This window comes from Ranitomeya imitator, chromosome 1 (assembly GCF_032444005.1).
Source record: "Ranitomeya imitator isolate aRanImi1 chromosome 1, aRanImi1.pri, whole genome shotgun sequence".
Lineage (NCBI taxonomy): Eukaryota > Metazoa > Chordata > Amphibia > Anura > Dendrobatidae > Ranitomeya > Ranitomeya imitator.
In genome coordinates, this window is record NC_091282.1 from 852,005,743 (window position 1) to 852,077,831 (window position 72,089).

A 72,089-nucleotide genomic window follows, 5' to 3' on the forward strand; every position below is an offset into this window, starting at 1 on the left:
ATCCAGCGCATGCGCAAACATCAGGAGGCTGTTATGCGCCACAAAAATGTAGCTCAATGGTCTAGCAGCCAAACCGATCTACATAAATTTTAACCAAATTAAGTAAAAACTAGGAGTTAGTCATACCGGTAATGGTATTTCCAGGAGTCCATCATGACAGCACCACAGGAGGTTGCTCTTCATATCCTTGATAGGGACAGGAACACAGAAGAGGTTAAATAGCCCCTCCCAACCTCCACCCCTCAGTGATTTTACAAAGTACCACATCAGGATGGATACAACACAATTTTATTGAACTTCCTCTCTACATGTTCATATCACATATTAGACAAGAGTTCAAGGGGGGGCAAATAATGGGTGCTGTCATGATGGACTCCTGGAAATACCATTACCGGTATGACTAACTCCTAGTTTCCAGGTCGTCCACATGACAGCACCACAGGAGAAATACCAAATAACTCCTATTAGGGCGGGATTACAGCTTGGAGGACTTTTCTCCCAAAGCTAGTCTGCTGCTTTGAGAGAACGTCCAGCTTGTAGTGCTTGCAAAAGGTATTTGAGCTAGACCAAGTTGCCGCCCGGCAAATTTGATCCATGGATGCACCCGCACTCTCTGCCCATGAAGCAGATACTGCTCTCAGTGAGTGGGCTTTTAGGTGATCTGGAGGAGATTCACCGGCTGAAATATACGCAGCGCAAATGGTAGATTTGATCCATCTAGCCAGAGTCGCTTTTGAGGCTTTTTTGCCTCTATTCTTCCCAGACATCTGGATAAAGAGATTTGAGTCAATTCTCCAGCTGTCTGTAAGTTTTAGATACTGCAATACTGTTCTCTTAACATCCAGGGAATGAAGAGAACGTTCTTTTTCATTATTGTAGTTCTGGCAGAACGTAGGCAAAACTATTTCCTGGTTTCTGTGAAAGTCCGTCACAACTTTTGGAAGAAATGAAGGATCCAACTTTAAAACGATGCAATCTTCCTGTATCTTTAAGTATGGATCTGTTATGGACAGGGCTTGAATTTTCGCCTATTCGCCTTGCTGTCGTTATTGCGACGAGGAAAACAGTCTTGAATGTCACAGATTTTAGGTCTGCCTGATCAAGTGGCTCGTATGGAGCTTTCCGTAGCTCATTTAGCACCAAAGTGAGGTTCCATGAGGGTACTGAGCTTCGTATTGTTGGTCTAAGACGTTGTGTAGCTTTGATGAATCTCATTATCCAGGGATGATTCGCTAGTGGATAGTCATAAAAGGCAGTTAAAGCTGAGATTTGTACCTTTAGTGTACTAGGTCTCAAGCCCATATCAAAACCTGTTTGGAGAAAATTTAGTATTTGAGGAATATCTGGTTGTTGGAGAACGGATATTGGAGTATTGGTCTGTGCACAAAATTTCTTCCAAATCTTCTGGTATATAGCCGAGGTCACCGGCTTTCTACTTTTTTTCATAGTTGAGATAACTGACTCAGACAGTCCCTTTGATCTCAAGATCTCCCTTTCAAGATCCATACTGAGAGTTGTAGCATCTTTAGATTTTGATGGACCAATGGTCCCTGTATTAGAAGATCCCGTCTCAGTGGTAGTAACACTGGGTCCTCCACCGCCATCCACTTCAGCAGAGGAAACCAGCTCCTCTTGGGCCAATATGGCACTATTAGGATCACTAACGCTAGACTTTCCTGGATTTTCCTCAGAACTCTGGGAATTAGGGCTAGTGGCGGGAACGCGTATGCGAGTTCCATGTCCCAATGTTGAGCCAATGCATCTATGCCAGTTGGATTGTCTCTTGGATTTAGCGAAAAGAATTCTTTCGTTTTTGTATTGCTCCTTGAGGCGAATAAATCTATTTGTGGGGTGCCCCACTGTTGGATTAACTGAGTAAAGATTTCTTCGTTTAGAGACCATTCTGACGGCTGTACCTTCTCTCTGCTGAGAAAGTCCGCTATTTGGTTCTGTGAACCTTTTAGGTGTAATGCCGTGATGGACTTTACGGTATTTTCCGCCCAGGAGAATATTTCTTCTGCTAGTGCCTGAAGTGGACGGTGCCTTGGTCCTCCTTGATGTAGGAGAAAAGCTACCGTGGTCGAGTTGTCTGAGAAGACTCGGATGTGGTGTCCCTGAAGCTCGTGTTGGCACCTTTTTAGTGCTTCCCAGACCGCTCTGAGTTCCCTGTAGTTGGAGGAACTGTCGCGTATCAATGGTGGCCATGTCCCCTGAAGGTATCGACCTTCTATGTGGGCTCCCCAGCCCCTTGAGCTTGCATCGGTGGTTATATTTATGCATGGAGATATTTTCCATGGTTTTCCTCTTTTGAGGTTTTTTATGTTGATCCACCATGAGAGGGACTGCTTTACCCTGCTGGGTAACCACATCCTGTTGTCTAGTGAATCTTTTCTTCCGTTCCATACCGAAAGAACTTCCTTTTGAAGCGTTCTGGAGTGAAACTGGCTCCACTGTACACTGGGAATGCATGAGGTCATGAGACCTAGAATCCTCATTGCTTTCCTGATGGAGATGTATTTCAGTTTTTTTATTGATTGAAGTTCTTTTTTTATTGACCGTTGTTTTTGGTCTGGCAGGAAGGAGTATTCTAGTTCGGAATTTAGTAGTACCCCTAGAAATATCTTCTGCGTCTCTGGTTCGAGACTCGATTTTTTTGTATTTATTACCCACCCCAGACGTTTCAGGAGTGACGTGGTAATTCCTAAGGATTCTTCCATCTGTTGGGATGAATCTGCGATCAGCAACAGATCGTCCAGATATGGTGCGATGAGAACTTCCTTCTCTCTTAAGTAGGCCATGACCTCCGTCATGAGCTTCGTGAATATCCTTGGGGCAGAGGAGAGACCAAATGGTAGGCACTGAAACTGGAAATGAAGTATTTTCTTGTGGTTTCTTATTGCGAACCTGAGGAATTTTTGATCTGAGGGATGGATGGGAACATGATAGTAAGCATGTTTGAGATCTAGCGTGCACATTACAGAGTTCTTTTTTATTAGCGGTGTAATTGATTTGAGAGATTCCATCTTGAAGCGTTTGTACGCCACCCATTTGTTTAATGGTTTTAAGTTTATTATTGTTCGGTAATCTCCGTTTGGTTTTCTTATGGAGAACAGACTGGAGTAATGCCCCTGAAAATGTTGATGATGGGGTACCGGTATTATGACGTTTAATTCTAAGAGTTCCTGTATGTCTGTTATCAGCCTTTGATGTACTGCCGATGACTCTGTCTGTGTTACGCAGAATCTCTTGGGGGGTAGATGAGTAAACTCTATCCTGTAACCTTGTGCCACTGTCTGTAGAATCCACTGATTCTGAGTTATGTTCTGCCATCCTTCTTGGAAGTATTGTAGTCTCCCTCCTATATTGTTGGCGTCATTGTTTGCTGGGTCCTGTTGATTGGTCTCGAAAGGAACCTCTTCCTCTGCCTCCTTTAGGGTAGCTCCACCTACCGGACTTCCCCTTGCCTCTGTAGTCCTGTCTTGGGTGGGAGCGAGTTTTTCGGAAGAATTGCGGTTTCTTTGGCTTCTCCTCAGGGAAACCTTTCTTCTTATCAGATGCTTTTTCAAGTAGCTCGTCAAGGACTGGACCAAAGACGTGAGAACCTGAGAATGGAATTGAACACAGCTTGTTCTTGGATTGGGTATCTCCCGTCCACGATCTCAGCCATAAGGCCCTTCTTGCTGCGTTTGACAGTGCATTATTCCGGGCAGCAAAGCGTACGGATTCCGCTGAAGCATCTGCCATGAAATCAGTCGCCATCTTTAAAAATGAAAAGGATTTAAGGATTTCTTCCCTTGGAGTTCTATTTTTAATATGACTCTCCAGCTCGTCCACCCAAAGACTCATGGACCTTGCTACAGAGGTAGCCGCTATATTCGTCTTCATAATGGCGGCTGACGATTCCCAGGCTTTCTTAAGAAGATCTTCTGACCTCTTATCCATTGGGTCTTTTAACCCTGACGAGTCCTCAAAGGGAATAGCCGTTTTCCTTGTGACTTTGGCCACAGGAATGTCGATCTTTGGAACCGACTCCCAGACTTTAGTCTCTTCTGGGTCAAAGGGAAGACGGTATTTGAAGTCTCTCGGGACTACTAATTTTTTCCCCACATCTTCCCACTCTTCCATTATCATTGCAGTTATGTGATTGTTGACCGGGAAAACTCTATTCCTGCGAGTTCTCAGGCCCCCAAACATCTCGTCTTGAACTGATAAAGGCTCAGACGAGTCTTCTATTTTCATAGTGCTTCTTACTGCTTTTAGCAGTATATCCGTATTTTCGGATGAGAACAAGTATTTCTTCCGTTCTTCCGGAAGCACAGTTAATGTATTGTCCTCTTCGTCCGAGCCCGGATCGGAATAACCTGAGACCTCTCCTTCCTCGGAACTCACATCCATATCCCATCTAGGCCTTTTAGGCCGCGGAGATTGGGGTGGCACCATAGTAGACACTGTAGCTTGGACTTCGTCTCTAATCATAGATTTAATATTATCTAACAGCGAAGCCTGCTCGTCTTTAAGAAGTTTAGCGATGCATTTTTCGCATAATTTCTTCTTATAGCCCTCTGGGAGTTTGGTGGTGCACAGTGGGCATCTAATAGTCCTTTTTTTAGTAGTTGACCTCTCGGGAATGTCCTTATCCTGAAATGTAAAGGAGATCCCTGTAGGTACAGAACTAACTTTTTGGAATGCATCCCGTACCACATACTACTCACATGGTCCGTGTGCAGCTCTAAGGATTGGACGTCTGGGCGAGTAGCACCTTCCATGTTACTGGGTCAAGTGTGCTGTCAGATGTCAGTCATTAAGTAGCAATCTTACCCGGCTTCAAGACATCTGATTCGTCCTCCTTCCGAGCTCAGCTGCTGGCCTCCACGGTGATTTCAGGTTCCCAGCTGTACTGCGCATGCGTCATCTGGAACACATGCAGACCAGCCTGGGACCTGGAAACCGGCGCATAATCTTAGCCATTGCGCTCTGATTTCCCCCTGCAGCTCCCAGGCGCCCCGGAAACAACCGGCGCCGCCGACCCCCGGAATCCGGCCACGCCCCCCGGAAGTTGTCACCCCCGGCTGGAGCGCCGGACCGGAAGTTAGGGGAGCGACGCCAGCACCGGCCGCACGTGGAGCCTGAGGGAGCGCCGGACACCGCCGCCGCAGCCGCTGCCTCAGCGCTCCCTTTGATGAGGGGATGAGGCAGCGCATGGGAGCAGACAGCTCAACCTAGTCGCAGAGGGACCTCCAGCGGTATCGTGTGACTTCAGGAGTCGCCAGACTCTCACGGCCAGAGCCCCCTCCAGGAGGATGGACCGCACTCCGGAGCTCCTGCTTCAAGACCTGACCTCGGATCAGGTAAAGAGAAAACCTAATCTTCTGGAGAACTCTCTCCTGCGTCTGTCCCTGATAGGGACAGGAAAAACACTGAGGGGTGGAGGTTGGGAGGGGCTATTTAACCTCTTCTGTGTTCCTGTCCCTATCAAGGATATGAAGAGCAACCTCCTGTGGTGCTGTCATGTGGACGACCTGGAAATGCCAGTTTTGCCTATGTTGGTAAAAAGGCTTTACAATCATATCGGCTATAGCACAACAATAAATGCAAAACAGATTTGTAATACAGCAGGTAGATGTAAACACTACCCGGGAGTGGACCCTCCCAAAAAAAGAAAGTAGCTATCCAAGTTCGGTACCCCCAGCCCCAAATTGCAAAAATGTTTTGTCTTAGGGTATGTGCATAAAAACCGTACGGACGAAAAATATATCCAAAAAAGTTATGAAAAAAGAAAAAAAAGAGAAGAAAAAAATAGGGGAGTACAGCATGCATATATAACACTTATGACAAAGGCAAGAGGCAATCAAGTGTATTTTGTGGTCTCTATTATCCCCTACACAGCATCTTCCATTGGTATAAACAGTAATGGTACAGTGTTATTGCAAATGTCCATAAAGATTTGAGTCAATTCTTGAAATTAGTCTTATCAACTTCTCTTCCGTCCAAGACATCTGGGAATGGTATTTCTTGTGTTCTTTAGGTCCAGATAGTAATAACCAATAAGGAAACCCAGGATCTAAAATAGGAGGGAAAGTAATTATACATGCTGTTGGATCCTGCGGCGGAGTTCTTGAGTAGTCTGTCCAACGTAGATCTTATTACAACCACAAATCAGGGCATAGACCAGATTTCGTGTGTGGGAGAGATCTAATGTGAACACACTTAGCTTGATAACACAGTTAAACAACTAGTGGGGGGGGAGATGTCCATCGGATAATGGAAGGCCCCGCTCCTCGGGACGCTCCGGTGACTGCTCCATGCAAGAGGCAGGTTCCGGTGCCAAGGATTGTATGCGACAAGGACCTGCCATGACGTCACGGTCATCTGACCGCGATGTTATCACAGGTCCTGCGCTCATACCAGCCCTGGGACCGGAAGCTGCCACATGCAATGGAGCCGTCACCGGAGCGTCCCGAGGAGCGGGAAAGGCGGCGGATGGTGAGTATAGCAGGACTTCAACGGGCCTTCGGAAGGTGAGTATATGTTTATTTTTTATTTGAAGTCTCTATATTACGTGGCTCTGTGCTGTATACTCCGTCGCTGTGCAATATACTACGTGACTGGGCAATATACTACGTGGATGGGCAATATACTACGTGGCTGGGCAATATACTACGTGGCTGGGCAATATACTACGTGACTTGCCAATATACTACGTGGCTGGGCAATATACTACGTGGCTGGGCAATATACTACGTGGCTCTGTGCTGTATACTCCGTCGCTGTGCAATATACTACGTGACTGGGCAATATACTACGTGGCTGGGCAATATACTACGCGGCTGGGCAATATACTACGTGGCTGGGCAATATACTACGTGACTGGCCAATATACTACGTGGCTGGGCAATATACTACGTGGCTCTGTGCTGTATACTCCGTTGCTGTGCAATATACTACGTGACTGGGCAATATACTACGTGACTGGGCAATATACTACGTGGCTAATATACTACGTCGCTGGGCAATATACTACGTGGCTGGGCAATATACTACGTGGGCTGTGCAATATACTACGTGGACATGTATACTCTAGAATACCCGATGCGTTAGAATCGGCCCACCATCTAGTTCACTATAATGAGGCAGCAGAGTTACTCTGGACTCTGTTCAGCATTGCACTTCTTTTCAGAGGTGCACAAAACTGTGGTTGACTGAGCTTTTATGAACTCTCAAAAAGACGGACCCTGCTGGATAATAAGCCAGTCAGCATGCACAGTGCCCCCATCTGCCTCATTATAGGGAATTTTCCGCTGGGGGTTACGTCTGAATCACACATTTCAGAGATTTACATGGAACCCCTGGGCTATGTGCTCAACGTGGTGAACAGGATAAATGTGTAACGAGCTTTACTGCAATCTTTGGGAGGCAGAATGAAAAAAAAAATAATCAAAAGCAGATCAAGAATTGGTTTTATTTTTACACATTCCTTGTGCAGTATAAGTGATTAGACGACTTTATTCTTTCGGTCGGTGCGATTACAGTGATACCAGATTTATATAGTGTTTTTATGTTTGGATGCTGTCACATTAAAAGATGCTTTCTATATGAAAAAAAAAAGTTTTTGCATTGCCATATTTTGAAAGCTATAATTTTTCAATATTTCTTTTGTTTTTTGGGGGCACAAGTTGAGGTTTTTATTGGTACCATTTTCGGGCACATAATATTTTTTGATCACTTTCTATTCAGATTTTTGGGAGGCAAAATAAACAAAAAGCAGCAATTCAGGATGTTTTTTTGAGGTTTTTTTATGTCGTTCACTGTGTGGTAAACGTGATGAGGCAGCTTTATTCTTCGGGCCAGTATGATTACAGCAATACCACATTTATATCAATCGTTTTTTTTCCCGCTTATACACAATTAAAACTATTTTATGGATAAAATAATTGTTTTGGCATTGCTATATTCTGATGGGTGTAATTTTTTTTTTATTTCTCAGCTGATGAAGCTGTATGGTGGATTATTTTTTTGAGGTGCAAGATTTTTCAGTTTTCAGCAATACACTTCTTATTTACATTTGACCTTTTGATCGCGTTTTATTCCACTTTTTGTTGGGCGGTACAATGAAAAAGAGTAGGTTTTTGCCACATTATTATTATTATTTTTTTATACGGTTTTCGTTGAAGGTGTTAAACTAGTGTGACAGTTTTATAGATTGGGTCGTTCCGAACGTGGTCATACCAAATATGGGCACTATTTTAAATAAACATACGTATTTATTGGTTTGATATTTTTTTCTTTATTTTATGATTATTTTTTAAAATAGTTTTAAAAAAAATGTACTCTTTTTTTTTTTTAACTTAGTCCCTGTATAGCCTTAAACTTTTTTTTCTCCGATCACTGGTCTCATGCATTGCAATACACATATACTGCAATGCATGAAATCTGTCTTTACACTATCAGATCGCCTGTTAGACCATACTGCTGGCTAAGTCTAACAGGCCACCATCATCATTTGACCTCTAGCTGCCATGACAATACTTGCCTGTGGGTATGAGTTTAGTCTTGAGAAGCGGGATGATAGTATTCGGCCCGTGACCATACGGTTGCATGACAGGCCACCAACAGGGGGAACTCAGAGGAATCATGACTGAGCACATCACACACCTTCACAATTCGGCAGTCATTTCTTTTTAGTCTGCACAACCCCTTTATTAAAGTAGAAACAAGTCCATGCAACCAGTTTTTCTCCATCTTTAATTTTTCCTATAAAAACTCTTGCAAGATTTCCAATATTAAAATAAAAATAATACAAGACCAAATTATTTATGCATCATTTAGCAATACAGTTCCCAACCATTGAGCTCGGTTTAAAACCCCTTCATTATGCTTGACATAATAATAAATACTTTGTGGACGATAAAACAGTCTGATAATAGAGCTCATAGTCTCACTTTTAAATGTGTTCATAACTCGATAACCATTAAAATGTGAAATTTGCTAAAAAGTATCTCTCGGAGAGCAATGCCACCTAATCTCTAACTGGAAACTGTAGAGAGACTACTGGCTGACACATGTTGTCCCGTCAATTCTAGATCTCCCTTTCCCTTTAATATTTAATGGCATTTAATACCTTTAAGGCTATTGAAATCCCTTCCCAAAGACGAGATACATTTTACTCCATGCTGCCAAGGGCAAAATGAAATTCATTTGCAGAGAACAACAAATACTGATATGAAATGGAGGGAATCAAATACTGTGTGGAAGACCCAAACTCTAAACATCCGTCCTTACAAATACAATGGACATACAATAAAATGTAAATGCGGTACTATCCTTCCAAGGGAGACTATTCTAGAGCAATGGACCACACAGGAACAGTCGTAGTGTTGTTTCTTTCACGGGAAAAACATGGAACAGGGAAAGCTAGTATTAGTCTGACATCTTTATCAATGACACAGATGACTTGCAGACGCAGATCATAAAATACAAAGTGACCAATAAGTGGGTTTGACCACTCGAAACACATCAAATGCTAAGTTTGGTCCTAAGAGGGGTTTGATGCTGGTCCAGAATGGGTACCATGTGGAAAAGGAGTGTAACAATATTAAATTAAAAAAAAGGAAAATAAAATAATAACCTCTTTAGTGTTTAGTACAGGTCAGGGTCATTCAGCAGAACACGATTACTATAAACCTCCAATTATTATTGCATTATGTGTAACTCAAGTAGGAAATGCGGGATGTCTGTCGACACAACGAACCTCTATATTAGTGTCAACAAATCTCTGAGTAAGTTCCTTGTCCATGATGCTTTAGGAAATCATTTTTTTTTTCTTTTCGATTGCACAAAAGTTAGAAACCTTATTTTAAAGGTTTTCTGCCGTCAGCAGTGTCCTATATAAATACTCATCTTCCTAACCTGAGACACATGGTCGCCTGTACCTGGGCATTATTCAAAAAACTAACATTTTCTTTCATGCCCTTCAGTTATCAGGATGCATTTGAGGCTTAAACCCACACCATATTTGTAACTGGCAAGTTTTCAAATTCACACTTAAAAAAGAAAAAAAATGTATAAAATTAAAACATGATTTAAGGTAGGAAACAACTAAAAAAAAAATCCTTGTTCCACTCTTAACCAACAACATAAAAACAAAGTGTAATAGTCTGGCTCTCCAGGCCCTCTTATACATAAAATACATACATACATATATATATAATATATATATAATATACAGCTTACAGATTCAAGGTTCCGTAATGTTTGTGAAGCAGAATGAAGCCCGTGCTCAGTCTCTCATCACACATTATAAATACAGTATTCTCTCCCCATCGTCTCTTCAATATTAGGAAACTAGACACAAAATGTTGATAGGAGAGAGAGATCGAAAGAAAGAGGGGCTCTACCGGAGATTTTTCCCAACAAGGACCCTGCATCACTTCTAGATAATTCCATGTCTCCGGCAGGAGTTGCTAAAAAGGGTTAGCACACGCAGTTAAAATACAGACACAAACGTTTGTTGGATACAGCTCGAAAGTTTCCCAGAAACAGAATATGTATGGAAATATAAATTACAGTATACAGATGCCTGTACTACCTTGTGTAGTTTCAGCTGCACCGTGTTCTGTGTCATTTATACCTGTATTTAGCAAGAAGCATGCTTACTGCGCGGCCCTACACTCCAACAAAGGACAGGATACTGTCTTCACTAAGAGTGGGAGCAATAAACTCCTTAAAGGAACAACCTGGGTTTACAGAGCAGCTGGTCAGTGTCAAAGGTGTCTTGTAGTGACCATATTAAAGGTTCAAGGAAGGAGGGCGTTGTTTAGATCACTGCACCCCCTCGGATACACTCTTCTCTCTCTCTCTCCTGTCTTCATCAATTTCTTGGGGGTCATGTGGCTCCGGCTTCCAGATAACTCTGCAGTTTACGCACAGTTGTCTCATCCAGTGAGAAGAGGTCAAAGTCAAAAGTCGTATTTGTGACATTGAAGTGGCCCGTTTCTTCTATGAGGTTGACAATCTTGGCAACAGCAGAAAGAACAGAAAAAAAAGACAGTGCATTAATATATTTTTCAAAAAAAACAAACTAGCTATTTTCAAATTTTAGGCACTTGAACCATTTCAAAGCAATGTCTACCTAAATGTTGCTTTAGTTTCAAATTATTCATTTCCACAAGGGTTACCAGAGTAAATGGACCACACAAGGCATGGCTGGGATGGTAAGAAAGATCGCACCGAAACAGTTACAATCTGCGGAAGAAGCAAGGAGACTCAATCTCTCTGCTCTGCCACACGGCCGCTATAGGGCCCCATAGCAGGCGGTGGGGGGCCCGGTGCTAGCAGTGTTTCAGCTGACCGCATTGATGAGAGAAGGAGCGTTATGCTCCCTCTCCCATCATCCCCTCTCAGCGTCTGACTTCACCGACACTGACAGGGGGGTTGCGATGATGTCACTAATCGGCGCCCACGGTCCGGAGATGTGCAGGGCAGGCGCTCAGAGCAGCGGAGGAATGAGAAGAACAGAGGTGAGTATTGTATTTTTTTAATGGGGCTGCATTATATTATAGTCTGCCTATGGGAGTGCATTATATTAGGGGCTGCATTATACTATAGAGGCTGCCTATGGGGGGTGCATTATATTAGGGGCTGCATTATTCTATAGATGCTGCCTACGGGGGTGCATTATATTAGGGGCTGCATTATTCTATAGAGGCTGCCTATGGGGGTGCGTTTTGTTAGGGGCTGCATTATGCTAGAGTCTGCCTATATGGGTGAATTATATTAAGGGCTGCATTATGCTATAGAAACTGCCTATGGGGGTGCATTATATTAAGGGCTGCATTATTCAATAGAGGCTGCCTATGGGGGTGCATTATATTAGGGGCTGCATTATACATAGTCTGCCTATGGGGGTACATTATATTAAGGGCTGCATTATTCTAGGCTGCCTATGGGGTTGCATTATTTTAGAGGCTGCATTATACTATAGTCTGCCTATGGGGATGTATTATATTAGGGGCTGCATTATACTATAGAGTCTGGCTATGGGGGTGCATTATATTAGGGGCTGCATTACACTACAGTCTGTCTATGGGGGGAGCATTAGACTATATAGAGTCTGGCTATGGGAAATGCATTATATTATAGAGTCTGCCTATGGGGGGTGCATTATACTATAAGGAGGCCTATGGGGAGTGCATTATACTATATTGAAGACTATATTGAGGATTGACTGGTGCATTATACTATATGGAGGCTATCTAGGGGGCCATCATACAGTGTGGAGATTAGTGTTGGAGCTATCAAACAGGGGTTAGTATATATACAGTGAGGGGGAATTAGATTGTATAAGAGAGCATCATACTGTTTATATTGGAGCTTTAAAGGGGGGAGACTCGGGACATTATTAAATGTAAAGTAGGCACTTATTGTTATAGGGGAACTCAGGTTACTGTTGACTGTCAAAGGGGCACACAGGGCATTATTAATTTCTAGGGGACAAAATGTGGGCACTGTTTTCTAGGCCACTTGCACACAACATTACTATATTCTAGAACATTACTATATTCTAGAAGTTTGTTTTACCATCTAAGGGGCACACAGAATCACACAGCAGCTGCAGTAATTGGGACATATACAACAGAGTTTTCCGCTCCGTCCAAAGCGCTGTCATTACGGACGGTGGAAACATACCCTTAGGGTGCATCACCCAGTTGTAATCAAGGTTACCTGGTTAGGGGCCCACTCAGAAGTTTTGCACCCACTGAACCAAAACCCTAGCTATGCCTCTGCTTAGGCATACATGGATCATTGGATACTTAGCCTTGACACAGTAGTTACCCCTTCCATCTTTCCTATGGAGCACCATGTATATACTATTTAGCAGTACAGTGAGTTACATTACATTTATAGGTATACTAGATGGTTGCCCGATTCTAACCCATCGGGTATTCTAGAATATGTATGTCCACGTAGTATATTGCCCAGTCACGTTGTATACTGCCCAGCCACGTAGTATATTGCCCAGCCACGTAGTATACAGCACAGACACGTAGTATACAGCACAGACACGTATATTGCCCAGCTACGTAGTATATTGCCCAGCCACGTAGTATATTGCCCAGCCACATAGTATATTGCCCAGTGACGTAGTATATTGCCCAGTGACGTAGTATTTTGCCCAGTTACGTAGTATATTGCCCAGCCATGTAGATTGCTCAGCCACGTAGTAGATTGCCCAGTTACGTAATATATTGTCCAGTGATGTAGTATATTGCCTACAGCACAGAGCCACGTAGCATATTGCACAGCCCATGTAGTATATTGCCCAGCTATGTAGTATATTGCCCAACCACGTATGATACAGGTTAAAAAAATAAAAAATAAACACATACTCACCTTCCGCAGGCTCGTTGTAGCACTGTCGCCTCTGTGGGGTGCAGGCGGCATCTTCCGGTCCGAGGGTGTGCTGACGTCGCGGTCACGTGACCGCGTCGCGGTCACATGACCGTGACGTCACGGCAGGTCCTTGTGCAGGACCTGCCGTGACGTCGCGGTCACGTGACCGTGTAGCGGTCACATGACCGTGACGTCACGGCAGGTCTTTTTCGCGCATGCGCACAGGACTTCTGATGACGTCGCGGTCACATGACCGTGACGTCATGGCAGGTCCTTCTGCCAGACCATCCGTGCGACTGGAGCGTGCCGGTTGCATCGCGAGGAGCAGGAAAGGCGGCATAGGCGAGTATATAATAATTTTTTATTTTTTTAATTATTTTTAACATTCGATGTTTTTACTATTGACGCTGCATAGGCTGCGTCAATAGTAAAAAAACGCGGTCACACAGGGTTAATAGCAGCGGTAACGGACTGCATTACACCGTGGTCCATTACCGCTGCCATTAACCCTGTGTGAGGGCAGACTGGAGGGGAGTATGCAGGCGCCGGGCAGTGAGTGCGGGGAGTAAGGAGCGGCCATTTTCTTCCGGACTGTGCGCGTCACTGATTGGTCGCGGCAGCCATAACAGGCAGCTGCCGAGACCAATCAGCGAACGAATAACCGTTACAGAAGGACAGACAGACGGAAGTACCCCTTAGACAATTATGCATATAGATAGCTCCATTTCTCCCATCTTGTGGGCCCCTTTAGGTTTTTCACACAGTTTTTCCACACGCGTATTTGTTTCCCATTCCATCCTATATCCCCTTAACGACTGCTGATATGCCTTTTAACGGCAGTAGTTAAGGTTACTTATTCCTCAGCACCGCATTTTAACAGCACTGAGAAATAAGGGTATACAGTGGCATTGTCGGACTGAATCCTGATGGGACGACCCACCAGGAAGGGATGGAATTGGAGAAGAGCTAACCTGATTGCCTGAATTTCCAAGATGTTGATCGGAAGGCGTGATTCCTGAAGTGACCAGCGGCCCTGAGCAGTGTGATGTAATAACACCGCTCCCCAGCCTAGAAGACTGGTATCTGTTGTCCACCACCTGAGAGACTGTCTGACTCGGTGGAGAAGGAAGAACCGACGGTTGAGGAAGAACAGGTTCCTGTCCCAAACAGCCAGGAAGGCATGCTGTAAGTGACGGAGGTGTAATTGGGCAAATGGAACTGCCTCCAAGGCTGCTACCATCCTGCCGAGGACTCTCATACTGAAACGCAGAGAGTGAGTGCGAGGTTGAGAGAGCTTCTGAGCTTCCCGCTGTAAGGCTGAGATCTTTTCCGGGGGAAGATGCACCAACCCCTGAGAAAGAGAATCTATTGTGATGTTCACAGCCTCCTTGCAGGCACGGAAAGAGAGGCCTTTGATGAGGATATCGTCTAGATACGGTAGCACCACCACGTCTTGGGTGTGAAGGATGGCCACGGCAGCCGCCATGACCTTGGTGAATACCCTGGGAGCAGTGGCGAGGCCGAAGGGCAAAGCAACAAACTGGAAGTGTTGCTCCTGAACTGCGAAGCGAAGGAACCTCTGGTGAGAAGAGAAAATTGGAATGTGGAGGTACGTGTCCTGGATGTCTATAGACGCCAGGAACTCGCCTTTTTCCATGGAGGCGATGACAGAACGAAGCGATTCCATTCGGAACCATCATACCCTGGCGAACTTGTTCAGCAGTTTTAGGTCCAGTATGGGCCGCACACTACCGTCCTTCTTTGGAACAATGAACAGGTTTGAATAAAAACCTTGAAACCTTTCGCTTTGAGGGACCGGGATAATAACCCCGTTTTCTTTTAGAGAGCTTATGGCCTGGAAGAACTCTGATGCCTTTGCCTTGGGAGGAGAAGACAGGAAAAAGCGATTTGGTGGAAGAGAGGAGAATTCTATCTTGTATCCAGAGGACACTAGGTCGCGGACCCACTCGTCGTGAACGATCGAGAGCCACGCGTCGCTGAAGGAAAGCAGGCGGCCACCTACTTTGAGTGTGTCCCCCAGATACCACAGGGAGTCATGGGGGGGAAATCTGCCCGGTCTGGACACCCTGGATCCTGACTGCCTAGGCCTGCCTCTCCATGAAGGGGAAGGTTTGTAAGAGGTTTGGGGACCTCTATCCCTACGTTGTGTCCGGCCGGGTCCGGAAGATGTGGAAGTAGAGGACCAATTTGAGTTGGAACTAAAAAAAAAAAAAAAAAAAAAAAAAATCGGGACCGAGCCTTCTGTTGCTGGTTCTGAAAGGGTCTCTGTTGTGGGACAAATTTACTCTTCCCTCCAAAAGGCGACCGCTCTGATATGGTAAAGAAGTAAATGACTTTTTGGAAGCAGAATCCGCACGCCAGTCCCTGAGCCATAAGCACCTCCGAATGGTGATGGTGTTTGCTGCTGCTTGAAAAGCGCAGTCAGCGGCATCCAGAGACACGGTCACTAGAAAATCCCCAGCTCTGGCTATCTGAGTAGCAAGGTCTGCTACCTCGGGGGGAAGATTAGTATCCAGAACAGCTGAAGACAAGACCTCAGCCAGGTTCTCTACTAGCCCCAAGGGAGGGGGAGCAAGAAAAGGAACTCTCAGAACCCGATTCCTGGGTCTGGGGACAAGTCATGAATCCTTTTCCTGGAAGAGCAACAGCTCCTTGGTAAGGTACGACCCCTAGTGTACAAGGGGTTCTGATCATCGGAAGCATTGTCCATAAGAGTGCCCTGGTTAGAGGAAGGGTCTCGGAACGAGTCTAACGCTTTGGCCAGGGATGCCATAGACCGGGTAAGGGAGGTAGCCCATTCAGGGGGACTAGGCTCACTGGGTTCGGTATCAGTAACAGGTGGTTCCTGAGCAGTCACCGGTTCACAAGCTGAGCATAACGCAGTACTGTGACCCCGGGGTAGAGATACCTTACAAGAGGTACAAGCAGCAAAAAACACAGTGTGGGTTTTCCCAGACTTTTTGTTAGGCTTTGATTGAGACAGTGTAGCCTTGAGGAGAGCGCTTACTAGCAGGGGAAGGGTTAAGCTATGTTTCTACAGCTTACCCAGGTCCTGTGTCTTGAGTCCCTGGGGGAGGTCCGCAATGTGTCCACCGAAATCACTAATCCCTGAAGCTGTGATTCAGAACGCTGGAGCAGTGTTGCAGCATCAGCCCTGTGGGTGTCCAAAGATGGCCGCCGAGATCAGGAAGAGAAGGCGCTTCTCGCAGAACGAGAAGTGCCAGAGAGAGTGGGCAGCGGTAACTGCCAGTGGGCGGAGCCAACGTTCCGGCCTGGAAGAGAGAAAAGCCGGGAGCTAAATTTTAAGCTTGCGGTTGCGGCCTGGCGCGCCGCGGCCGCTATTTGTGTGGACCGACATGACCCACGCACCCGGGCTTTAACGTATATGCGGACCTTCCTTATCCCAGGGACCAGGACCTCCCAGTGCCTCAGCCCCGCAGGTGTACTCATGGTAGATCCGGTGGGCCGGTGCTCAATCCACCGTCACCATAGTCAGGGAGGGGGTGGAGAGCTTCTGCCGCCTTCCATCATCCGCTATAACAGTGGTGATGCAGTGGGGGGCTGCACGGATGCCATAAACATCATGTCCGGCTATGCACCTGGCTCCAGGAGAGGTAGGTACAAAACTATGTAAAGCAGTTAATACAAGAGAAGATAGTATTCTGCTACAGAGGGATCTGGATAAGTTGGAAACTTGGGTTGAAAGGTGGCAGATGAGGTTTAACAATGATAAATGTAAGGTTATACACATGGGAAGAGGGAATCAATATCACCATTACACACTGAACGGGAAACCACTGGGTAAATCTGACAGGGAGAAGGACTTGGGGATCCTAGTTAATGATAAACTTACCTGGAGCAGCCAGTGCCAGGCAGCAGCTGCCAAGGCAAACAGGATCATGGGGTGCATTAAAAGAGGTCTGGATACACATGATGAGAGCATTATACTGCCTCTGTACAAATCCCTAGTTAGACCGCACATGGAGTACTGTGTCCAGTTTTGGGCACCGGTGCTCAGGAAGGATATAATGGAACTAGAGAGAGTACAAAGGAGGGCAACAAAATTAATAAAGGGGATGGGAGAACTACAATACCCAGATAGATTAGCGAAATTAGGATTATTTAGTCTAGAAAAAAGACGACTGAGGGGCGATCTAATAACCATGTATAAGTATATAAGGGGACAATACAAATATCTCGCTGAGGATCTGTTTATACCAAGGAAGGTGACGGGCACAAGGGGGCATTCTTTGCGTCTGGAGGAGAGAAGGTTTTTCCACCAACATAGAAGAGGATTCTTTACTGTTAGGGCAGTGAGAATCTGGAATTGCTTGCCTGAGGAGGTGGTGATGGCGAACTCAGTCGAGGGGTTCAAGAGAGGCCTGGATGTCTTCCTGGAGCAGAACAATATTGTATCATACAATTATTAGGTTCTGTAGAAGGACGTAGATCTGGGTATTTATTATGATGGAATATAGGCTGAACTGGATGGACAAATGTCTTTTTTCGGCCTTACTAACTATGTTACTATGTTACTATGTTACTAGATGGAGGGCTACTTCATGTGGTCGCCTGCTATGGAGGGGGGAGATAGGAGCGCAAAGGAACCGTCGCCCGTAAAGTGAGCTCAGGGCTGGCATCCAACGGTGCAGGAAAGGGTATGGAGAGGGACGCTCCGCATTCTTGCCTGTTGCTGGTTCGGGGGAGATCGGAACCTAGAAAGGACCCGTCGCCCCCATTCGCTCCGTTAAGGGAAAAATAGAATAAAAATAAAAACGGTGGGGTCCGAAAGCAGATCCAAGTGCCTCCTACAGAAACTAAGCAAGAACTGGTTCACTTGGAGCCAGCAGGAGGGTGTATACTGCAGGGGAGGAGCTATTCTTTCTGTATTACTTAGTGTCCTCCTAGTGGCAGCAGCATAACACCCATGGTCCTGTATCCCCCAATGAGGCGTAGGAGAAACAAATATTTCACAGAGTCAACATTAAAATATATATATATATATATATCAAACTGAATATTTTGCAGTGGTGTCCTAATTTTTGCCAGAGCTCATATGTATGTATATATATATATATATATATATATATATATATATATATATATATATATATATAGTAGACAAAAAATGGAACAGCACAAGTCCTATACTTATCTTCGGGTGCACAGCCCAAACAACCCGTCCAATGGTTGTATACCAATCCAGATAGATCACAAAAATAGGCAGCACTCCATATTCAAGAGATAATATGCAGATGTTTATTGAGCCCACATCTCCATGCAACGTTTCGGCTCCAACTGAGCCTTTCTCAAGCCTTGAGAAAGGCTCAGTTGGAGCCGAAACGTTGCATGGAGATGTGGGCTCAATAAACACCTGCATATTATCTCTTGAATATGGAGTGCTGCCTATTTTTGTGATCTATAGAGAGAGAGAGAGAGAGAGAGAGAGAGAGAGAGAGAGAGAGAGAGCGCGAGCGAGCGAGCTCTGGCAAAAATTAGGACACCACTGCAAAATATTCAGTTTGATTTTTCTCTTTATAGGTATGTTTTTGAGTAAAATGTAAATTGTTCTTTTATCCTATAGCCTTCTGACAATATGTCTCCGAATTTCCAACTAATTTTTGTATTTTTTTTCTGACAAAGAAAAATGGTCAAATTGAAAACAAACAGTGCTTTCAGACCTCAAATAATGCAAGAAAAACAAGTTCATAATCATTTACAAACAACAATACTAATGTTTTAACTCAAGAAGAGTTCAGAAATCAATATTTTGTGGAATAACCATGATTTTTAATCACAGCTTTTATGCGTCTTGGCATGCTTTCCACCAGTCTTTCACACTGCTCTTGGGGCAAAAATGTAAGCAGTACTTCTTTGTTTGGTACCTTGTGACTATCCATCATCCTCTTAATTACATTCCAGAGGTTTTCAATGGGGTTCAGGTCTGGAGATTGGGCTGCCCATCACAGGGTTTTGATGTGGTGGTCTCTAAATTTTTGCCAGAGCTGTATATATGTATGTATGTATGTGTATATATATATATATATATATATATATATATATATATATATATATATATATATATATATATATATATATATATATATTTTTTTTTTTTTTTTTTTTTTTCTTCTTCTAATTTTTACAATAAAATCCAACCCACTCCCAGCTCATCTCCTTTAAAACTTTTTTTCTGTGTCGCCATTTTGTAAAAGCCATAACTTTTATTGTCATTAATATTAAGTACCATTTTGGGGTTCTTGAGACTTTTACACTTTTTATTCAATATTTTAAGAAAAATGATCATAAAACAAACTTTTTTTTTTGGGGGGGGAAGGCGGCGTTGATTGGGCAGGATAAATAACTTACTCATTTTATTGTTTGGATCGGTATGGACATTTCAATACCAAATATATCTACTTTATTGATACTTTATTCATTCCTAAAATTCTATGAAAAAAAAAAAATATTTGTTTCACTACAGTTTAAAGCCATAACTTTATTTTTTTCTGTGATGTGAATATATGAGGGCTTGTAATTTTAGTAGATCTAATTTTCAGGCCAGAGACTTTTTAATTGCTTTTATTTAAATTTCTTTGAGGCAATTAGACCAACAATTGGCAATTCTGTATGAGATTTATTTTATTGGGGGGGGGGAGACAAGTGACAAGCTAGTCTTATAGTTCAGGATGCTACAGATGTGGCAATGTTAATATGTTTTTTTTTCCAATAAAAAAATGGCTTAAAAGAAAAAAGGGCTATGTCGTCACATAATTTTTGTTTTGTATTTGTTATTTTTATAGACTTTTTTTTTTTTTTACTTTGCAGCTGTGATATATAAAACAGAGTTAAACATCGACCAGAGAAGATCACACATCATTTCTCTTTTGTCCCTGCAGCTTGTCAGCTCCCCAGAAACGGCTCCTGTCTCCTCCTTTACAGTAGCTGAAGTCAGGGGCATAAAATGTAAAATAAAAAGTGCTGTTTTTTTCCTCTATGATAGAACAGAAATACTAAAATTTTGCAAAAACAAACCTAGGTAAAACTTTAGCGACAATATTGCAGGCCAAAGTAGTACTGTACACGGACTCACCTGTTGTAAAACATTTCTCTCTCGTAGAGCCATCAGTCTTCTGTGTAGTTCAACTAGCTCATCTGTATATGCCTAAAACAGTCAACGATGAAACAGTTAGGACCACAAATTCCAACAACAAGGTGAAATACTAAAGACATTCTAAACAGATCTTAAGCTCACCTTGTCATAACCTCCTTTCTTTAACATTTTGTCAGACTTGCTGCAAGCCTCAGGACTCCTACGGCCAGTGGTCTATGTATAGCAAGTAAGAATATAAAGCAATGGTAAAGTACGAGTTAATAACACTTAAAATAAAACTTAAAAGGAAATCTGTCACCAGGTTTTTGCTACACCACCTGAGATCAGCACTACTTGGGGGTAGAGACCCTGATACCAGCGATGTGTCACTTACTGAGCTGCTTGTTGTAGTTTTGATAAAAATCATGGTTTTACCTGCTGAAAAATCGACCAGTTCTCTGAATGCTGAGCTTCACATAATCCTGTCCAAAACCACTGATTGACGGTTTTCTGTGTACACTGTGGGACTACCTTGTAGCAGGTTTACAAGTCCTATGGTGATAATCTCCGGCTAATAAAACTGTGAGTTTTAGCAAGTCTACGGAAAGCAGCCCAGCAAGTGACAAATTGCTGGAATCAGAGTCTATGCCCCTACATTATGCTGCTCTCAAATTAGGTGGCAAACACGTAGTGACAGATTCCCTTCATTACATAAAGCGGTGGTGTCGGACAAGATGTTTCAAAAATAGCTACCCAACACAAATGGTAGAATGTCCTGATAGCGAACTAGATCACAAGTAGGGATGTAAGCTACAAAAAGATAATGAAAATTAGAGATGGGCGGACACCTGGATGTTTGAGTCAGGCGGGTTCTGCCGAACAGTGACAAAAAGTTCGGATTCGGGTACCAGAAAAGTACCTGGACCCCATTCACTTGAATGAAGGGCCCAAGCATCCAGTGTTTGACATGCTGTCATGTGCATGACAGTGCGGCAAACATCGCTTCCAATCGGTGGTAAAATTACGGTATCACTGCCAGTCAGACAGCCCCAGTTCCCAGAATGTCAAAAGATAGAATGAGCGCAGCTGTGATCGGAAGTTTACCTCCGGTCACTGCTGTCAGTTGATGGGACTACTGCTCCCATCAGCCAACGCTTGCTGCCGCTAATAACAGTGAGAGAAGGAGCAGCTGATGGAACTATTCATCAGCCATTGGGAACTGAGTGGGAACCCCTGTAAATTTTTTTCCTAGGCAAAACTCACAGCTGGGGGCAACCCTCAGCTGTCAGCAAGGCTGGTTATCAAGAATAGAGGGGTCCCCATGCATGCAGTATTTTTTTAATTATTTAAATAAATAATGGCGTGGGGTCTCCTCCATTTTTGACAACCAGCCAAGCTAAAGCAGACAGCTGGAGGCTGGTATTGTCAGACTGGTAAGGGGCCATGGATATTGGCCCCCAGCCTAAAAATAGCAACCCAAAGCTGCCCAGAAAAGGCGCACCTATTAGATGCGCCAATTCTGGCACTTAGCCCGGCTCTTCACACTTGCCCTGTAGCAGTGGCAAGTGCGATTCATATTTGTGGGGTTGATGCCCCCTTTGTATTGTCTATAAGACACCTATCCATTACTAATCCTATAGTTATATGGTAAAGACACAGCCAGAATAAAGTCTGTGGAATTAGGTGAGTGTGTTTGTTATTTTGAAATAAAAAAAGTGTGTGATACCTTGTTGTTAGAAGGTGGCATCTTCTGTATTGGCGTAGTACCACGGCTGGGGGCACACGAGTCATCACTACTATCACTATCACTGTCACTCAGACTCATCCTGTGAAAACAAAAGTGCACATCATTTTATTTTACCCTTTGTCAACATGGCAATTTTTTTTTCCTCCCCTTCTTTGAGGAGCCATAGCATATTTTTATTTTTCTGTAGACTTTTTAGCCATATGAGGGCTTGATGTTTTGCAGTACCAGTTTATAATGACACCGCTCATTTTACCATATAACGAGGAAAAAAATTCCAAGTGCAATGAAAAAGAAAATAAGACCAGCAGTTTCTCAATTATTATTTTGTGTATTGTCTTTATGGTATTCATTTTCATTGTTTGATTTACAGTGGGTACGGAAAGTATTCAGACCCCTTTACATTTTTCACTTTTTGTTTCATTGCAGCCATTTGGTAAATTCAAAAAAGTTTTTTTTTTTTTCACATTAATGTATACTCTGTACCCCATCTTGACTGAAAAAAACAAATGTAGAAACTTTTGCAAATTTATCAAAAAAGAAAAACTGAAATATCACATGGTCATACACTCAACTTTCTCCCCCTTTTAAATTCCACAATAGAGACAATTAAGTCATGCGGCGCACCATTTGTCTCTTGGATGGAGCGCAAAAACTTACTTAAAAGCTTTATATTACCCAGATTTTGTTATATCTCACGGATGCTCCCCATAAAAGTCCCGACTACGTTCTTTCACAAAACACGCTCTATATTTGGGAGAGATATCTGGAAAGGATTGAAACCCAGACTTAGCTTCAATACCCTCTCGCTACCTAGAATAAAGGGAGGAATGGGAGTACCGGATGCACGAAAATATCATACAGCCACCATACTATCTATAAGTGCTGATTGGGCAAGAGGCCCTAAAGATAAGCTATGGACAAGAATAGCAGATGACTCAATTCCCATACCGATCAATGCGGCACTACATGCACCTACGGAGTTCATACAGAAACTAGAAATCCAAAATACATTTACCAGGCATATTCTACATACTTGGGCTAAACACTCTAATTTATTAATGCCCCTCCCTTCTCCTTTAGCTAGAGTCATGGACCTGCCAGGGCTGTACCTAGATCAGACCAGAACGAGGTCAAAGGACGTTCTTCATATGATCAGGACTAGCGTTGAAACACTATTTACAAACCACTCTAACAGACCATACGATCCCTTTTCTTCATTTTTCCAGACTTAAAAACGCTATAGACTACTATTTGCCGGCTGGCATCCCATTTAGGGAACGGTTTTTGAAACACTACTGGCACAATTTAAACAACCCAAAGGTGTTCTTGCAAAGTTGTACCAAGCAATTTTAACTGATTTGATTACTATGAGGCGAGCCTATATATCATTGTGGGAAAAGCACCTGGGTCTTACGCCGGTTTCACACGTTCTGATATTTCTGGTCCCGGAGATATCAGTGTCCGTGTGTATACTACATGCAGCTCACGTGTGGCAACCGTGTGCCGCAACAGTACCACACGGACGGCTGCCGGGAAAACAGCGCTACATTAAGCGCTGTTCTCCGGCGGCTGGCGCTGAAGCCGGCTGTCATCCATTCTCCCCTGCTCTGCCGGCAAGCAGCACGAGCGGGGGAGAATGAATGAATGAGAAGCTGCGGGCACAGGCTCAGTAACTAGCGGTGATGTCACTGAGTCTGTGCTCGTTGCCGGAATGAACTCCTGTGACCTTAGGACTGTGGGAGAATGCAAGTGATGAGGTCACTGTGACCTTTTAACTTTTAGTGTGGCCCCCAGATTGATTCAGTATGACAATGTCGCGCTTAGGTAAAAAAAATATTGTATACCCGACATAGAGGCATAGAAAGGTTTTCTTCTGATTGATTCCATATAGAATCTTTCTAGAACAGCTTTTATGGAATATTGCGGACGTGGCCATGGTTTATAAATGCAGCTTTTCATTCTACTAAATTCAATGGTGCAACAGATGAAATGGCAAGTACACTCAGCTCCATTGCATATGTGTTCGCAGTTTTTATATAGTTAAAAAATATCTGTACTAAAAATGGATGCACTTTAAAGCAAGTATATGCGATCAGTTTTTTGTTTTTTTTAATGACATGGGGGGTATCAGGAGGACATGAGGCTGGAGTTTCTGGAATAAAAAAAAAAATCATGGAAGAACAAATGATAATTGGATACAAAACATATGACAATATATTTGCATCAACTTCTATAGAATGCAATGTTAGAAACAAAACTGATCTGTTTTACATTGGTTGAAAATTTCAGCGGATTTATTTTCTGGCAAATTGCAAAAAAAAAAAAAACGGATCCAGATGTATATGTGCACAAACTATGTCAAGCAGATAACCATTTGGGATATGTTTCCACTATGGCATTCTATATAACCACAAATAATCTGTTTAAAGATTTTTCATGTTGAACCAGACACAGGATGCCTGTTCTGGGCTTCTCCTGTGTGAGACATAATGACACCCTGCTGGCACTCAATACAAAGGTCATCCAAATTTCCTTGAAAAGGTAATGTGGGGGAAGGTCAGTACAGGATAAGTGACAGTGCTATGGGAAGAAGTGAGCTGATAAGAAGGGTTTGCTAAACTCTAAACTCAGCTGTGCCGCCCCTCCCCCCACTGACTCATGCAGGAATTTAGACCAGGAGGTCAAAGCTGTATGTCATTATCTACCAAATCTATGTCAAAGCTACCCTAAGCTGTGGTGGGGGCGTGTTCTTGTTTCCTGTGAATGTTGCTGCCTGCTTATGATTGGTCAGCATCACACAGGGAGAAGAAGTACACGCCTCCAGTGAAAATGGTCTAATAAGTCCAAGTGGGCGTTAACGAAAATTAACTCATTAGGTGCCAAATATTTTCATTGCTAATCTTGCCCCAACAGTTAGTCAAAACAAAAATAAATAAAAAAACAATGCTCTTTATTTCGCTTTGCAGCCACTATTATACACTATGTCCAGTTCAACATACACAACTGAGAGAAAAGTCCTCTTTAAAGATGCTTTTTTTACAGTACAAACGCATACGTCAAGTACACCATAAAAATGTGGTGTGAAAAAAGCCCTTAGTTCTATGTGAGCATTGTATTACAAATGATACTGGTTTCACAAAACTCTTTATCTAGGAAGATAGAGATGTAGAAAAGTCTATTTTCATGAGAACTTTTTTTTTTTTTTTTAAGGGTCTGAATATAAAAAAGATATAAATTTTTGCACAAATCTCAAAAAACAAAGAAGTGGAGAAAACAAATCGAGAAAGTGCAAGGATTTTTTAATCACTGGTATATAACTTACCGAGAATCACGACCTGCTGATTTATTCTTGACTGCGGTCTCATCACCCCCTGAACTGTCATCATCCGACTCTTCAGACTGAAGACCTTCCACCATAGACCGTAAAGGACCTAAAATCAGAACCAAGTTAAAAAAAAATACTTGCTGTTATTAATGTCATGTTAGATAAAATCCATAGTTTACACTGCAACCCATTTAAAGCTAGCAATTAGTCTTATTGCTTCTTTTAGAGGCAGTAACATGCTGATTTCAACTGGCAATTCGTAGCCTTTTGCTGAGGATCATCTGATCTTATTTTAAAAGGGGTTATCTGGTTCTTTAAAACCGATGGCCTATTCTAATTGTTATAGCTATCAAGTGATAGGAAACAATCAAGCAGTTAAAAGAAGTGACAAGTTCATTCTTTAGGCCGCTTCTGCTTGGAAGTTGCTCACTCTCTTTACATTAAAAGTGGCAAAGCAAGAACAGGGGCAAATAAGCGGTCGGCATTCTCCTAAAGTGGCAGAACGGCGCTGGACACTGGAGAGAGCAGCCATAGGTCAGTATATTAACACACTCACACTACATTGCATGCATATATACACACATTTAGTGAAAAAAAAAATGAAAACTGTGAGTGCTTCTTTAAATGGAGTGAATGCTTGTGGGTGTACGCACCAGCTCCCATCGGAAACTGACGAGGCGATCGCTTGATCAATTGAATTATTGCATGCTTAAGTCCCCTGAGGGGACTAAAAAATAATGTAAAAAGTAAAAAAAGATTTAAAATAAAAAAATATAAATTAAAATCAACGTCCTTTTTCACCCATTAAGAAGGAAAATAAAAATATCTTTCTTTTGTAATGGCATATCAGTAAAAGTGCACTCTATCAAAATGCATTACAACATTAAGTAACCTGAATAGTAAAATACCATAAACAGAAAAAAAATAATTTAAAATTGGTCATTCCACCGCCCTAACAAATGCAAAACAAAGCAATAAAAACATCTCATGTACCCCAAAGTCCAAAGTGGTTTCAATAAAAATGTTGGCTCTCCACACAAAAAGAAAACAAGCCCTCACTCATCTCCATCAACAGAAAAATAAAATTGTTATGGATCTCGGAAAATGGTGACACACAGCGACATAAACATGATTTTTTTTTAAATTCTGGACAATCATATTTCCAGCTAATTTTTACTGCCCAATGATCGCCGTCAGAAACAACACCCAAAATACAATGGTGGAATTTCATTTTTTTTTCCACCAATTCATTCCACTTGAAATTTGTTTCCCTTTTTTTTTTCGTTTTTTTTTTTTTTTTAGCACTTAAAGGGAACCTGTCAGCAGGATTGTGCACAGTAACCTACAGACAGTGTCAGGTCGGTGCCGATATACTGATTAAAATGATACCTTGGTTGATTAAATCCGTCTTGTGGTAGTTGTTGAATCTTTATTTTCAGTTTTTAGTTAATGATATGCTCGTGCTCTGGAGGTCTTCAAGTGGTACTGTGCTTAGGTATTCATAATGCAGACTGCTGACAGGTCACTGATCCCTCACTGACCTGCCCCCTAGTTTACATAATGAATATTACATATATTGAAAAGAATAAAAATCACCTTCTGCAGGCAGGTGGCGCCTGTGCTGCAGCACGATCACATCTATAATGTAGCAAATAAACAATGGGTATTTGGAGGGCCTGCTGCTCAGGAGACGCCGCAGAACCCAATAGCGAGGTAACCACGCTCACGCACCGCTTCTGTCAGATCGTCGATAGATGCTACTGCGCAGGCGGCGCCATCTTGTTAGAGAAAAAAAATCTCCACTAATATGGCGCCGGCCGCGCCTGCGCAGTAGCATCCATCGACGATCTGATAGATGCTACTATGCAGGCAGCACCATCTTGGAGGAGGCAATTTTTTTTTCTCTAGCAAGATGGCGTCTTTGGCGCAGTAGCATCTATTGGATCACCGATAGCTGCTACTGCGCAGACATGGCCGGCGCCGTTTTGCCACAATTTTTTTTTTTACTTTATTTATATATAGCATCAAATAAAAGAATTAAATGCACATTATACATGCGATCAGGCTGCAGCACAGGCGCTGCCGCTTGCCTGTTTAAAGTGATTTTATTTTTTCAATATATATATATATTATTCATTAAGAAAAATAGTGTGCAGGTCAGTGACCTGCCATAAGCCATACAGATGAATATGTAAGCAGAGCACCACTTGAAGACCCCACACAGGCCGCCCCGGAGCACGAGCATCTCATTAACTGAAAACTGAAAATACAGATTAAACAACAACCACAAGACAGATTTCATCAACCAAGGTATCAGTGTAATCAGTATAACAGCGCCGACCTGACACTGTCTGTAGGTTAAGGTGCACAATCCTGCTGTCAGGTTCACTTTAATATGGTAAAGAGAATGTGGTCATTCAAAACTATAACTTGTCCTGCAAAAAACAAGCCCTGTTCGATTGAAAACTAAAAATTGGCATTGCTGTTGGAGGAAGAAGAGTGAAAAACAAAAGCACAAAAAAAAATCTTGGTCATTAAAAGGTGGATTAACTTTAGCATACCTTGACTGTGGTTCTGTGAAGGTTCAAAGTCTGACTCGGAGCTGGAGTCTGAACTTGAGCTGCTGTTTGAAGGACTTGATGGAACAGACTAGAAACATCACAAAGAGAAAAGATTCAGGGAAGGCATGGAGTAACAGCCAAGCCATAAGCAAATGAGATCATCAAACTAAAATATCAGAACTGCTTCAAGAGTAAAGTAAGTAGAAATCACGTCTGGAATCACGTGCCATGGTTTCTGATTTTATGAGGATGCTACTCATTGGTGCCCATTACACCGTAGCTTTCCTTAAAGGTAACTTCACACTAAACGATATCGCTAGCAATCCGTGACGTTGCAGCGTCCTCGCTAGCGATATCGTTTAGTTTGACACGCAGCAGCGATCAGAATCCTGCTGTGATGTCGTTGGTCGGGGCTAGAAGGCCAGAACTTTCTTTGGTCGCTGGCTCTCCCGCTGACATCGCTGAATCGGCGTGTGTGACACCGATTCAGCGATGTCTTCGCTGGTAACCAGGGTAAACATCGGGTTACTAAGCGCAGGGCCGCGCTTAGTAACCCGATGTTTACCCTGGGTACCATCCTAAAAGTAAAAAAAACAAACGCTTCATACTTACCTTCCGCTGTCTGTCCCCGGCGCTGTGCTTTCCTGCACTCACTGTGAGCACAGCGGCCGGAAAGCAGAGAGGTGACGTCATCGCTCTGCTTTCCGGCCGCTGGGCTCACAGCCAGTACAGAGAAGCACAGCGCCGGGGGACAGACAGCGGAAGGTAAGTATGAAGCGTTTGTTTTTTTTACTTTTAGGATGGTAACCAGGGTAAAAATCGGGTTACTAAGCGCGCCCCTGCGCTTAGTAACCCGATGTTTACCCTGGTTACCGGCATCGTTGGTCGCTGGAGAGCGGTCTGTGTGACAGCTCTCCAGCGACCAAACATCGACGCTGCAGCGATCCGGATCGTTGTCTGGATCGCTGCAGCGTCGTTTAGTGTGAAGGTACCTTAAGTTAGAACTTTAATTGCAGCGTAGCAGATGAACATTTCTACATCAATTGTGTGTAAACGTTTGTGGTAGGTGTGGCAAAAATTGAGCAAATCAAGAATTCTTTCAGAAATAGAAGTCTGTGTGGGATTGCATGTAGAGACAGAAGGATTTGCGCAAGACTACACCCACAGAAGATCTGTGGTTACTTCTCCGAGATGTTTGGAGCAACCTTCATGACGAATTCCTGCAAAAACCATATCTAGAAGAATTGAAGGCAAAGGGCAGTCATGAGTACAATTCTAATTTTGAAAGAATTCTTCATTTTGCAGCATTGTACGAGCTTATTAGACACAGCCATAAGTAGGCCTCAGATTTTAGAAGTAACACATTAATAAAAAATCCTCAAAAGCTCAGTGCTTGATGCATTTTAATAGGCAAGTGAAAAGACGATGAAATATAGCAAACTCCGAGAGTACTTAGGTTTCCCTATCAGATATGGTTTAACACAAAGTCACCAAAGCTCTTGATCTGTCATCATTTAAGGTATCCACTCCTGGGGACTCTTCTAATTGCTGGCTAACATGGCACAAAGGCATTTTTATCCTGACTGCATATGAAAGTCTTTTCCTTATTGCTGCTAACGAATAGTATCTGTAACAAAGGCACTGCAAGCAAAACCACACATGAAATGACGGTATGAGGAGCTGCTGTGTATTTCCAGCCTCCTACATACAGCTCAGCATGTGGACTTAAGTGCAAGCGCTTATGAATCATAGCACATAGAGTTGTGACACAGACCTTACTCAATAGTTTTATTTTAAATTGTATGCATCAATAAAAAGGGACAGAGGGTCTGATTAAAATGTTCTGTATTTTTGTTTTTCTCCACAGCATTGCAGATATGCAAATTTCCTCTTCTACCATAGGGATGTGAAGAGAGATTCTTATCTGGGGCGTTTACTTTATCCCCTGTATGACTCTGCCCAATCATAAGAAGAAGCTGTGTTGTAATGACATTACAGTGCTAGCAGGGGAGCTGCACTGTAATGTCATTACTGCACAGCAAAAGGAGGAAAGCTGGGCTTTAATGTCATTACAGGGCCTGGAGAGCTGTAGTGTCATCATCTCACCACAAAAGGGGGAGATCTGTTCTGTTATGTCACTGATAAGCAAATATAAACAATGCACAGAATGCAGCACCATCAGACACCTGCGCCCAAACAGGGAATTATAGAAAGTGTTCAGTGCAACAACATACGTAGCCCATATAAACAACAATTTGCTCAACAAAGAACTAATATTATGTGCACACGTCAGGATTGCATCAGGATTTTGTCAGGATTTTTCATCAGTATTTGTAGCCAAAACCAGGAGTGGAACAATTAGAGGAAAAGTATAATAGAAACATATGCACCACTTCTGCATTTATCACCCACTCCTGGTTTTGGCTACAAATACTGATGAAAAATCCTGACAAAATCCTGATGCAATCCTGACGTGTGCACATACCCTTAAAGTTTTTGGGTTTATTACATAATTAATAAAATTATAACTATAACAAAAGGGATAATTGGGTGGTGAAAACTACCAGTAGTGGAACCAAAGGTCTGGGCAATTAAATACAGAAAAATGCCATATATCCACCCCAAACATCTAATTTATATATAACCAAAGTAGAATAGAACCTGTGTTATCAACTAGAGTCGAGCGCATTCAGCATATATGTATAGAGAGGATGGAGGGGTAGAGAGGAAGTAGACAGTGTAAAGTATTACATCAGACCTGCGGTGCTACGGCCCCTACATGTGTTTTGGCTAGCGTGCCTTCTTCCCCCCCGGAAGAAACGAGTGTAGGGGCCTTGGCACCGCAGGTCTGCGGTAATACTTCACACTGTCTACTTCCTCTCTACCCCTCCATCCTCTCTATACATATCCTGCATGTGCTCGACTCTAGTTGATAACACAGGTTCTACTTTGGTTATATATAAACTAGCTATTGAACCCGTTCTACGCCCGGGTGGCGAGCATTTATATTGGTATATGGTCTCCCTCCTGGTATGTGCTGCTCCATCCTGCGTCCCCATCCTGTCATGTGCTGCTCCCATCCTGCGTCCCCATCCTGTCATGTGCTGCTCCCATCCAGCGCCCCCATTCTGACATGTGCTGCTCCCATCCTGCGCCCCCATTCTGACATGTGCTGCACCCATCCTGCGCCTCCATTCTGACATGTGCTACACCCATCCTGCGCCTCCATTCTGACATGTGCTACACCCATCCTGCGCCTCCATTCTGACATGTGCTACACCCATCCTGCGCCTCTATTCTGACATGTGCTGCACCCATCCTGCGCCTCCATTCTGTCATTTGCTGCTCCCATCCTGTCATGTGCTGCTCCCATCCTGCGCCCCCGTTCTGTCATGTGCTGCTTCCATCCTGCACCCCCGATCTGTCATGTGCTGCTCCCATCCTGCGCCCCCGTTCGTTCATGTGCTGCTTCCATCCTGCACCCCCGTTCTGTCATGTGCTGCTCCCATCCTGCACCCGTTCTGTCATGTGCTGCTGCCATCCTGCGCCCCCGTTCTGTCATGTGCTGCTGCCATCCTGCACCCCCGTTCTGTCATGTGCTGCTAACATCCTGCACCCCCGTTCTGTCATGTGCTGCCCTATTCTATCATGTGCTGCTCCCATCCTGCGCCACGTTCTGTCATGTGCTGCTCCCATCCTGCGCCACCGTTCTGTAATTTGCTGCTCCCATCCATATGCCCCATACGCTGCTCCATAAAGGTTTATGGCCCCCATAAGATGCTCCATAGTATATGCCCCGTACACTGCTCCATAAAGGTTTATGGCCCCCATAAGATGCTCCATAGTATATGCCCCGTACACTGCTCCATTATGGTTGATGGCCCCCATAAGATGCTCCATAGTATATGCCCCGTACACTGCTCCATAAAGGTTTATGGTCCCCATAAGATGCTCCATAGTATATGCCCCCGTACACTGCTCCATTATGGTTGATGGCCCCATAAGATGCTCCATAGTATATGCCCCGTACACTGCTCCATTATGGTTGATGACCCCCATAAGATGCTCCATAGTATATGCCCCCGTACACTGCTCCATTATGGTTGATGGCCCCCATAAGATGCTCCATATTATATGCCCCCGTACACTGCTCCATTATGGTTTATGGACCCCATAAGATGCTCCATAGTATATGCCCCGTACACTGCTCCATAAAGGTTTATGGCCCCCATAAGATGCCCCATAGTATATGCCCCGTACACTGCTCCATTATGGTTGATGGCCCCCATAAGATGCTCCATAGTATATGCCCCGTACACTGCCCCATAAAGGTTTATGGCCCCCATAAGATGCTCCATAGTATATGCCCCCGTACACTGCTCCATTATGGTTGATGGCCCCCATAAGATGCTCCATAGTATATGCCCCCGTACACTGCTCCATTATGGTTGTTGGCCCCCATAAGATGCTCCATATTATATGCCCCCGTACACTGCTCCATTATGGTTTATGGCCCCCATAAGATGCTCCATTGTATATGCCCCGTATGCTGCTGCGCTATATAAAAAAAAAATACCATACTCACCTATCGTCGCTGGGGGCCGAGTGCTGTGGGGCCTGAGCAGGTGGGGACACCGGCGCGCTGTGGGGGTCAGGTGCCGGTATCGCCGCTAGCTCAGGCCCCCGACACTTGTTATATTCACCTGGCCGTGATCCAGCGCTGCACGCCGCTCCATGTTCCGGCTCCTCTGGCTGTGACTGTTCAGTCAGAGGGCAGCGCGCTTCAAGCGCGTCATCGCGCCCTCTGAACTGTGAACGTCACAGGCAGAGGACCCGGAACACGGAGCCGCACGCAGCGCTGGAACAGGGGACAGGTGAATATAATACTTACCCTCCTGGCGCGTCCACGGTCCCTGCCTCTCCGGTGGAGATCGCGGTGTGCATTCAGTGTTTACGCATACCGCGATCTCCTGGGAGCGTCACTCTGTGGGGTCCATACTGCGCCGGCGCTTGCGCAGTCTATAAAGGCTTCAGACAGAGTGACGCTCCCAGCGTTATATATAGATTAGATGTTTGGGGTGGATTGATATATGGCATTTTTCTGTATTTAATTGCCCAGACCTGTGGTTCCACTACTGGTAGTTTTCACCACCCGATTATCCCTTTTGTAATAGTTATGTTTTTTATTAATGATGTAATAGAGCAAAAAACTTTTTAAATATTACTCTGTTCTTTGTAGTGCAAATGTGTTCTTTATATGGGCTAAGTCTGTTATGTCATTACAGCTCCACGAGAGGAGATGAGCTGAGCTGTAATTTCATTACAGCGCCAGGAGAGCTGCACTGTAACGTCATTACTGCGCTAAAAGAGGAGGAGAGCTGCACTGTAATGTCATTACTGCACCGGTAGAAGAGAGCTGCACTGTAATATCATTACTGCGATGGTAGAGGAGGAGAGCTGCACTGTAATGTCATTACTGCGCCGGAAGAGGAGGAGAGCTGCACTGTAATATCATTACTGCGATGGTAGAGGAGGAGAGCTGCACTGTAATGTCATTACTGCACCGGTAGAGGAGGAGAGCTGCACTGTAATATCATTACTGCGCTGGTAGAGGAGGAGAGCTGCACTGTAATGTCATTACTGCACCGGTAGAGGAGGGCTGCACTGTAATGTCATTACTGCACCGGTAGAAGAGAGCTGCACTGTAATATCATTACTGCAATGGTAGAGGAGGAGAGCTGCACTGTAATGTCATTACTGCACCGGTAGAGGAGGAGAGCTGCACTAACGTCAATACTGCGGCGGGAGAGGAGGAGAGCTGCACTGTAATGTCATTACTGGGCCGGTAGAAGAGAGCTGCACTGTAATATCATTACTGCGCTGGTAGAGGAGGAGAGCTGCACTGTAATGTCATTACTGCGCTGGTAGAGGAGGAGAGCTGCACTGTAATGTCATTACTGCGCTGGTAGAGGAGGAGAGCTGCACTGTAATGTCATTACTTCACCGGTAGAAGAGAGCTGCACTGTAATATCATTACTGCACCGGTAGAAGAGAGCTGCACTGTAATATCATTACTGCGCTGGTAGAGGAGGAGAGCTGCACTGTAATGTCATTACTGCACCGGTAGAAGAGAGCTGCACTGTAATATCATTACTGCGCTGGTAGAGGAGGAGAGCTGCACTGTAATGTCATTACTGCACCAGTAGAGGAGGAGAGCTGCACTGTAATGTCATTACTGCACCAGTAGAGGAGGAGGGCTGCACTGCAATGTCATTACTGCACCGGTAGAGGAGGAGAGCTGCACTGTAATGTCATTACTGCGCCGGTAGAGGAGAGCTGCACTGTAATGTCATTACTGCACCGGTAGAGGAGGAGAGCTGCACTGTAATATCATTACTGCGCTGGTAGAGGAGGAGAGCTGCACTGTAATGTCATTACTGCACCGGTAGAGGAGGAGAGCTGCACTGCAATGTCATTACTGCACCGGTAGAGGAGGAGAGCTGTACTGCAATGTCATTACTGCACCGGTAGAGGAGGAGAGCTGCACTGTAATGTCATTACTGCGCCGGTAGAGGAGGAGAGCTGCACTGTAATGTCATTACTGCACCGCAATGTCATTACTGCACCGGTAGAGGAGGAGAGCTGCACTGTAATGTCATTACTGCGGCGGGAGAGGAGGAGAGCTGCACTGTAATGTCATTACTGCGCTGGTAGAGGAGGAGAGCTGCACTGTAATATCATTACTGCGCTGGTAGAGGAGGAGAGCTGCACTGTAATGTCATTACTGCACCGATAGAGGAGGAGAGCTGCACTGCAATGTCATTACTGCACCGGTAGAGGAGGAGAGCTGCACTGCAATGTCATTACTGCACCGGTAGAGGAGGAGAGCTGCACTGTAATGTCATTACTGCGCCGGTAGAGGAGGAGAGCTGCACTGTAATGTCATTACTGCACCGCAATGTCATTACTGCACCGGTAGAGGAGGAGAGCTGCACTGTAATGTCATTACTGCGCCGGTAGAGGAGGAGGGCTGCACTGTAATGTCATTACTGCACCGGTAGAGGAGGAGAGCTGCACTGTAATGTCATTACTGCACCGGTAGAGGAGGAGAGCTGCACTGTAATATCATTACTGCGCTGGTAGAGGAGGAGAGCTGCACTGTAATGTCATTACTGCACCGGTAGAGGAGGAGAGCTGCACTCTAATGTCATTACTGCGCAGGTAGAAGAGAGCTGCACTGTAATATCATTACTGCGCTGGTAGAGGAGGAGAGCTGCACTGTAATGTCATTACTGCGTCGGGAGAGGAGGAGGGCTGCACTGTAATGTCATTACCGCACCGGTAGAGGAGGAGAGCTGCACTGTAATATCATTACTGCGCTGGTAGAGGAGGAGAGCTGCACTGTAATGTCATTACTGCACCGGTAGAGGAGGAGAGCTGCACTGTAATGTCATTACTGCACCGGTAGAGGAGGAGAGCTGCACTGTAATATCATTACTGCGCTGGTAGAGGAGGAGAGCTGCACTGTAATGTCATTACTGCGCCGGTAGAGGAGGAGGGCTGCACTGTAATGTCATTACTGCACCGGTAGAGGAGGAGAGCTGCACTGTAATGTCATTACTGCGCCGGTAGAGGAGGAGGGCTGCACTGTAATGTCATTACTGCACCGGTAGAGGAGGAGAGCTGCACTGTAATGTCATTACTGCGCTGGTAGAGGAGGAGAGCTGCACTGTAATGTCATTACTGCACCGGTAGAGGAGGAGAGCTGCACTCTAATGTCATTACTGCGCAGGTAGAAGAGAGCTGCACTGTAATATCATTACTGCGCTGATAGAGGAGGAGAGCTGCACTGTAATGTCATTACTGCACCGGTAGAGGAGGAGCGCTGCACTGTAATGTCATTACTGCACCGGTAGAGGAGGAGAGCTGCACTGTAATGTCATTACTGCACCGCAATGTCATTACTGCGCTGGTAGAGGAGGAGAGCTGCACTGTAATGTCATTACTGCACCGGTAGAGGAGGAGAGCTGCACTCTAATGTCATTACTGCGCAGGTAGAAGAGAGCTGCACTGTAATATCATTACCGCACCGGTAGAGGAGGAGAGCTGCACTGTTATGTCATTACTGCGCCGGTAGAGGAGGAGGGCTGCACTGTAATGTCATTACTGCACCGGTAGAGGAGGAGAGCTGCACTGTAATGTCATTACTGCAGCGGTAGAGGAGGAGGGCTGCACTGTAATGTCATTACTGCACCGGTAGAGGAGGAGAGCTGCACTGTAATGTCATTACTGCAGCGGTAGAGGAGGAGAGCTGCACTGTAATGTCATTACTGCACCGGTAGAGGAGGAGAGCTGCACTGTAATGTCATTACTGCACCGGTAGAGGAGGAGAGCTGCACTGCAATGTCATTACTGCGCTGGTAGAGGAGGAGAGCTGCACTGTAATGTCATTACCGCACCGGTAGAGGAGGAGAGCTGCACTGTAATGTCATTACTGCAGCGGTAGAGGAGGAGGGCTGCACTGTAATGTCATTACTGCACCGGTAGAGGAGGAGAGCTGCACTGTAATGTCATTACTGCAGCGGTAGAGGAGGAGGGCTGCACTGTAATGTCATTACTGCACCGGTAGAGGAGGAGAGCTGCACTGTAATGTCATTACTGCAGCGGTAGAGGAGGAGGGCTGCACTGTAATGTCATTACTGCACCGGTAGAGGAGGAGAGCTGCACTGTAATGTCATTACTGCGCTGGTAGAGGAGGAGAGCTGCACTGTAATGTCATTACTGCAGCGGTAGAGGAGGAGGGCTGCACTGTAATGTCATTACTGCACCGGTAGAGGAGGAGAGCTGCACTGTAATGTCATTACTGCAGCGGTAGAGGAGGAGATTTGCACTGTAATGTCATTACTGCACCGCAATGTCATTACTGCACCGGTAGAGGAGGAGAGCTGCACTGTAATGTCATTACTGCACCGGTAGAGGAGGAGAGCTGCACTGTAATGTCATTACTGCACCGGTAGAGGAGGAGAGCTGCACTGCAATGTCATTACTGCGCTGGTAGAGGAGGAGAGCTGCACTGTAATGTCATTACCGCACCGGTAGAGGAGGAGAGCTGCACTGTAATGTCATTACTGCAGCGGTAGAGGAGGAGGGCTGCACTGTAATGTCATTACTGCACCGGTAGAGGAGGAGAGCTGCACTGTAATGTCATTACTGCAGCGGTAGAGGAGGAGGGCTGCACTGTAATGTCATTACTGCACCGGTAGAGGAGGAGAGCTGCACTGTAATGTCATTACTGCAGCGGTAGAGGAGGAGGGCTGCACTGTAATGTCATTACTGCACCGGTAGAGGAGGAGAGCTGCACTGCAATGTCATTACTGCACCGCTAGAGGAGGAGAGCTGCACTGCAATGTCATTACTGCACCGGTAGAGGAGGAGAGCTGCACTGTAATGTCATTACTGTGCTGGTAGAGGAGGAGAGCTGCACTGTAATGTCATTACTGCGCCGGTAGAGGAGGAGAGCTGCACTCTAATGTCATTACTGCGCAGGTAGAGGACGAGAGCTGCACTGTAATGTCATTAGTGCACCGGTAGAGGAGGAGAGCTGCACTGTAATGTCATTACTGCGCCGGTAGAGGAGGAGAGCTGCACTGTAATGTCATTACTGCGCCGGTAGAGGAGGAGAGCTGCACTGCAATGTCATTACTGCACCGGTAGAGGAGGAGAGCTGCACTGTAATGTCATTACTGCGCCGGTAGAGGAGGAGAGCTGCACTGTAATGTCATTACTGCACCGCAATGTCATTACTGCACCGGTAGAGGAGGAGAGCTGCACTGTAATGTCATTACTGCGCCGGTAGAGGAGGAGAGCTGCACTGTAATATCATTACTGCGCTGGTAGAGGAGGAGAGCTGCACTGTAATGTCATTACTGCACCGGTAGAGGAGGAGAGCTGCACTGTAATGTCATTACTGCACCGGTAGAGGAGGAGGGCTGCACTGTAATGTCATTACTGCACCGGTAGAGGAGGAGAGCTGCACTGTAATGTCATTACTGCGCCGGTAGAGGAGGAGAGCTGCACTGTAATGTCATTACTGCACCGGTAGAGGAGGAGAGCTGCACTCTAATGTCATTACTGCGCAGGTAGAAGAGAGCTGCACTGTAATATCATTACTGCGCTGGTAGAGGAGGAGAGCTGCACTGTAATGTCATTACAGCGTCGGGAGAGGAGGAGGGCTGCACTGTAATGTCATTACCGCACTGGTAGAGGAGGAGAGCTGCACTGTTATGTCATTACTGCACCGGTAGAGGAGGAGAGCTGCACTGTAATGTCATTACTGCAGCGGTAGAGGAGGAGGGCTGCACTGTAATGTCATTACTGCACCGGTAGAGGAGGAGAGCTGCACTGTAATGTCATTACTGCAGCGGTAGAGGAGGAGGGCTGCACTGTAATGTCATTACTGCACCGGTAGAGGAGGAGAGCTGCACTGTAATGTCATTACTGCGCAGGTAGAAGAGAGCTGCACTGTAATATCATTACTGCGCTGGTAGAGGAGGAGAGCTGCACTGTAATGTCATTACTGCATCGGGAGAGGAGGAGGGCTGCACTGTAATGTCATTACCGCACCGGTAGAGGAGGAGAGCTGCACTGTAATGTCATTATTGCGGCGGAGGAGGAGGAGAGCTGCACTAACGTCAATACTGCGGCTTGAGAGGAGAGCTGCACTGTAATGTCATTACTGCGCCGGTAGAGGAGGAGAGCTGCACTGTAATGTAATTACTGCGCCGATAGAGGAGGAGAGCTGCACTGTAATGTCATTACTGCGCCGGAAGAGGAGGAGAGCTGCACTGTAATGTCATTACTGCGGCGGGAGAGGAGGAGAGCTGCACTGTAATGTAATTAGTGCGCCGGTAGAGGAGGAGAGCTGCACTGTAATGTTATTACTGCACCGGTAGAGAAGGAGAGCTGCACTGTAATGTCATTACTGCGCTGGTAGAGGAGGAGAGCTGCACTGTAATGTCATTACTGCACCGGTAGAGATGGAGAGTTGCACTGTAATGTCATTACTGCGCTGGTTGAGGAGGAGAGCTGCACTGTAATGTCATTACTGCACCGGTAGAGAAGGAGAGCTGCACTGTAATGTCATTACTGCGCCGGAAGAGGAGGAGAGCTGCACTGTAATGTCATTACTGCGCCGAAAGAGGAGGAGAGCTGCACTGTAATGTCATTACTGCGCCGGTAGAGGAGGAGAGCTGCACTGTAATGTCATTACTGCGCCGGTAGAGAAGGAGAGCTGCACTGTAATGTCATTACTGCGCCGGAAGAGGAGGAAAGCTGCACTGTAATATCATTACTGCGCCGGTAGAGAAGGAGAGCTGCACTGTAATGTCATTACTGCGCCGGAAGAGGAGGAAAGCTGCACTGTAATATCATTACTGCACCGGTAGAGGAGGAGAGCTGCACTGTAATGTCATTACTGCACCGGTAGAAGAGAGCTGCACTGTAATGTCATTACTGCGGCGGGAGAGGAGGAGAGCTGCACTGTAATGTCATTACTGCACCATGAGGGAAGAGCTGCACCAGTGAGCACTTATAAAGGATCGTGCAAACAGGTTTGTCATATACCTAGGACAGGTCCAGAGCAATGTATCAGTGCATTACGGTACTCCCCACCCATTATATCTGGAATACATCCTGAGCATTGAATGTAAGGAGATTACAGCGCAGCTCTCCTCCTCCCCCAGCACTGTACAGACTGATTAAACACATCAGTCTCACCAGATCACACTGAAAAAGCCTGATCAGACCTTTTCTGTGGGCTTTTGCTTTGTTTTCACCTATATGACGCTGTCTTCTTATGATTTGGTCATACAGGGAAAAATAGCAAATGCTTGCAGAGAAGAATCTTTGTTAATGCCCCCTTTGTTGAAAGGGAATTTTTTTATATCAAGTTCAAAACGCCATCACTGCAATGCGGGGGAGGGACATTACTTCAACAATGAATTTTTGTCTGCAGAAAAATTTCTAATGGAAAAATATCTCATGTGACATCACCCTCAACAAAAAAAAGACATGAACATAATAACCTCTGATTTTGATGATCTCTCGTCTTCAGAATGGGAATCGTCATCTTCCACTGGCTTCTTTACATCTGTATCTGGTTTGCTCCTATCAGCTTTGTTTCCTGGTTTCTCCTTCACCATTTTCTTTTCTGTGTAGGGCAAGTTGGTGGTGACGGAATTACTAGGATTAGGGGGACCCCGAGGAGAAGTTCCAGAAATTGTATGTCCTTTGGAGTTGCCCTTTTTCGGCTTCTTGCTACTGGATTTTGGAGAGTCTATGTTTGGTGGTCTTTTGCTTGAAGGCTTAGGCTCAGGTGGACCACCTTTCGGAGACATGTTTTCCACCTTGGGCTCTTTCAATGCTAATTTTTGTTCCTTAAAGGCTACTTTGACAGGTCCTTTCTCTTCCTTAGCAGGTTTGTTCTCAGCTGGCTTTCTGGAGGAAGAGGATTCTTTTACTTGTTTGCTGGTATCACTTTCTTTACCTTTGCTTTCTGAATCTTTCCTTATCCGCTCCTTGTGCTCTTTTGTAACTTTGTGGGGTTTGGATGTTTTGCTACTTTCTTTATTGCCGTCCTACAAAACAGGAGGAAAAAAATTTATGTTGCAGGATAAATTAGGTTTTTGCTGTCTTTTTTTCTTTCTATACTCTGTACATAGCGAAATCTAACCTTTGATCCATACGATGATGATTTGGCCTTCTTTGGGTCTGAAAATGCGGAGAGGGGGATTGTTGGTAACATTGGATAGTCAGGGCTTGGTCTCGATAAAGTCTCTGCTCCCTCTGGCATGACCATTACCTGAAAATAAAACTCCTGTGTATCAAATTACAAAGCTTCTCAGTTTCAAGTTTCAATGAAAAACCAGGAATATTCTTCTTTAGACTAAGCTTGTAGAAATATTAAAGGGTTTGTCCAGACTTGTGAATCCTAACATTGTGTGCACTGCGCACCAGGAAAGATTCTCCGGTGCTGAGCATGTGACCGCAAGTATGTGATTTGCACACATTCAGTCACATGCCGACTAGCTGGGCACAGCCTCACCCAATGCAAGTGTATTGAACAAGGTCAGATACAGTCCAGTTGGAATGTGGCCGGAAGCAGGAATGTGGGGTCGGTGTCCCTTTTGGTGAAGATGGTATAAAATGGACCGATTTCAAATCCTAAAATATATAATAAATTTGGTGCAGTAGTTCAGAGGGGGATGTGCTGAATATTTTTTCATAAGAATTTGGGAAAGTTATGAAATGTCCTATAAATGTCTGTTCTGATCCTGATCTCAGGATCTCAGCTCTTAGTTGAGATGAATCTGTGCTGCACTTTATATACAGGCTCAGTAGTGACCAGTGATGTGGGGTTGGAGGTGAGATGAATCTGTGCTGCCCTTTATGTACAGGCTCAGTAGTGACCAGTGCTGTGGGGTTGGAGGTGAGATGAATCTGTGCTGCTCTTTATATACAGGCTCAGTAGTGACCAGTGCTGTGGGGTTGGAGGTGAGATGAATCTGTGCTGCCCTTTATGTACAGGCTCAGTAGTGACCAGTGCTGTGGGGTTGGAGGTGAGATGAATCTGTGCTGCCCTTTATGTACAGGCTCAGTAGGGACCAGTGCTGTGGGGTTGGAGGTGAGATGAATCTGTGCTGCACTTTATGTACAGGCTCAGTAGTGACCAGTGTTGAGGGGTCGGAGGTGAGATGAATCTGTGCTGCACTTTATGTACATGCTCAGTAGTGACCAGTGCTGTGGGGTCAGAGGTGAGATGAATCTGTACTGCACTTTATGTACAGGCTCAGTAGTGACCAGTGTTGAGGGGTTGGAGGTGAGATGAATTTGTGCTGCACTTTATGTACATGCTCAGTAGTGACCAGTGTTGAGGGGTTGGAGGTGAGATGAATCTGTGCTTCTCTTTATGTACAGGCTCAGTAGTGACCAGTGTTGAGGGGTTGGAGGTGAGATGAATCTGTGCTGCACTTTATGTACATGCTCAGTAGTGACCAGTGCTGTGGGGTCAGAGGTGAGATGAATCTGTGCTGCTCTTTATGTACAGGCTCAGTAGTGACCAGTGCTGTGGGGTCGGAGGTGAGATAAATCTGTGCTGCACTTTATGTACATGCTCAGTAGTGACCAGTGCTGTGGGGTCGGAGGTGAGATAAATCTGTGCTGCACTTTATGTACAGGCTCAGTAGTGACCAGTGATGTGGGGTCAGAGGTGAGATGAATCTGTGCTGCACTTTATGTACAGGCTCAGTAGTGACCAGTGCTGTGGGGACGGAGGTGAGATGAATCTGTGCTGCACTTTATGTGCAGGCTCAGTAGTGACCAGTGCTGTGGGATCGAAGGTGAGATGAATCTGTGCTGCTCTTTATGTACAGGCTCAGTAGTGACCAGTGCTGTGGGGTCGGAGGTGAGATGAATCTGTGCTGCCCTTTATGTACATGCTCAGTAGTGACCAGTGATGTGGGGTCAGAGGTGAGATGAATCTGTGCTGCTCTTTATGTACAGGCTCAGTAGTGACCAGTGCTGTGGGGTCGGAGGTGAGATGAATCTGTGCTGCACTTTATGTACATGCTCAGTAGTGACCAGTGCTGTGGAGTCAGAGGTGAGATGAATCTGTGCTGCTCTTTATGTACAGGCTCAGTAGTGACCAGTGCTGTGGGGTCGGAGGTGAGATGAATCTGTGCTGCCCTTTATGTACATGCTCAGTAGTGACCAGTGCTGTGGGGTCAGAGGTGAGATGAATCTGTGCTGCCCTTTATGTACACGCTCAGTAGTGACCAGTGATGTGGGGTCAGAGGTGAGATGAATCTGTGCTGCCCTTTATGTACAGGCTCAGTAGTGACCAGTGCTGTGGGGTCAGAGGTGAGATGAATCTGTGCTGCACTTTATGTACATGCTCAGTAGTGACCAGTGCTGTGGGGTCAGAGTCAAGAAAGTTGAGGAGTCAGAAGTCAGGGAAATTGAGGAGTCGGGAGGTTTGACTTACCGACTCCACAGCCCTGGCCAGAAGTATGCAAATTACAAACGTGCGCTCACATGACCGCCTGCTTCCAATGCCGGAGAATACTCACTACATGCAGTGCTTGCGATGTGAAGATTCAAAAGTCTGCAGTCACACAGAGCTTAAGTCTGGACAACCCCTATAACTTTCCTTAAAAATCAGGTATACTAAAGTCTATAATAGGTTTTTATTACATCTTATATCGGACATTTATGTTGCATTCAGAATTCAATATACAGCAATTATATCTGACATGTAGTGCTTTGCACAACACAGTGGGCTATATGGTAATAGACAACAATGACATAAGTATTGAAGCGGTGTTAATACTACGACTGTGCCCTCTTCACATGTCTATTCTCTCCCAATACAGCACAGAGGTACACCTGTTACCAGGTCCTAGTGCAGTCCACAGGTACTCACCCCTCCAGCTTTCAGCAATTTCCGGAGGAACTCCTTGGTAGGATTATTGAAAGTCAATTTCTCACAGCGTAAATGGTTAACTGGTGGATTTCCCTCCAGATTCAGAAACAAATCATATGTAAAACACACTTTCTTCGGTTCTTCCTGGAGAACAAGAAACAACAAAAAAACTGTCAGTATCCTAGACTGAAATTCCAATGAGAATGTAAAGGTACATGGTCACATTATACCTTGTTCTTGAAGTACACTTCAATAGGTAAAATGAAGCCAGCATATCCAGATTCTTCAACTTTATATGGTGGTTCCTTGCATGCTACCAAAGCAAAAACAGAACAGGGCATCCCAGCATTAAAATACAACTGCAGTAACAAGGGCAAAACTGGACTACCACATATTTAACTGCTATAAAATGTCACTCGGATGACAGTCAGATGTCGCACATATAACGCATTCCCCAAGTATTTGTTTCCAGTCTTTTCTTAAACGGAACCTGACACTTCCAAAAACACCTGCAGATATGTTGGTAATCTGCAGGTAAATAGTGTGTATATCATTTGTAGCTGGCATCCTGAAACAGGGTTTACAGGGAGAAAATGAAGATACATTCTCCCTGCAGCCGCTTGCTTACAGTTACTAAGGTGGAAGCAGGAAGCGGTTAGTTACTCCTCAGCACACAGTGAGTGCACCTGTAATTACACCCTGGCACACTGACTGACATCCTGTCACACACACACTGCGGAGCTGGTGGCCAATCAATGTGCTAGGGACTAGTAATGAGCGAGTATACTCGTTGCTGGGGTTTTCCCAAGCACGCTCAGGTTGTCTCCGAGTATTTGTAACTGATCGGAGATTTAGTTTTCGTTGCCTCAGCTGCATGATTTACAGCTGATAGACAGCTTGAATACATGTGGGGATTCCCTAGCAACCAGGCAACCCCCACATGTGCTCAGGCTGGCTAGCAGCCGTAAATCATGCAGCTGTGTCAACAAAAACTCAATCTCCGAGCAGTTACAAATACTCGGGAGACCACCCGAGCGTGCTCTGGAAAACCCGAGCAACGAGTACACTCGCTCATCGCTACTAGGGACTGATTACAGTCACTGTTGGAAAGTGTTTTGGAACTATACAGTTTGTTTATGTCATCATAGGATATCTGCTTATAAAAACAGGAAAGGAATTTTAAGTTCTAGGACTAGGTCCAATAAAATCTCCAGAGGAATAGCATACAGAAAGCCAATCAAAAACATACAGGTAAAGCTAGCATGCATACAGTGCTCTCCGCTGAGCACTACATCGTGGTTTCTTTTGCAACCCCCGAAAGCAGGATTCTGATCTTGGAAACGGTTTGCGGTCTGTCCTGTCAATATTCATCGGTTTCAGGCATGCACAAAAACAAGGTCTGCCACATTTTTGTGCACATCAAAAAAGACTAATACTGCAGGAAGGAGGCACACAGTGTCAACAGTGACTTCTTCCACGTCATAATAGTGAATGGCTCCATCAGAGCTCTGACAGAGTTCCTGTTGGAATACTGTTTATCAGGGATTCTGACGGAAACCCTGTCACGTACTCAACGGAAAGCACCGCGAGGAGCCAAGTAACTTTCTGGAGAACATTTATGTTAAGGCATCTGTAAAATAAAAATGGTCACTCACCCCGCTTAGGTCTAGGGAAGCTGTCATGCAGCCTAAATACAACCTTATCTACAAAATGCTGTATGTCACACTGCTCAGGGCCTCGGACAAACACCATCCAGTCATGGGTAAATCCTTCAGAAGTGGGCTTCTTCCTCAACTGAGCACGGTGTCCCAGCTCCAGCTTCACCTGAACAGTGCACTGTGGAAAGATGAGCACAGAATTACAAGCAGATCTAGGATCCAGATACAGAAGCCCATCAAGAAGAAACCTGTTATCGAGGCTTCCACCTGAGGGTCCGCAATGGATATGATATCACCATAATGATCTTCTTATATAGGTCCACTCCCACAAGAAGCACAGGCAGGATGGGAAATCTGCTGATTTACTGTACCAGTGTTGTGTAAGAGATTTGTAGCAATATTATACAGAGGATACAGAGAACATCCAGAGCGTAAAACGATCAGAACTCTTCCGATGAAATCTGAATCACGTCACTTTATACAGCGAAGGATACAGATTTCACCCTTTATACTGCTCAGCTTAACAGAACCATTGGCGCCAATTGGCGCCAATTTTCACCAAAATTTCCCCCACAGTAGCAAGTCTGAAGTATTGCCTGGACCAGTGCCAATCAAGAGGGGTTCAGACTTTGCACAGTGCTCCCTATGATGCTGTGGCAGCTCCGCTACACAATCCAACTGTAGGTTACAGAAGTTAGAGGAGTTTGAGAAGAAAGTCTGCAGTCATTCTTTGTGACAATGTAAGGAGAGGTACACTATCATGATTTCTCCGTCCGCACAAGTGGGCGATCACGCGCTGACTGTAGTCTTAGCTGATTCTCTCAGTAAGGCCGGAGTCACACTAGAATGAGAGCATCAGATGCAATGTGCTAATGACCCTCGGCTCCTGCTCTTGGGAGCCGAGTGTCATACTATTGTGCTCGATCCTCAACATGACAGGATTGGAGCACAGCTGCGGAAGAAACGGAGAAAGTAATTTCTCCATCTCCTCTGCTGCTGCACTTGGGTGATATCGGAATGAAGTGCAATGTGTCACTCACACCCATAGACTTGTATAGGGACAAGTGAGCCAAGTCTCGCTGCCAATCGCAGCATGCCGAATCAGCATGAGAAAATAATCAGAGATGTGATCTGACCCATAGAATAACACTGGTCTGAGTGCTACGTGATGTTTTATCGCATAGCACTCGGCCGTGTTATACGGTAGTGTGAGTCCGGCCTAATATTTAAAGAAGTGGCTGAGACTCTAGTTGGCACATGAAAACAAATATGCAAGTCGCATACATGCCATCATTTGACCGCCTGCTTGCATAGGGAATTATGACAGTGAGTGCGTTCTACACTGTCACAATTCAGCGGTCTGTGGTTACACAGGGTGACTGCAGATTTTTCTTCTCAGCCCCAGAAACCCATTTACCGTATTTTTCAGACTACAAGACACACTTTTTACCTCGAAAAATGTGGAGGAAAGTGGGGTTTGCATCTTATAGTCCGGATGTACATGCTCTTGTTGTGGTGGGGAGGTGGGGGAGCGGAAGCGGCGGAGCAGGCTGCTAACCCCTGTGCCCGCTGCTAAAGAGAAATGAATATTCACTGTATTCCACGCCCATGGACGTGGAGGGCAGTGAACATTCATTTCTCTTTAATAGCGTATACGCTGTTAGCCGCAGAAGCTGGCTTCCAGGAAATTAATATTCACTTCTCTTCATTCCCATAGGCATGAAATGTAGGATATTCATTCCCTTAAGTAGTGGACACACATGAACGCCTGGCAGCTACAGGAAGCCGGCGGCTGCGGCTAACACTGTGCTTGCTATTAAAGAGCGTGGAGAGCAGTGAGTATTCCGGAAGCTGTCCTCAGCTTGTAAGCAGCACATGACATCACTGCCGTACGCTGCTTACAAGCATAAATCAGCTGATGGCACCGGAAGACGTTGCGAGGGAGTGCAGGAAGGTAAGTGTAATTGTTTTTTTTTTATGTTTTCCTGATGAGACCATGTATACCAGGATGGGGATTGGGCCATGAATACCAGGACAGAGATGGGGGCCCTGCATTCCAGGATAGGGATGAGAGGACATGCATACCAGGATAAGGATGAGGGGGCCATGCATACCAGGCTAGGGATAAAGGGGACATGCCTACCAGGCTAGGGATAAGGGGGGCATGCCTACCAGGCTAGGGATAAGGGGGACATGCCTACCAGGCTAGGGATAAGGGGGACATGCCTACCAGGCTAGGGATAAGGGGGACATGCCTACCAGGCTAGGGAGAAGAGGGACATGCTTACCAGGCTAGGAATAAGGGGGACATGCTTACCAGGCTAGGAATAAGGGGGACATGCTTACCAGGCTAGGAATAAGGGGGACATGCTTAACAGGCTGGGAATAAGGGGGAAATGCCTACCAGGCTAGGGATGAGGGTGACATGCCTACCAGGCTAGGGATTAGGGGGACCGCATACCAGGATAGGGATGAGGGGGCCACGCATACCAGGATAGGGATGAGGGGGCCATGCATTCCAGGATAGGGAGGGGGCCACGCATACCAGGATAGGGATGAGGGGGCCACTAATACCAGGATAACGATGAGGGGGACATGCCTACTAGGCTAGGGATGAGGGGGCCATGCATACCAGTATAGGGATGTGGGGGCCATATATACCAGGATAGGGATGAGGGGGCCATACATACCAGGATAGGGATGACGGGGCCATGCATACCAGGATAGGGATTAGGGGGCCATGCATACCAGGATAGGGATGACGGGGGCCATGCATACCAGGATAGGGATGAGGGGGCCATGTATACCAGGATAGGGATTAGGGGGCCATGCATACCAGGATAGGGATGAGGGGGCCATGTATACCAGGATAGGGTTGACGGGGCCATGAATACCAGGACAGGGAATATTAGTACAGAATTGAACACATTTTTTGTTTCATTTTTTTCTTCTAATTTCCTCCTCTAAAACCTAGGTGGTCTTATGATCCGGCGTGTTTTATAGTCTGAAAAATATGGTAAGTAAGCGAGCTAGGCTAATTTGACACCAAATTAATAAGCAACATTCATAGTTGGCATATCTTATTGAGTCAGTAAGGAACTCTGACATTAGTCCCTATACTCATCCAACAAAAGTAATACATTGCTACTATGTTATTAATCTTCATGCGGTATCATTGCTTGCCATTAGCCAAATGTAACACATCCATGTTTCACGGTCCTAGAACAGACAGAGATGCACAGACTGGCTGTGGTTATCCTAAACAGGATTCAAAAGCCTCATAGGCATATATAAGGCTGTTGAGGTTGGGCCTTAGGCCAGTCCGTACTTAAGCAGCTTCAAACATTTGTGTTTTCAGTTTCAAGGTCCACAAGTCTATTATGCATGGCTGCCCAATGCGCTCTGCTCCGCTGGTGTCTTTCCCATTCTCTTCCATTCATTTGGTCTTGATCCCTTCACTAGAGAATATCCCGTACTCTCCTGACATGTACGTAGAGCTCTGAATCCTCAGCTGTCACACTGTGTGTCCAATTTTCACATGTCCAATTCTTTCTCCTTCAGTCACAGAACTGTTACATTCAATGTGTTCAATTATGTTTGTTGCCTGTCAGTTTCTCTTTTTGCATATTTATTCCCGTTTTGATCTTTTTGCTCACTAGCCAATTACCCTATTTTGGATAACAGCTTAAGTCCTGTCTCCTGCTATTTTCTCATTAGCTACAGCCTGTCTCATTGTCTTAGTCTAATTATTGCCGCATGCCCATCCTCCCTCAGTGATATTTTCTTCAGTTTTAGACCAGTTTCACGTGTCAGATTTTTTTCGTGCTTTTCAGTGTGCTGGATTCATTCACACGAGTCTCTCACATCAATACCCGGCACTGACGCCGGCACTCAGGACCGGAGCATGCGGCTGTATGTATTTCTATGGAGCTGAACGCTCCAGTCCGAGTGCCGGCAGTCTGTCCTAGCTCACTGTTCTGACACTGGTCTGCCCTAGCTCAGTGTTCTCACGCCGGTCTGCCCTAGCATGTATTTCTATGCAGCCGCACACTCCAGTTCCGAGTGCCGGGTATTGATGTAAGAGACTCGCGTAAGTTTCTCACATCACACTTGCAAGTGTGACCCCGGCCTTAGTCTGTGTGCCAGTTTTTACTGTTCATGTGTTTCCCAGAATTCCTTATGTAAAAAACTATTGCAGCTCAGTGTCCTGCTGCTTGTCAGTCCCAGCTCAGTGTCCTACTGCTTGTCTGCTCCAGCTCAGTGTCCTGTTGCTTGTCTGCTCCAGCTCAGTGTCCTGCTGCTTGTCTGCTCCAGCTCAGTGTCCTGCTGCTTGTCCTGTTCTAGCTCAGCATCTTGCTGTTTATTGTTTTAGCTCAGTGTTCTGCCCTAGCTCAGTGCGCTGACGCCGGTCTTCCCTAGCTCAGGGCACTGACGCCTGTCTGCCCTAGCTCAGGGCACTGACGCCTGTCTGCCCTAGCTCAGGGCACTGACGCCTGTCTGCCCTAGCTCAGGGCGCGGACGCCGGTCTGCCCTAGCTCAGGGGGCTCACACACTGGTCTGCCCTAGCTCAGGGGGCTCACGCTGGTCTGCACTAGCTCAGGGGGCTCACACTGTTCTGCCCTAGCCTCAGGGGGCTCACGCTGGTCTGCCCTAGCTCAGTGTTATCACATCGGTCTGCCCTAGCTCAGTGTGCTCACACTGGTCTGCCCTAGCTCAGTGTACTCATGCCAGTCTGCCCTAGCTCAGCGTACTCACGCTGGTCTGTCCTAGCTCACTGTGCTCACGCCAGTCTGCCCTAGCTCAGCGTTCTCATGCTGGTCTGCCCTAGCTCAGCGTGCTCACGCCGGTCTGCCCTAGCATGAGTTTCTCACATCACACTTGCAAGTGTGACCCCGGCCTTAGTCTGTGTGTCAGTTTTTACTGTTCATGTGTTACCCGGAATTCCTTATATAAAAAACTATTGTAGCTCAGTGTCCTGCTGCTTGTCTGCCCCAGCTCAGTGTCCTGATGCTTGTCTGCGCCAGCGCAGTGTCCTGCTGCTTGTCTGCTCCAGCGCAGTGTCCTGCTGCTTGTCTGCCCCAGCTCAGTATTCTGCTGCTTGTCTGTCCCAGCTCAGTGTCCTGCTGCTTGTATGTCCCAGCTCAGACTCCTGCTGCTTGTCCTGTTCTAGCTCAGCATCTTGCTGTTTATTGTTTTAGCTCAGTGTTCTGCCCTAGCTCAGTGTTCTGCCGCCGGTCTGCCCTAGCTCAGTGCGCTGACGCCGGTCTTCCCTTGCTCAGGGTGCTGACGCCGGTCTTCCCTAGCTAAGGGTACTGACGCCGGTCTGCCATAGCTCAGGGCGCTGACGCCGGTCTGCCCTAGCTCAGGGCGCTCACACCGGTATGCCCTAGCTCAGTGTTATCACGTCGGTCTGCCATAGCTCGCGACTCACGCTGGTCTGCACTAGCTCAGGGGGCTCACGCTGGTCTGCCCTAGCTCAGTGTTATCACGTCGGTCTGCCCTAGCTCAGTGTGCTCACACTGGTCTGCCTTAGCTCAGTGTGCTCACGCCGGTTTGTCCTAGCTCACTGTGCTCACGCCAGTCTGCCCTAGCTTAGTGTTCTGATGCTGGTCTGCTCTAGCTCACTGTTCTGCCCTAGCTCAGTGTTCTGATGCTGGTCTGCCCTAGCTCAGTGTTCTGACGCCGGTCTGCCCTAGCTCAGCGTTCTCATGCTGGTCTGCCCTAGCTCAGTGTTCTCACGCAGGTCTGCGCTAGCTCAGTGTTCTCATGCTGGTCTGCCCTAGCTCAATGTTCTCACGCCGGTCTGCCCTAGCATGTATTTCTATGCAGCCGCACACTCCAGTTCCGAGTGCCGGGTATTGATGTAAGAGACTCGCATAAGTTTCTCACATCACACTTGCAAGTGTGACCCCGGCCTTAGTCTGTGTGCCAGTTTTTACTGTTCATGTGTTTCCCAGAATTCCTTATGTAAAAAACTATTGCAGCTCAGTGTCCTGCTGCTTGTCAGTCCCAGCTCAGTGTCCTACTGCTTGTCTGCTCCAGCTCAGTGTCCTGTTGCTTGTCTGCTCCAGCTTAGTGTCCTGCTGCTTGTCTGCTCCAGCGCAGTGTCCTGCTGCTTGTCTGCCCCAGCTCAGTATTCTGCTGCTTGTCTGTCCCAGCTCAGTGTCCTGCTGCTTGTATGTCCCAGCTCAGACTCCTGCTGCTTGTCCTGTTCTAGCTCAGCATCTTGCTGTTTATTGTTTTAGCTCAGTGTTCTGCCCTAGCTCAGTGTTCTGCCGCCGGTCTGCCCTAGCTAAGTGCGCTGACGCCGGTCTTCCCTCGCTCAGGGTGCTGACGCCGGTCTTCCCTCGCTCAGGGTACTGACGCCGGTCTGCCGTAGCTCAGGGCGCTGACGCCGGTCTGCCCTAGCTCAGGGCGCTCACACCGGTATGCCCTAGCTCAGTGTTATCACGTCGGTCTGCCACAGCTCGGGGCTCACGCTGGTCTGCACTAGCTCAGGGGGCTCACGCTGGTCTGCCCTAGCTCAGTGTTATCACGTCGGTCTGCCCTAGCTCAGTGTGCTCACACTGGTCTGCCTTAGCTCAGCATACTCACGCCGGTTTGTCCTAGCTCACTGTGCTCACGCCAGTCTGCCCTAGCTTAGTGTTCTGATGCTGGTCTGCTCTAGCTCACTGTTCTGCCCTAGCTCAGTGTTCTGATGCTGGTCTGCCCTAGCTCAGTGTTCTGACGCCGGTCTGCCCTAGCTCAGCGTTCTCATGCTGGTCTGCCCTAGCTCAGCGTTCTCATGCTGGTCTGCCCTAGCTCAGTGTTCTCACGCAGGTCTGCCCTAGCATGTATTTCTATGCAGCCGCACGCTCCAGTCCCGAGTGTCGGGTATTGATGTAAGAGACTCGCGTGAGTTTCTCACATCACACTTGCATGTGTTACCCGGAATTCCTTATTAAAAAAAACTATTATAGCTCAGTGTCCTGCTGGTTGTCTGTCCCAGCTCAGTGTCCTGCTGCTTGTCTGCTCCAGCGCAGTGTCCTGCTGCTTGTGTGCCCCAGCGCAGTGTCCTGCTGCTTGTCTGCCCCAGCGCAGTGTCCTGCTGCTTGTCTGCCCCAGCGCAGTGTCCTGCTGCTTGTCTGCCCCAGCGCAGTGTCCTGCTGCTTGTCTGCCCCAGCGCAGTGTCCTGCTGCTTGTCTGCCCCAGCGCAGTGTCCTGCTGCTTGTCTGCCCCAGCTCAGTGTCCTGATGCTTGTCTGTGCCAGCGCAGTGTCCTGCTGCTTGTCTGCTCCAGCGCAGTGTCCTGCTGCTTGTCTGCCCCAGCTCAGTATTCTGCTGCTTGTCTGTCCCAGCTCAGTGTCCTGCTGCTTGTATGTCCCAGCTCAGACTCCTGCTGCTTGTCCTGTTCTAGCTCAGCATCTTGCTGTTTATTGTTTTAGCTCAGTGTTCTGCCCTAGCTCAGTGTTCTGCCGCCGGTCTGCCCTAGCTCAGTGCGCTGACGCCGGTCTTCCCTCGCTCAGGGTGCTGACGCCGGTCTTCCCTCGCGCAGTGTCCTGCTGCTTGTCTGCCCCAGCGCAGTGTCCTGCTGCTTGTCTGCCCCAGCGCAGTGTCCTACTGCTTGTCTGCTCCAGCTCAGTGTCCTGTTGCTTGTCTGCTCCACCTTAGTGTCCTGCTGCTTGTCTGCCCCAGCTCAGTGTCCTGATGCTTGTCTGCCCCAGCGCAGTGTCCTGCTGCTTGTCTGCCCCAGCGCAGTGTCCTGCTGCTTGTCTGTCCCAGCTCAGTGTCCTGCTGCTTGTCTGTCCCAGCTCAGTGTCCTGCTGCTTGTCTGCCCCAGCTCAGTGTCCTGCAGCTTGTCATGTTCTAGCTCAGACTCCTGCTGCTTGTCATGTTCTAGCTCAGTATCTTGCTGTTTTTTGTTTTAGCTTAGTGTTGTGCCCTAGCTCAGTGTGCTCACGCTGGTCTGCCCTAGCTCAGTGTGCTCACGCCAGTCTGCCCTAGCTCAGTGTGCTCACGCTGGTCTGCCCTAGCTCAGTGTGCTCACGCTGGTCTGCCCTAGCTCAGTGTGCTCACGCTGTTCTGCCCTAGCTCAGTGTTCTCACGCCGGTCTGCCCTAGCTCAGTGTTCTCACACTGGTCTGGTCTAGCTCAGTGATCACAGATTATTTTGTTCTAGCTCAATGTTCTGCAGACTGTTCTACCTCAGTATTGTGCAGATTGGTCTGTGCTAGCTGTGTCCTGCTGTTTGTTTGTTCTAGCTCACTGTTCTGCAGATTGTTCTGTTCTAGCCCAGTGTCGTGCAGATTGCCCTATTCTTGATCAGTGTCCTGCAGATTATTCTGTTCTAGCTCGGTGTTCTGCAACCTGCCCTAACACCAGTGTTCAGTAAATTGTTCTGTTCTAGCAGAGTTCTGCAGCCTGTCCTGCTCTAGATCAGTGTCCTGCAACCTGACTTGTTCTAGATCAGTGTTCTGCAGACCGCCCTGTTCCAGATCAGTGTTCTGCAGACCGCCTTGTTCCAGATCAGTGTTCTGCAGACCGCCCTGTTCCAGATCAGTGTTCTGCAGACCGCCCTGTTCCACATCAGTGTTCTGCAGGCCGCCCTGTTCCAGATCAGTGTTCTGCAGACCGCCCTGTTCCACATCAGTGTTCTGCAGACCGCCCTGTTCCACATCAGTGTTCTGCAGACCGCCCTGTTCCACATCAGTGTTCTGCAGACCGCCCTGTTCCAGATCTGTGTTCTGCAGACCGCCCTGTTCCAGATCTGTGTTCTGCAGACCGCCCTGTTCCAGATCTGTGTTCTGCAGACCGCCCTGATCCAATCTGTGTTCTGCAGACCGCCCTGATCCAGATCTGTGTTCTGCAGACCGCCCTGATCCAGATCTGTGTTCTGCAGACCGCCCTGATCCAGATCTGTGTTCTGCAGACCGCCCTGATCCAGATCTGTGTTCTGCAGACCGCCCTGATCCAGATCTGTGTTCTGCAGACCGCCCTGATCCAGATCTGTGTTCTGCAGACCGCCCTGATCCAGATCTGTGTTCTGCAGACCGCCCTGATCCAGATCTGTGTTCTGCAGGCTGGCCTGGTAGCATACTACTGGTAGCCTAACTGAAGGTCGTGCCACTTGTCATATCCTACCCTTATTCCTGAATGTCCCCCCTCCTGGGCTGTCTGACACAGATAATTGGCTTTATTGTCTGTGTGACCCTTGTACTGAAGTTGTCCTCAGTCCATTCTGTGTAACTCAGCATCTAGCAATGATGGGAAGCCACTACTATACTCAGGTCTGCGTACATGCAGGCTGAGCAGGCAGCAGTGGTCAGTCACTACTTCCACCTTTCAGTACCTGACTGTCCATGTCTCTACGTTCAGATCGTCTTTCTTCCTCCTAAGGTCTTCAAGGTGCTTACGGCCTCATCCTCCGCCTTATCGGCCTCTTGTTCTTGCACCTTGTTCGGCTCAACGAGAATAGAAAAGCACGGATCCAGAAATGCTCCACAAGCCCAGCTTAGGCCCAAACACCCTTCTTTCCTTAATGGAACACTCCGCCTGCAGGTCCCACAGCCAGGATACCGGAATGTACCACCTCGAATCTGACCAATCCGAAGGGTACAGCAGGCGGAGCTTCCTCTCAGGAAGGACGGTAAAGAAAGAAGGAGAATACAAAGCCACAGGATAGGCGGGGATGCTGTGATTGACATCAAGTCTCACCAATCGTCTGCTGCTCTGTCGTTTCCATAGTAACTACAGGTCTCTGCCCCACATTCCCGTGCCTCTGACTCCACCCACCTTTTTTCCTCACAGAAGAAGTGATTTCTTGCCCTGCGAGGTTATTGTTTTACTGGAGGAGTCGTATTTGGCTTGTGTCGTAAATGGGCTCATTCCTGAAGCCGGGGTTCTGCTATAAGCAGGGCGCCACACTGTGGCCATGGAAAACACTGCCCAGGAGAGCTGGCAGCGGCACATAGTACCACAGACATGTCTGGCAGAGAGAGCAGGCTGCAGAGTCTTCCTGTCATGGAGGACGGATGCACAGGAGTTCTGCCCCGGGATCCACGTCTGCACCGGATTTCATGATGTAAAAATCTGCACCGCGGATCCATTTCCGAACATGTGGATGACATTCTCCGTGCACCACTTCTTATAGATAACACACTAAATAACACCTCAGGAACCGTACCTATATAGGGAGACACCTCAGAACCGTACCTATAGAGGAAGACACCTCAGAACCGTACCTATAGAGGAAGACACCTCAGAACCGTACCTATATAGGGAAACACCTCAGAACCGTACCTATATAGGGAGATACCTCAGAACCGTACCTATATAGGGAGATACCTCAGAACCGTACCTATATAGGGAGATACCTCAGAACCGTACCTATATAGGGAGATACCTCAGAACCGTACCTATATAGGGAGATACCTCAGAACTGTACCTATATAGGGAGATACCTCAGAACTGTACCTATATAGGAAGATACCTCAGAGCCGTACCTATATAGGGAGATACCTCAGAACTGTACCTATATAGGGAGATACCTCAGAGCCGTACCTATATAGGAAGATACCTCAGAGCCGTACCTATATAGGAAGATACCTCAGAGCCGTACCTATAGAGGAAGATACCTCAGAACTGTACCTATATAGGGAGATACCTCAGAGCCGTACCTATATAGGGAGATACCTCAGAGCCGTACCTATATAGGAAGATACCTCAGAGCCGTACCTATAGAGGAAGACACCTCAGAACCGTACCTATATAGGGAGACACCTCAGAACTGTACCTATATAGGGAGACACCTCAGAACCGTACCTATAGAGGAAGACACCTCAGAACTGTACCTATTGAGGAAGACACCTCAGAACCGTACCTATATAGGGAAACACCTCAGAACCGTACCTATATAGGGAAACACCTCAGAACCGTACCTATATAGGGAGACACCTCAGAACTGTACCTATTGAGGAAGACACCTCAGAACCGTACCTATATAGGAAGACACCTCAGAACCGTACCTATATAGGGAGATACCTCAGACCCGTACCTATAGAGGAAGACATCTCAGAACCGTACCTATATAGGGAGACACCTCAGGACCGTACCTATATAGGGAGACACCTCAGAACCGTACCTATATAGGGAAAAACCTCAGATCCGTACCTATATAGGGAGACACCTCAGGACCCTACCTATATAGGGAGACACCCCAGAACCGTACCTATAGAGGAAGACACCTCAGAACCGTACCTATAGAGGAGACACCTCAGAACCGTACCTATATAGGGAAACACCTCAGAACCGTACCTATATAGGGAAACACCTCAGAACCGTACCTATATAGGGAAACACCTCAGAACTGTACCTATATAGGGAAACACCTCAGAACCGTACCTATATAGGGAAACACCTCAGAACTGTACCTATATAGGGAAACACCTCAGAACCGTACCTATATAGGAAAACACCTCAGAACTGTACCTATATAGGGAAACACCTCAGAACCATACCTATATAGGGAAACACCTCAGAACCATACCTATATAGGGAAACACCTCAGAACCGTACATATATAGGGAAACACCTCAGAGCCGTACCTATATATGGAAACACCTCAGAGCCGTACCTATAGAGGAAGACACCTCAGAACCATACCTATAGAGGAAGACACCTCAGAACCGTACCTACAGTCATGGCCAAAAGTATTGACACCCTTGCAATTCTGTCAGATAATACTCATTTTCTTCCTGAAAACGATTGCAAACACAAATTCTTTGGTATTATTATCTTCATTTAATTTGTCTTAAATGAAAAAACACAAAAAGAATTGTCCTAAAGCCAAATTGGATATAATTCCACACCAAACATAAAAAAGGGGGTGGACAAAAGTATTGGCACCCTTCGAAAAATCATGTGATGATTCTCTAATTTGTGTAATTAACAGCACCTGTAACTTACCTGTGGCACCTAACAGGTGTTGGCAATAACTAAATCACACTTGCAGCCAGTTGACATGGATTAAACCTGTGTCCTTGTGTGTACCACATTGAGCATGGAGAAAAGAAAGAAGACCAAAGAACTGTCTGAGGACTTGAGAAACCAAATTGTGAGGAAGCATGAGCAATCTCAAAGCTACAAGTCCATCTCCAAAGACCTGAATGTTCCTGTGTCTACCGTGCGCAGTGTCATCAAGAAGTTTACAGCCCTTGGCACTGTGGCTAACCTCCCTAGATGTGGATGGAAAAGAAAAATTGACAAGAGATTTCAACGCAAGATTGTGCGGATGTTGGATAAAGAACCTCGACTAACATCCAAACAAGTTCAAGCTGCCCTGCAGTCCGAGGGTACAACAGTGTCAACCCGTACTATCCGTCGGCATCTGAATGAAAAGGGACTTTATGGTAGGAGACCCAGGAAGACCCCACTTCTTACCCTGAGACATAAAAAAGCCAGGCTGGAGTTTGCCAAAACTTACCTGAAAAAGCCTAAAACATTTTGGAAGAATGTTCTCTGGTCAAAAGAGACAAAAGTAGAGCTTTTTGGGCAAAGGCATCAACATAGAGTTTACAGGAGAAAAAAGAGGCATTCAAAGAAAAGAACAAGGTCCCTACAGTCAAACATGGCGGAGGTTCCCTGATGTTTTGGGGTTGCTTTGCTGCTTCTGGCACTGGATTGTTTGACCATGTGCATGGCATTATGAAGTCTGAAGACTACCAACAAATTTTGCAGCATAATGTAGGGCCCAGTGTGAGAAAGCTGGGTCTCCCTCAGAGGTCATGGGTCTTCCAGTAGGACAATGACCCAAAACATACTTCAAAAAGCACTAGAAAATGGTTGAGAGAAAGCACTGGAGACTTCTAAGGTGGCCAGCAATGAGTCCAGACCTGAATCCCATAGAACAACTGTGGAGAGATCTAAAAATGGCTGTTTAGAGAAGGCAGCCTTCAAATATCAGGGACCTGGAGCAGTTTGCCAAAAAGAATGGTCTAAAATTCCAGCAGAGCATTGTAAGAAACTCAATGATGGTTACCGGAAGCGGTTGGTCGCAGTTATTTTGGCTAAAGGTTGTGCAACCAAGTATTAGGCTGAGGGTGCCAATACTTTTGTCTGGCCCATTTTTGGAGTTTTGTGTGAAATGATCAATGTTTTGCTTCATTCTCTTTTGTGTTTTTTCAATCAAGATAAATTAAATGAAGATAATAATACCAAAGAATTTGTGATTGCAATCATTTTCAGGAAGAAACTGAGTATTATCTGACAGAATTGCAGGGGTGTCAATACTTTTGGCCATGACTGTATATAGGGAAACACCTCAGAACCCTACCTATAGAGAAAGACACCTCAGAACCGTACCTATAGAGGAAGACACCTCAGAACCGTACCTACTGTATATAGGGAAACACCTCAGAACCGTACCTATATAGGGAAACACCTCAGAACCGTACCTATATAGGAAGACACCTCAGGAACCGCACCTATGTAGGGAGACACCTCAGAACCGTACCTATAAAGAGAAATGTTGTGGATTCTGTTTTTGGGCTCCCTCTGGTGGTTACAGATGGTACTGGGTGACTTGTGTTCTCTGCGGTCTCTGGTGTCCACCTGTTCTATCAGGATATGGGAGTTTCCTACTTAACCTGGCTTTCTTGTCATTTCCTCGCCGGCTATCAATGTAATCAGTGTGTCTTGTTACCTCTGCTTCCCGCTTCTGTATTCTTCAGGACAAGCTAAGTTTTTCATTTTCCTGTTCCACGTTTTGCTTAATTTTTGTCTTAGTCCAGCTTGCAGATATGTGATTCCTTTTTGCTGGTTGCTCTAGTGGGCTGATATTACTCCTCATGTTCCATGAGTTGGAACATGAGTTCAAGTAATTTCAGGATAGTTTTTTGTAGGGTTTTTCGCTGACCGCGCAGTTCACTTTTGTATCCTCTGCTATCTAGCTTTAGCGGGCCTCATTTTGCTGAATCTGTTTTCATAACTACGTATGTGCTTTCCTCTCATTTCACCGTCATTACATGTGGGGGGCTGCTATTTCTGTGGGGTGTTTCTCTGGAGGCAAGAGAGGTCTGTGTTTCTTCTAATAGGGAAAGTTAGTTCTTCGGCTGGCGCGAGACGTCTAGAATCATCGTAGGCTACAGCTAGTTGTGTGTTGAGGTTCAGGATCGCGGTCAGCTCAGTTTCCATCACCCTAGAGCTTGTTTTGTTTTTTGTGCTTGTCCTTTTGTGATCCCCTGCCATTGGGATCATGACAGAGAAACACCTCAGAACCGCACCTCTGCAGGGAGACACCAGAAGAACCGTACCTATATAGGGAAACACCTCAGAACCGTACCTATATAGGAAGACACCTCAGAACCGTACCTATATAGGGAAACACCTCAGAACCGTACCTATATAGGAAGACACCTCAGGAACCGCACCTATGTAGGGAGACACCTGAGAACCGTACCTATATAGGGAAACACCTCAGAACCGCACCTATGTAGGGAGACACCTCAGAACCGTACCTATATACGAAGACACCTCAGGAAACTTACCTATATAGGAAGACACCTCAGGACCGTACCTATATAGGAAGACACATCAGAACCATACCTATATAGGGAAACACCTCAGAACCGTACCTATATAGGAAGACACCTCAGAACCGTACCTATATAGGATGACACCTCAGGAACCTTACCTATATAGGAAGACACCTCAGAACCGTACCTATAGAGGAAGACACCTCAGAGCCGTACCTATATAGGAAGACACCTCAGAACTGTACCGATATAGGAAGACACCCCAGAACCGTACCTATATAGGGAAACACCTCAGAACCGTACCTATATAGGAAGACACCTCAGAACCGTACCTATATAGGAAGACACCTCAGAACCGTACCTATATAGGAAGACACCTCAGGCACCGTACCTACTGTATATAGGGAAACACCACAGAACCGTACCTATATAGGAAGACACCTCAGAACCGTACCTATATAGGAAGACACCTCAGAACCGTACCTATATAGGAAGACACCTCAGGCACCATACCTACTGTATATAGGGAAACACCACAGAACCGTACCTATATAGGAAGACACCTCAGAACCGTACCTATATAGGAAGACACCTCAGGCACCGTACCTACTGTATATAGGGAAACACCTCAGAACCGTACCTATATAGGGAAACACCTCAGAACCGTACCTATATAGGAAGACACCTCAGAACCGTACCTATATAGGAAGACACCTCAGAACCGTACCTATATAGGGAGACACCTCAGAACCGTACCTATATAGGAAGACACCTCAGGAACTGCACCTATGTAGGGAGACACCTCAGAACCGTACCTATATAGGGAAACACCTCAGAACCGTACCTATATAGGAAGACACCTCAGAACCGTACCTATATAGGAAGACACCTCAGAACCGTACCTATATAGGAAGACACCTCAGGCACCGTACTTACTGTATATAGGGAAACACCACAGAACCGTACCTATATAGGAAGACACCTCAGAACCATACCTATATAGGAAGACACCTCAGGCACCGTACCTATATACGAAGACACCTCAGGCACCGTACCTATATAGGAAGACACCTCAGAACCGTACCTATATAGGGAAACACCTCAGAACCGTACCTATATAGGAAGACACCTCAGAACCGTACCTATATAGGAAGACACCTCAGAACCGTACCTATATAAGAAGACACCTCAGGCACCGTACCTACTGTATATAGGGAAACACCTCAGAACCGTACCTATATAGGGAAACACCTCAGAACCGTACCTATATAGGAAGACACCTCAGAACCGTACCTATATAGGAAGACACCTCAGAACCGTACCTATATAGGGAGACACCTCAGAACCGTACCTATATAGGAAGACACCTCAGGAACCGCACCTATGTAGGGAGACACCTCAGAACCGTACCTATATAGGGAAACACCTCAGAACTGTACCTATATAGGGAAACACCTCAGAACCGTAACTATATAGGGAAACACCTCAGAACCGTACCTATATAGGGAAACACCTCAGAACCGTACCTATATAGGAAGACACCTCAGAACCGTACCTATATAAGAAGACACCTCAGGCACCGTACCTACTGTATATAGGGAAACACCTCAGAACCGTACCTATATAGGGAAACACCTCAGAACCGTACCTATATAGGAAGACACCTCAGAACCGTACCTATATAGGAAGACACCTCAGAACCGTACCTATATAGGGAGACACCTCAGAACCGTACCTATATAGGAAGACACCTCAGGAACCGCACCTATGTAGGGAGACACCTCAGAACCGTACCTATATAGGGAAACACCTCAGAACCGTAACTATATAGGGAAACACCTCAGAACCGTACCTATATAGGGAAACACCTCAGAACCGTACCTATATACACTGCATTCCTGGTGGTTGTCAAGGTAATTTGTTGAGTCACTCTTTAGGCTGGCCTAAGCTTGTCACATACAGTGGGGAAAATAAGTATTTGATGCACTGCCGATCTGCATGTTTTCCCACCTACAAAGAATGGAGAGGCCTGTAATTTTTATTGAACATACCCTTTATGTCAGAATTATGCACTGCGCCATCCGGGCTGCACTGGTCGCATGCACTAACATAGTAGCCATTGTGGATGGCTTAAAATAGAACTGATACAGTTTACCCTAAAGGCTCAGTCACATAATGACAAGTGCTAGCCACACAGTGCTCTACAGCTGCTGCTCGCCCTTCCGCCACGGAAGGTGCAGGTAACTAACCAGCAGAGGGAGCTCACGCATATCTTACAAGACCTGTGGAGATCAGTGCAGGGAAGACATTGCTATCTATCACAGCAGAGGTCCCCAACCTGTAGCTCGGGAGCCACATGTGGCTCGCGTTCCCAGGAATTGTGGCTTGCGACTGTCTGCCAGCTTGGTGCATTAGCTTCAGGTCTAGCAAACAGGTATGAGTACATTTCAAAATGGTGAATTTTTAAGTAGCTCTGCACAGAAGAGCAAATCTGGATGCACATATACTGATCTTAGGGGTTTAGAGATGTTTTAGGTATCGTACGCTGGAGGATGATACTACTTATTAGAGGAGGTTCTTGAAGCTGGATACAACAGTGTGTTGGGAGTCCTTGATGGGAGAATACTGAATGGGGGCATTGTGGGAACCCCTGGATCCTAGTGTACTGCTTTGGAGTGATTTCTGTCGAAAACCTTCAGTTATCATTATACCCAGAAGGGGGGCTTTGGTTGACATGACTTTTAGGGGGACAGAAGCAGGATGTTGCACATGGCCCCTTCTCATGTGGCTCACGACCCTTTCTCAGTGCTGAATGTGGCTCTCAAGATCAAAAAGGTTGGGGACCGCTGTATCACAGCATCAGAAAGATATGGCTGTCTTTTGTCTTTGTTTCTTGAACTGCCTTTTGTTGCCTCAGCTGCATGATTTACAGCTGATAGACAGCTAGAATACATGTGGGGATTCCCTAGCAACCAGGCAACCCCTACATGTGCTCAGGCTGGCTAGTAGCTGTAAATCATGCAGCTGTGTCAACAAAAACTAAATCTCTGAGCAGTTACAGATACTCGGGAGACCACCCGAGCGTGCTCGGGAAAACCCGAGCAACAAGTACACTCGCTCATCGCTACTAGGGACTGATTACAGTCACTGTTGGAAAGTGTTTTGGAACTAAACAGTTTGTTTATGTCATCATAGGATGTCTGCTTATAAAAACAGGAAAGGAATTTTAAGTTCTAGGTCCAATAAAATCTCCAGAGGAATAGCATACAGAAAGCCAATCAAAAACATACAGGTAAAGCTAAAACGCATACAGTGCTCTCCGCTGAGCACTACATCGTGGTTTCTTTTGCAACCCCCGAAAGCAGGATTCTGATCTTGGAAACGGTTTGCGGTCTGTCCTGTCAATATTCATCGGTTTCAGACATGCACAAAAACAAGGTCTGCCACATTTTTGTGCACATCAAAAAAGACTAATACTGCAGGAAGGAGGCACACAGTGTCAACAGTGACTTCTTCCACGTCATAATAGTGAATGGCTCCATCAGAGCTCTGACAGAGTTCCTGTTGGAATACTGTTTATCAGGGATTCTGACGGAAACCCTGTCACGTACTCAACGGAGGGCACCGTGAGGAGCCAAGTAACTTTCTGGAGAACATTTATGTTAAGGCATCTGTAAAATAAAAATGGTCACTCACCCCGCTTAGGTCTAGGGAAGCTGTCATGCAGCCTAAATACAACCTTATCTACAAAATGCTGTATGTCACACTGCTCAGGGCCTCGGACAAACACCATCCAGTCATGGGTAAATCCTTCAGGAGTGGGCTTCTTCCTCAACTGAGCACGGTGTCCCAGCTCCAGCTTCACCTGAACAGTGCACTGTGGAAAGATGAGCACAGAATTACAAGCAGATCTAGGATCCAGATACAGAAGCCCATCAAGAAGAAACCTGTTATCGAGGCTTCCACCTGAGGGTCCGCAATGGATATGATATCACCATAATGATCTTCTTATATAGGTCCACTCCCACAAGAAGCACAGGCAGGATGGGAAATCTGCTGATTTACTGTACCAGTGTTGTGTAAGAGATTTGTAGCAATATTATACAGAGGATACACAGAACATCCAGAGCGTAAAACGATCAGAACTCTTCCAATGAAATCCGAATCACGTCACTTTATACAGCGAAGGATACAGATTTCACCCTTTATACTGCTCAGCTTAACAGTACCATTTGCGCTACACATCCGCAGCGGATTTCACTGCAGAGTTGGAAATACCTCCTAAATCTCCATTGTAAACTTAACGTTTTATTCTATTACTCCCCGAGTTTACCCATTAAACTATTCTAGCAATGTCTTTTGCCATCCTGACAATCAGGCTCAAGTTTACCTTTTTCGGAGTCAAAATTAAAAGTGTGTTCACACTGCAGCGCAAATTTTCCACTTTGTTTTACAGTACCAGCAAAGTCTATGAGATTTCAGACATCTCATGCACACACATTGTTTCAAGGTTTTTTCACCCATGTCTGACATGAATGGGTGGTGAAAAAACGCTGAAAATCTGCAGCAGGCATCAGGTTTCATGGCATATTTTTGTGCCAAAACCTGATTCTGTAGAATAGGACTCTTTTGCACTAAACTTTATCAGCATGCACAAAAGACAAATTTAGCATGCCAAAACCACAGCAAAAAAGGAACAAAAACCGTAGCAAGTCCTGCTTTTTTCTGCAGCAAGATAAACCCTGAAAAAATGCCTAGTGTGAACTTACCCTTAAAGATAAAAATGCCAATCCCACGCTCTCTAAGCAATGTCATCACTCTCATAGTTAAAATCAGGAGTCTGTTTTGACGGTTTAACATACCTGGCTGTAACCACATAACGAGGTCCCAATACATGATAAAGTCCCCTTTAAAGCGTGCCTCCACTATAGACATGAAAATGACTAAACATTTTAGATGTATAACTTGTGCTCTCCTTTATGTTGGCATTGCCTCCGCATTTCCCCACTCTGTGGCCTCTTCTTATTTTCACCAAAATTTCCCCCACAGTAGCAAGTCTGAAGTATTGCCTGGACGAGTGCCAATCAAGAGGGGTTCAGACTTTGCACAGTGCTCCCTATGACTCTGTGGCAGCTCCGCTACACAATCCAACTGTAGGTTACAGAAGTTAGAGGGGTTTGAGAAGAAAGTCTGCAGTCATTCTCTGTGAAAATGTAAGGAGAGGTACACTATCATGATTTCTCCGTCCGCACAAGTGGGCGATCACACGCTGACTGGAGTCTCAGCTGATTCTCTCAGTAAGGCCGGAGTCACACTAGAATGAGAGCATCAGATGCAATATGCTAATGACCCTCGGCTCCTGCTCTTGGGAGACGAGTGTCATACTATTGTGCTCGATCCTCAACATGACAGGATTGGAGCACAGCTGTGGAAGAGACGGAGAAAGTAATTTCTCCATCTCCTCTGCTGCTGCACTTGGGTGATAGACTTGTATAGGAGCGAGTGAGCCAAGTCTCGCTGCCAATCGCAGCATGCCGAATCAGCATGAGAAAATAATCAGAGATGTGATCTGACCCATAGAATAACACTGGTCTGAGTGCTATGTGATGTTTTATCGCATAGCACTCGGACGTATTATACGGTAGTGTGACTCCGGCCTAATATTTAAAGAAGTGGCTGAGACTCTAGTTGGCACATGAAAACAAAAATGCAAGTCGCATACATGCCATCATTTGATCGCCTGCTTGCATAGGGAATTATGACAGTGAGTGCGTTCTACACTGTCACGATTCAGCGGTCTGTGGTTACACAGGGTGACTGCAGATTTTTCTTCTCAGCCCCAGAAACCCATTAACCGTATTTTTCGGACTACAAGACACACTTTTTACCTCGAAAAATCTGGAGGAAAGTGGGGTTTGCATCTTATAGTCCGGATGTACATGCTCTTGCTGTGGTGGGGAGGTGGGGGAGCGGAAGCTGCGGAGCCCCTGTGCCCGCTGCTAAAGAGAAATGAATATTCACTGTATTCCATGCCCATGGACGTGGAGGGCAGTGAACATTCATTTCTCTTTAATAGCGTATACGCTGTTAGCCGCAGCAACTGGCTTACAGGCAATGAATATTCACTTCTCTTCATTCCCATAGGCATGAAATGCAGGATATTCATTCCCTTAAGTAGCGGGCACACATGAACGCCTGGCAGCTACAGGAAGCCGGCGGCTGTGGCTAACACTGTGCTTGCTATTAAAGAGCGTGGAGAGCAGTGAGTATTCTGGCAGCTGTCCTCAGCTTGTAAGCAGCACATGACATCACTGCCATACGCTGCTTACAAGCATAAATCAGCTGATGGCACCGGAAGACGCTGCGAGGGAGTGCAGGAAGGTAAGTGTAATTGTTTATTTTTTATGTTTTCCTGATGGACCATGTATATCAGGATGGGGATTGGGCCATGAATACCAGGACAGAGATGCGGGCCCTGCATTCCAGGATAGGGATGAGAGGACATGCATACCAGGCTAGGGATGAGGGGGCCATGCATACCAGGCTAGGGATAAGGGGGACATGCCTACCAGGCTAGGCATAAGGGGGACATGCCTACCAGGCTAGGAGTAAGAGGGGCATGCTTACCAGGCTAGGAATAATGGGGACATGCTTAACAGGCTGGGAATAAGGGGGAAATGCCTACCAGGCTAGGGATGAGGGTGACATGCCTACCAGGCTAGGCATTAGGGGGACACGCATACCAGGATAGGGATGAGGGGGCCACACATACCAGAATAGAGATGAGGGGGCCACGCATACCAGGATAGGGATTGGGCCACGCATACCAGGATAGGGATGAGAGGGCGATGCATTCCAGGATAGGGAGGAGGCCACGCATACCAGGATAACGATAAGAGGGACATGCCTTCTAAGCTAGGAAAGAGGGGGCCATGCATACCAGTATAGGGATGTGGGGGCCTTATATACCAAGATAGGGATGAGGGGGCCATGCATACAAGGAGATTGATTAGGGGGCCATGCATACCAGGATAGGGATTAGGGGGCCATGTATACCAGGATAGGGATTAGGGGGCCATGCATACCAGGATAGGGATGAGGGGGCCATGTATACCAGGATAGGGATGACGGGGCCATGAATACCGGGACAGGGCATATTAGTACAGAATTGACCTCATTTTTTGTTTCATTTTTTTCTTCTAATTTCCTCCTCTAAAACCTAGGTGGTCTTATGATCCAGTGTGTTTTATAGTCTGAAAAATACGGTAAGTAAGCGAGCTAGGCTAATTTGACACCAAATTAATAAGCAGCATTCATAGTTGGCATATCTTATTGAGTCAGTAAGGAACTCTGACATTAGTCCCTATACTAATCCAACAAAAGTAATACATTGCTACTATGTTATTAATCTTCATGCCGTATCATTGCTTGCCATTAGCCAAATGTAACACATCCATATTTCACGGTCCTAGAACAGACACAGATGCACAGACTGGCTGTGGTTATCCTAAACAGGATTCAAAAGCCTCATAGGCATATATAAGGCTGTTGAGTTTGGGCCTTAGGCCAGTCCGTACTTAAGCAGCTTCAAACATTTGTGTTTTCAGTTTCAAGGTCCACAAGTCTATTATGCATGGCTGCCCAATGCGCTCTGCTCCGCTGGTGTCTTTCCCATTCTCTTCCGTTCATTTGGTCTTGATCCCTTCACTAGAGAATATCCTGTACTCTCCTGACATGTATGTAGAGCTCTGAATCCTCATAGCTGTCACACTGTGTGTCCAATTTTCACATGTCCAATTCTTTCTCCTTCAGTCACAGAACTGTTATATTCAACTTCCAAATTTGCAAAAATTACTACATTTCTGTTTTTTTTCAGTCAAGATGGGGTGCAGAGTGTACATTAATGAGAAAAAAATGAATTTTTTTGAATTTACCAAATGGCTGCAATGAAGCAAAGAGTGAAAAATGTAAAGGGGTAGGAATACTTTCCATACCCACTGTAATCATTGTATGAGGCAAAAATGGATATTTAATTATTGTTTGGGGTACAAATGAAGTCATAATTATTGTACATGTGCACAGAGGGGAACATAATTATTGTATGATGTACAAAGAGGAACATTGAAAAGGATCGATGACCTGCATGGGGGGCAAAAAGGAGGCATTATTGTTGTGTGGATTCACAGAGGGGCAATATGTACAGTATAACTGTGTGAAGGCAAAAGGGCTGCACAGCTGTTAGTTGTGCACTGTTAGTTGTAGGGAGGGGGTAGGCACAAAACTGTTGTTTTTATATATCTAGGTGCTTCTCACAAAATTAGAATATCATCTAAAAGATAATTTATTTCAGTTCTTCAATACAAAATGTGAAACTCATATTATATAGAGTCATTATAAGCAGAGTGATCTATTTCAAGTGTTTATTTCTGTTAGGCTAGGTTCAGATTGCGTTAGTGCAATCCGTTTAGCGCCTAGCGCTAGCGGATTGCGCTAACGCAATGTGTTTTAAAGGGGTCGCGTTAAACGTCCCCGCTCTCGCAGATCTCCGATCTGCGAGAGCGGGGAACGGACTGCGGGCGCGCCTCAAACGCTGCAAGCAGCGTCCGCGGCGCGCCACAAAACACCGGCACATCGCTAGCACGTGCCGAAAATGGCACGCGCTAGTGATGCGCGTCCCCATTGCTGTTAATGGGCGCGCTAACGGACGCGTTGCACGGCGTTAATTTCGCCGTGCAACGCTGTCCGTTAGCGCGGTCCCATTAACGCAATAAGAACCTAGCCTTAATGTTCATGATTACGGCTTACAGCCAATGAAAACCCTAAAGTCATTATCTCAGTAAATTAAAATACTTTATAACACCAGTTTGAAAAAATGATTTTAAAATCCGAAATGTTGGCCTACTGAAATGTATGTTCAGCAAATGGACTCAATACTTGGTCGGGCTCCTTTTGCATCAATTACTGCATCAATGCGGCATGGCATGGAGGCGATCAGCCTGTGGCACTGCTGAGGTGTTATGGAAGCCCAGGTAGCTTTGATAGCAGCCTTCAGCTTGTCTGCATTGTTGGATCTGATGTCTCTCATCTTCCTCTTGACAATACCCCATAGATTCTCTATGGGGTTAAGGTCAGGCGGGTTTGCTGGCCAATCAAGCAAAGTGATACTGTTGTTTTTAAACCAGGTATTGGTACTTTTGACAGTGTAGACAGGTGCCAAGTCCTGCTGGAGAATGAAATTTCCATCTCCAAAAAGCTTGTTGGCAGAGGGAAATGAAGTGCTCTAAAATTTCCTGGTAGACAGCTGCGCTGACTTTGGTTTTGAAAAAACAGTGGACCTACACCAGCAGATGACATGGCTCCCCAAACCATCACTGATTGTGGAAATTTCACACTAGACTTCAAGCAGTGTGGATTGTGTGCCTCTCCACTCTTCCTCCAGACTCTGGGACCTTGATTTACAAATTGTAAGACTCATGCTGGTGTGGTAGTTGGAGGCAGGTATATCTCGCCCAGGTGTTTGTCCTATGTGAATTAGGCCACTCAGTATCTTCAGGGTGCTAATGGGTTAATGATTGCAGGAATAAAAGATGACCAGCTGGGTGTTTCCAGTGTCTGCCTGGGGCACACAGATTGCCTGCCTGTGTGGGACAAACGTGAGTGAAGAGCTCTGCTTAAGAATTGTGTGATGTTAGCTGGGTGGGAGAAGCCCCCCCAGTTGTTGAGATAGCAACGTATTTGTTTAGTTAGTGCCGGACAGGCTAGGATTTATTTTTATGTTTTGTTTTGTTCATGTTGCTTTCACGTTAATAAATCTGACCTGAGGTCAGCCTGCTCAGAAACCTGCTGTACGCCTCAGATTCAATGCACAAACCACGTGACCTTTGACCCCAGCAAAGGCGATCCCAGAGTGTTTTGTCACAAAATGAAATGCAAAATTTACTTTAATCTGAAAACAACAACTTGGACCACTGAGCAACAATCCAGTTCTTTTTCTCCTTGGCCCAGGTAAGACACTTCTGGCATTGTCTATTGGTCATGAGTGGCTTGATACAAGGAATGCAATACTTGTAGCCCATGTCCTGGATACGTCTGTGTGTGGTGGCTCTTGAAGCAATGACTTCAGCAGCAGTCCACGCCTTGTGAATCTCCCCCAAATTTTTGAATGGCTTTTTCTTAACAATCCTTTCAAGGCTGCGGTTAGCCCGGTTGCTTGTCCACCTTTTTTTACCACACTTTTTCCTTCCACTCAGCTTTCCATTAATATGCTTGGATACAGCACTCTGAACAGCCAGTTTCTTTAGCAATGACCTTTTGTGACTTAAGGTACCTTCACACATAACGATTTCGTTAACGATATAGTTGCTTTTTGTGACGTAGCAATGATATCGTTAACAAAATCGTTATGTGTGACAGCGACCAACGATCAGGCCCCTGCTGGGAGATCGTTGGTCGCTGGGGAATGATCAGGACCTTTTTTTGGTTGCTGATCACCTGCTGTCATCGCTGAATCAGCATGTGTGACGCCGATCCAGCGATGTGTTCACTGGTAACCAGGGTAAATATCGGGTTACTAAGCGCAGGGCCGCGCTTAGTAACCCGATATTTACCCTGGTTACCATTGTAAAAGTAAAAAAAAAAAACAGTACATTCTCACATTCCGATGTCTGTCACGTCCCCCGGCGTCAGCTTCCCTGCACTGTGTCAGCGCCGGCCGGCCGTAAAGCAGAGCACAGCGGTGACGTCACCGCTGTGCTCTGCTTTACGGCCGGCCGGCGTTGACACAGTGGACGCTGGGGGACGTGACAGACATCGGAATGTGAGTATGTAGTGTTTTTTTTTTAACTTTTACAATGGTAGCCAGGGTAAATATCGGGTTACTAAGCGCGGCCCTGCGCTTAGTAACCCGATATTTACCCTCGTTACCCGGGGACTTCGGCATCGTTGAAGACAGTTTCAACGATGCCGAAGTCTTTCCCCTGATCGTTGGTCGCTGGGAGAGCTGTCTGTGTGACAGCTCCCCAGCGACCACACAACGACTTACCAACGATCACGGGCAGGTCTTATCGCTGGTCGTGATCGTCGGTAAGTCATTCAGTGTAACGGTACCTTTACCCTTCCTTGTGGAGTGTGTCAATGATTGCCTTCTGGACTTGTGTCTAGTCAGCAGTCTTCCCCATGATTGTGGAGCCTACTGAAACGGACAAAGGCACCTTTTTAAATGCTTAGGAAGCCTTTGCAGTTGTTTTTTGTTAATTATTCTAATTTACTGTGATAATAACTTTTGGGTTTTCATTGGCTCTAAACCATAATCATCAACATTGACAGAAATAAACACTTGAAATAGATCACTCTGTGTGTAATGGCTCTATATAATATATAAGTTTCACTTTTTGTATTGAAGAACTGAAATAAATGAACTTTTTGATGATATTCTAATTTTGTGAGAAGCACCTTATATATAGTAATGTGAAAAAGTTTCAGGCGGGTTTGGACAAATTAGAAGTGTAAATAGTTTTTTTGTTTTGTTTATCAATTAACAAGAACATACAAAGTGAATAGGAAAAAAATAAATCTAAATCAAATCACTATTTGGTGTGACCACCATTTGTCTTCAAAACCACAACAAATCATCAATTTCTCTAGATACACTTACACACAGTCCTTCAATTAATTTGGCAGGGAGTTTGTTCTAAACATCCTGTAGAACTAGCAATAGATCTTCTGTGAATGTAGGCTTGCGCAAATCTTTCTTCCTGTTCATGTAATCGCACACAGAGATCTGTAGAGACAATATCATCACTTTCAGGACTCCTTGTTTATTGCACTGAAAATAGTTCTTAATGACCTTGGCTGTATGTTTAGGGTCATACTGCTACAGAAACAATTTGGAGCCAATCTATCGATTTGCTGATGGTATTGCATGATGGATAAGTGTCTGCCTGTATTTCTTAGCATTGGGGACACCAAAATATGGCCAACATTGAGGACCGTAGATGCAGCAGTCAATTTAGGAAACGTAGTGCAGCAGATGAAAGACACATGATTAGCAATGATCGAGCTCTAAAATGCTTGAATGCTCGGTACTCGAATTGAGCAGGTCAGACGCTCAAAGGGGCTCAATTCAAGAATCGACTTAAATTACCCCATATATTGCTGTATACAGTATAATGGACCCCATATATTGCTCCATACGGTATGTGCCCCATACAGTGCTCCATACAGTATAGTGGGCCCCATATAGTGCTCCATACAGTATATAATGGCCACATATATTGCTATATACAGTATATAATAGGTCACCTATATTGC

At 45.8% G+C, this 72,089-nt stretch overlaps 1 protein-coding gene across 1 annotated transcript; it reads right to left on the bottom strand.

The window, feature by feature from the left end:
- Positions 1–8,721: 8,721 nt before the first annotated feature.
- On the bottom strand, positions 8,722–54,847 carry MLLT1 (MLLT1 super elongation complex subunit). The gene is made up of 12 exons (XM_069741588.1): positions 54,599–54,847; positions 45,270–45,450; positions 43,845–43,927; positions 43,615–43,758; positions 40,867–40,995; positions 40,220–40,771; positions 28,137–28,224; positions 25,573–25,681; positions 22,230–22,329; positions 20,666–20,737; positions 20,504–20,575; positions 8,722–11,011 (listed from the first exon to the last, which is right to left on the bottom strand). Exons 1-12 carry the CDS (start codon positions 54,608–54,610, stop codon positions 10,883–10,885), a joined length of 1,671 nt encoding a protein of 556 aa, XP_069597689.1. The 5' UTR covers positions 54,611–54,847; the 3' UTR covers positions 8,722–10,882.
- Positions 54,848–72,089: the final 17,242 nt, after the last annotated feature.

Coding starts and splice junctions, on each gene's coding strand:
- MLLT1 (XM_069741588.1), bottom strand. Junction 40,996..43,614: donor AATTGCTGAAAGCTGGAGGG/GTGAGTACCTGT, acceptor TTTTATTTTCAG/GTAATGGTCATGCCAGAGGG. Junction 20,576..20,665: donor AGAAAGGAGGTTATGACAAG/GTGAGCTTAAGA, acceptor TGACTGTTTTAG/GCATATACAGATGAGCTAGT.